At 35.5% G+C, this 64,404-nt stretch overlaps 6 protein-coding genes across 6 annotated transcripts; all 6 read right to left on the bottom strand.

Annotated features, from left to right (window-relative positions):
* Positions 1 to 5,417: 5,417 nt before the first annotated feature.
* On the bottom strand, positions 5,418 to 13,416 carry LOC143626876 (ubiquitin carboxyl-terminal hydrolase 8-like). The gene is made up of 13 exons (XM_077096818.1): positions 13,145 to 13,416; positions 12,002 to 12,208; positions 10,211 to 10,337; positions 9,990 to 10,049; positions 9,816 to 9,905; positions 9,415 to 9,738; positions 9,194 to 9,334; positions 8,934 to 9,104; positions 8,593 to 8,850; positions 8,373 to 8,521; positions 6,954 to 7,472; positions 6,614 to 6,893; positions 5,418 to 5,563 (listed from the first exon to the last, which is right to left on the bottom strand). The coding sequence occupies exons 1-13, from the start codon at positions 13,414 to 13,416 to the stop codon at positions 5,459 to 5,461; spliced, it is 2,703 nt and encodes a 900-aa protein (XP_076952933.1). The 3' UTR covers positions 5,418 to 5,458.
* Positions 13,417 to 17,853: 4,437 nt separating this feature from the next.
* LOC143626826 (germacrene A hydroxylase-like) lies at positions 17,854 to 21,312 on the bottom strand. Its single transcript, XM_077096784.1, has 3 exons — positions 21,165 to 21,312; positions 18,668 to 19,383; positions 17,854 to 18,456 (listed from the first exon to the last, which is right to left on the bottom strand). Exons 1-3 carry the CDS (start codon positions 21,310 to 21,312, stop codon positions 17,854 to 17,856), a joined length of 1,467 nt encoding a protein of 488 aa, XP_076952899.1.
* A 6,104-nt stretch (positions 21,313 to 27,416) lies between these two features.
* LOC143626877 (uncharacterized protein At3g28850-like) lies at positions 27,417 to 28,027 on the bottom strand. The gene is made up of 2 exons (XM_077096820.1): positions 27,829 to 28,027; positions 27,417 to 27,754 (listed from the first exon to the last, which is right to left on the bottom strand). The coding sequence occupies exons 1-2, from the start codon at positions 28,025 to 28,027 to the stop codon at positions 27,417 to 27,419; spliced, it is 537 nt and encodes a 178-aa protein (XP_076952935.1).
* Positions 28,028 to 28,845: 818 nt separating this feature from the next.
* Positions 28,846 to 32,981, bottom strand: LOC143626827 (uncharacterized). Its single transcript, XM_077096785.1, has 4 exons — positions 32,854 to 32,981; positions 30,621 to 30,722; positions 30,032 to 30,201; positions 28,846 to 29,023 (listed from the first exon to the last, which is right to left on the bottom strand). Exons 1-4 carry the CDS (start codon positions 32,945 to 32,947, stop codon positions 28,904 to 28,906), a joined length of 486 nt encoding a protein of 161 aa, XP_076952900.1. The 5' UTR covers positions 32,948 to 32,981; the 3' UTR covers positions 28,846 to 28,903.
* Positions 32,982 to 38,737: 5,756 nt separating this feature from the next.
* LOC143626828 (33 kDa ribonucleoprotein, chloroplastic-like) lies at positions 38,738 to 42,181 on the bottom strand. The gene is made up of 4 exons (XM_077096786.1): positions 41,780 to 42,181; positions 39,985 to 40,086; positions 39,109 to 39,417; positions 38,738 to 38,903 (listed from the first exon to the last, which is right to left on the bottom strand). Exons 1-4 carry the CDS (start codon positions 42,179 to 42,181, stop codon positions 38,763 to 38,765), a joined length of 954 nt encoding a protein of 317 aa, XP_076952901.1. The 3' UTR covers positions 38,738 to 38,762.
* A 1,922-nt stretch (positions 42,182 to 44,103) lies between these two features.
* LOC143626829 (nuclear transcription factor Y subunit A-2-like) lies at positions 44,104 to 44,856 on the bottom strand. The gene is made up of 2 exons (XM_077096787.1): positions 44,696 to 44,856; positions 44,104 to 44,591 (listed from the first exon to the last, which is right to left on the bottom strand). The coding sequence occupies exons 1-2, from the start codon at positions 44,825 to 44,827 to the stop codon at positions 44,220 to 44,222; spliced, it is 504 nt and encodes a 167-aa protein (XP_076952902.1). The 5' UTR covers positions 44,828 to 44,856; the 3' UTR covers positions 44,104 to 44,219.
* Between the last annotated feature and the right edge of the window lie 19,548 nt (positions 44,857 to 64,404).

The raw sequence follows: 64,404 nt of genomic DNA on the forward strand, positions 1-64,404 counted from the left end.
AACTAACAGAACAAATGAGCCACAATATTTTGATGATTACCTCTATGAATCCATAGAAACGCATGTGGTGTCAGTGTTGGAACCCTAAAAATTTTTTCATGGGGTTCAGAAATTTTTGGGGTCATGTTAACTATCGCTATATAAAAAAATCAGTCCGGTTCAGGTCAAATAATATTAGCCAAAGTAGTAATAACACTGCCTATCATTTTCGCGGTTACAAAAGAAGTTATAGTTCATACTAGTTACTACTGCTGATGCTTTCATTGGGGATTTTTGTCGACCGATTGGAGGGCAAACAAAGAAGATGGTATTTTATTAATGTTGCAAACTCGCTGACACCGCAACAATCGTATAAACAAAGAAGCAAAAATCTTACAAAAGGTGATTGCTAGATTTTTGGTCTTATATTCTTTGTTGGCATGTTGCCGGTTGCGCCTTCTATATGCATATTCATTTGTTTGTGAATGGGTTTGCAGCATTAATAGATACTATTGGCCTAGCTTTTTTTATGCCCATTAAGTGCTCGAAAAAATTCACCAATGAAAAATTTAGTAGTAATAATAACTGTTACAAAAGCAAGATTATTACCTAAATAAACGAAATCCATGTATGTGTGAGTTGGTGAATGATTTATTGGTGCATGGTTTTATTGGATCCGTAGTGGTAATCATTTAGATATTTGTATAAACTATCCTTCTTCGCCACAACTTGGTTTTCCTTGAGACTAAATCGTCCCAAACAAAAAAACACACTCCCAAGAAGTATCAGTGGCCCATTTAACTTATAGATAGTTTTAATATGCTGGTCGTTTACTCCGGTCGAGATCATCAGTTTTCCGAAAATAGATAAGATATCTAAGAAAATGGTCTTTCCATCCATACCTTAAATCACATAAAAAAGAAAGAGATGAAAGAATCTTTAGTAATTGAGATTATCAAAAGGGTTTGGGCTGTAATTGAAAATTAACCTTTTTTTTTATGTCGGTGATGCTCTCCCTGATGGGGAAATGTGAAATAGCCCTTCCTCCATTGGTGTGTGCTACAGAGTGTCTCCATATCTATCACATGCTCGTGCGGGTCTGATCTTCGTGACTTCGTCTGTGACGCAATGTGGGCTCCATGGTTCAAAAGGCACTGCTACCACCGATGAGATAATCTAACGGAAGATGACTGAAAAAAGCTGGCTGATAGAAAGAGTGTGATCTGGGGGTGGGTGTTCCGCCGGATCACCCTCCTATCAACCAACCGCTTCTTTTGCAGCCATGTTTCACTGGACTATCTCATCGGCGGCGGTAGTGCTTTTTGAACTATGGAGTCCACATTTCATCACAGACGAAGATAAGACCCGACACGATAAATATGGACACTCAATAGTAATGGAGGAAAGCCTTATCAAATTTCACCCGCAAGCAGGGCATCACCGACACCAAAAGAAAGGTTAATTTCAGTTACAACCCTTTTGATAATCTCAGTTACTAAAAGATTCTTTCATTTATTTATTTTTTTTAATATGATTTAAAGTATGGACCAAAAGACTATTTCTTCGATATCTTATCTATTTACGAAAAACTGATGACGTTTTCAACCGCAGTAAACCACACGCAGGTTAAAACTATCTATAAGACAACCGGGCCAATGATACTTCTTAGGTTATGTGTTTTTTGTTTGGGATGATGTAGTCTCAAGAGAAACCAATTTGTGACAAAGAATGATAGATTATACAAATATCTATCATATTCATGATTATCACTTCAGATCCATAAAAACCATGTACTGATAAATCATTCACCATCTCACACATCCATGGATTCAGTTTATTTTAGGTAAACGGTTATTATTAGTTAAAATTTTCATTGGGGAATTTTGTCGAACACTTGGTGGGCATCAAAAAAGCAAAGCTAATGGTATTTATTAACGTTGCAAACCCATTTACAAACAAAAGGGTATATATATAAGATGCAAATAGAAGGTGGAAACGTACCAGCAGAGAGATTATAAAGACCAAAATTCTTGCTACAGCAGGAAAAAGATCCAGGATTAGAAGCGCCAACAACAAGGGTAAACAGTAGGGAACAAAGCTTCTTATTTATATATATATATATATATATAGTAGTTTGTTGATCTAGGTCATAAAGCTTTTCATATGACAGTTTGAAAAAGAGGAGGAAAGAGAAAAGAAATGGAGGAAGGAGTGAAATGGATTTATGGATGGAGGTGAAAGGAGTCACGAGGGTGTTTGCGATAACCCATCTAAACCGGTGATCGGTTTGATTTTACGGTCAGTTTTTTTCAAACCGCAATAAATGGTTTTGGTTTACGGTTTAAATCGAAAACCAAACCGGACCATGAGAATTTATTATATTAAAAGTTTTAAATATTTCCTATATATTTGTATATATACAGGGGTAAATTAAAGTACAATAATTGATTAACGTGCATTACGTACGCGAAATAGGTTCAAGGTTAAAAAGCCGAATACGTTCAAGCCAAATTCTAAAACCTAAAACGTTAAGGCTTAATTCCTGATACTTTTTGAAGGTTAAAACTCATCACTCAAAACTCAAAATTGATCGATTAAAGCTTCAAATTGATGATTAAGTGAGAGCATGTTTGGGATTGAGTTTGGAAAATGCTTATTTACTTATTGGCCTTTTCAAAAAGCCATTTTGAAAAACCATGATTTGGGGCTTTTGGAAAACTGCTTTTTAACCCTTTCAAAAAGCTAAAACAAAAAGAATTTTGTGATTGCCAAACACATTTTATTTTATTGGCTTTTTGAAAAAACCAATAAGTCAATATTTTTCAAACTCAATCCCAAATATGCTCTGAATCGACTTCAAAGATTAACCGATCAAATTGCTTCAATTTTAATGCTATAAAAAAGCTAAACAAAACCTGTGAGACAAGGGGAGTGGAGTTCGTGTTGTTACGACGAGTTGCTGGACCCTCGTTGTCGACTCTGGTGATGGTGAAGGAGGTGTGCTGATGCCGACAAGTGGTGGATCGGTGGTGGTGAAGATGGCTTGAGGGAGAGCGATGGGCAGATAAGTGTAATTGTGATTTAGGGTTTCTGAAAATCAACTTTGTTGTTTTACAGTGTCGCTTACCTATTGTAAGATAAAGGATTGATGTATAGGACATATATGTAAAAGACGTAATTAAAATTAAATGATCTAATCTCTAATTGTATTAAAGTAAACCAAAAATGGCCAAGCCCATTTTCACATTCTCAAACACAGCAACTGAGTCCTCTTCCAAGTTTAAACACTAAAAACTAGTTTAGAGCTTGTTTAAAAAAACAAAAACAATTTGGACATTTTGTGTTTTACTTTGTTCATGAACACCGTTGTTACTTTTTTTTTCATATTGTATGGGGGATGCTTGACAACTTGTTAAATCCGCTAAATTATGAACAATTGTGCTTATATATGTTTCTATATATGTGTATAAAGGCTCAAGAGCCTAACCCATGAAACCAAACCGTTAGTACCGTTACTAACGGTTTGGTTTGGTTCGGTTATGAGTTATTCGTTTTGCTTTTGGTTTACAAAGAAAAACGTTTGTAACGGTTTGATTTACGGTTTGACCTAAAAACCAAAATGAGATCATGAACACCCCTAAGGGGCCGCTCGTATTGGTAATGGACATTTAAGCTATTTTTTGTTCAACTAGACAAATCTTTGAGTTGATACAGTAAAATGGACATTTTGGAGATTTACCCTTTAATAAACTCAAAATATAAACAATGCCCAGGAATATAACAATGCCCAGAATTTGAAATAAGCCTATGCCACTCAATGTTTTGCCAGTTTACCTATCGATTGAAGATAATAACTCAAAATATAAATAAAAAACAAAAAAATTAAACGAAATAATAAAATGTTTCATCCGTTGTCCTCAATATAAAAAACTGAGAAATGAATCAAAACCGAAAAAATCAACGAAACGAAACAAGAAAACAAAACCAAACCGAATCGAACCCGTCCCGTGCGAAAACTTGTGTTGGCTCAAAACCTAAACCGAACCCGTTCCAATCTAAAACCTGTTTTGTGCCGAAAGTTGGTTTGTGTGGAAATCTGTGCCACTTGAAAACCCGTTCCGACCCGAACCTGCCACATATCCTTAGGACACTAACCCACATCAACCCATTTATTTAAATTTGTCGGCCTATTTTGACCAAAAATAACAAGGTGAAATTTCAAGTTACTCATTTTGACCCTTTTAGTTAATATATCTGACTCAAACCAACCCATATAATTTTCAAAACAACCTAAGTTAACCCATTTAAAATAAGTCAAAATTGCCACCTCTAATTGAATCCATTTGATCATTGTTGAAAACCGAAATGACCTAACAATTGGACAGATAGTAAAATAATGAGCATATAATATAACCCAGAAAAAAAAAAGCCTGACTAGAACTTTTACCTAAAGTAACCCCTAAAAAAATATCTACACGGGTCTAAGGAAAACGTACGACAAAGGTGAGACTAAAGCAAACCAATTGCGCATTAACGCTACGTGATGGCAAAACTAAGGTCCTTAGACAAATTCTACTACAAAATCTAAGCCCTGATCCCATTTCTCTAAGAATTCCTAATTCGATCTAACAATGCCGGTCCCGCTCATTTCATGTTAATCTAGGTCTGCCTTTGCCGCTCCTCCCCTACCCCGTTAGGGTTTCCACACTCATTACCGAAGCAGTCATATGTCTCCTCCGCAGGTGCCCAAAGCACTCGGCATCCCATCCCTTATCTTATCCGAGACACATGACACCCCAACTTCTCCTGAAAACCTTCCTTCCTTATTCAATCTAATCTTGTGTATTCACACATCTACCTAAGCATCCATATTCGATCCAACCTTGTGTGCCCATTGCAACATTTGTTACTAAAATAACCCCAATATCATGAGATCGACCACGTGCACACCTCCGCCGGACGCCACCTACTCTGTCAAAATCAGCCCATAGCGCAAACACCAAACCAGCGTAGCCGGTTCAAACAAAATTCGACATAACCAACTAACTAAAAATACAATCGAGTACTAGCGTCAATTGGGTCTCGCCGTCTCGGTCCAACCCACTCAAGTTTCTAAAAACCACAATTTTATGCCTAATTTTTAATAGGCATAACCAGCAAAATAATGAACAAACACAGTCAAGTTTTAAAACAATGTTCTTTAAAATCATATCTTTTTCCCAAAAATGCAAACATGGTATTTTAGCAGTTTTTTTGGAAACAAAATACCAATCAACTAATCCCTGTATTGATAAAAATAACCGAAGAAATAACGTCTAAAATAAACCAAAACCGAGGCGATGGCTGGCAAAAAAGATTCACCAAAATCACATTTACAGCACAGCCCACCCCTCCTATTTCTATCATCAGATGTAACTTATAACTTTACCCCCCCCCCCCCCAACCCTACTATTAATCCAATGGGCCCCACTTCCTTATATCATATCCTCTTGTAAAACAACACATATGCATCAGCTGTCTTGATTTGGTCTTCACTAATGGGGGAAACCTGATTATCATTAAACTCGTACCACTGTCCGCCATGCTGCATCAAAAAACATAGAATTAGTATATTAGTCTAGGGCCGCAAGAAGCTCGTTTATGTTCGTCTGTTTGATAAATGAATCGGACATGAACAAAATAATTTGTTCGGTAAGCTTAACAGACAAACACGGACATAGACCGTGTTCGTGGACGTCCGGTAATGATTATACTTTTTGAAATCAATATGTAATCGTGTATGTTCGTTTTTCCATTAGAGTCATTTATGTATGTTTGTCCATTAATGTTCATTAGTGTTTGTTTGTTTGTCTATTAGCGTCAATGGCGAAGGTTCCTTAGGGCCCGGGGTGGCCCCGGCCCCCGCTGTTTTTTTATGCAATAGTGTAAATTTATCCATTTCCGTCAGAAATTTTTTATACGTAGTGTAAATTTAGCCGTTTTGGGCCGAAATTTTTATACGTAGTGTAAAATTTAGCCTTTTTCGGCCAAAATTTTTTTACGTAGTGTAAAATTTAGCCTTTTTCGGCCGAAATTTATTATACGTTGTGTGAAATTTAGCCATTTTCGGCCGAAATTTTTTATACGTAGTGTAAAATTTAGCCTTTTTCGGCCGAAATTTTTTATACGTTGTGTGAAATTTAGCCATTTTCGGCCGAAAATTTTAATACGTAGTGTAAAATTTAGCCGTTTACAGCCGAAAATTTGAGCACAACCCCCTTCGTTTGTGAAATTCTGTATACATTTTGAGTTCGGCCCCCCGGTGTCTTATTCCAAGCTTCGCCACTGAGTAGCGTCCATTAATGTCTGGGTGTTCGTTTGTCCATTAGGGTTCGTTAGTGTTCATTTGTCCGTTACCGCCCGTTTACTATATTAACGAACGGACACGGACAAACTCAATTCCTTAATGGATGGACACGGACACGAATTTTCTTTCGGTAGAGTGTTCGTGAACTGTCCGTTTGTCCGACAAAAGCTTAACAAACAAACACGAACAAGCTCTCGTCCGGTTCAGTCCGGCCCGTTTACAGCCCTTGGTCTTACATTATTACAATAACTAAATAAAATGATATATAAAAGGTTACAGTTTACATACCTGTGCAAAAGCAGTGTAGTGGCCACCACCCATACCACCATAGTGATTGCTAACCGCGTACAGTTTGTAATTGTACCCCATAGACGGCCTCAAATATCTGTGAACGGTGTAGCTTGAAAAGTCAAAGTCAGCAATGGGAAAGTCAACAAAAGCCTCGAGTTTGTCCTTCACATATTGAGTGTATGAAAATCTCTTTAAATGGATAACCAACACTTCGGGCAGTCTCCACAAATCCAACTTTTTGCTAGCTTGTCGGTGCTCCTTACAATTCGGGCAAAGCCTAAATAATTTCAACGTTAAATTGATAAAATAATAATAATAATAAGCTATGAAATTTTACCACATGTCTTCGGGTCCCAAAGGTTCATCCTTCAAGAAAGCTTCAAGGCATTCAGATAACGTAACCACTTCCTGCAGGTTGTTTAAACGTGACGAAAACTCGCTCGTTTTGGGCAAACGGTCTAAAATACAGGTATCATACTGCTTTAACACTTCTTCACGCCACGAAGCAAGAATGCGAAGTTTACGGCTTTCCGGGATTATTAACGTTTGATCCATCAAAATATAGGTTCTTGTTTGGAAAAACCCTGGTCTTTCCAACAAGAAATCAAAGATTTCCTTTACGTCGTCACTGCTTGACACGTCATCAACCGCCACGTCAGCCATTTCAGAATCTTGATTGGCATTGTTGACAGGTTCTTCATCAAAAAAATCCAAAGAAAAACCTTCGGGCATGACGAATGGCTTCATTAACCGAAGAAATGTTTTATGTAACACGGAACCGTCACCACACTCGGGAATCCTTGCTACTAGAGGAAATCCAAATCTTTTGACCGTTTGATCTGGTCGACCATTTGACCTGATTCCCAACAAATTATTAAGACACTATAAAACAGGATTAATAACTTATAGAGAAAATTGCACAAATGGATTCGATTAATAAATATAAATTTTCAAAAGTTTCAAAGATTTTGACTGATGTTGACCGTATAGCGCCTACTTTGAGTGACTACCGATTTGTTGGAGCATAGGTGGCAAATGTGACCCATGGGTTGAATGGGTTGTAATAAAATGTATATAATGGATCAGAATGGGTCAAGCTAAAAAAAGAAAATGATTGAAACGGGTCAAAACGGGTTGACATTGCTCGAGTTTTTTTTTTATGGAACGAGAAAATCGGAGGAGACTTTTTAGTTTTTTTACTTTTTTAGCTTTTGATTTATATTTCAAGTTATGATTTTTTAATTTTTTAATAAGGGGTTTTTGAAATGGGTCAAAATAGGTTGAGATTTCAGAAACCCCTCAATAAAATATTCAAAAAAATATTTAAAAAATCATAACTCGAAATATAAATCAAAAACTAAAAAAGTAAAAAAAACTAAAAAGTTTCCTCCGTTTTTCTCGTCCATTAAAAAAAAAAACTCAAGAAATGTCAACCCGTTTTGACCCATTCTGACCCATAATATACATTTTATTATAACCCATTCAATCCATGGGTCACATTTGACACCCCTAGAGCATACCGATTAGTGATTAATCGGTGACTAACCGTGATTTTTACAACACTGACTAAACGTGCAACATTCTCACAAATGTATGAACTAAGTTTGCAACTTTTAAGATAAACCATAAGGCTTATCTGGGACCCACAGCATTTAAACGATAAGGCTTACTAAAGTAACCGGGAATTAATTTATTGTTATTTTGTGCAAGTTTCTCTAATTTATATATAATAAAAATAAAAAATAATAAAGCTTACTCTTCATGGTAGCAATGTGAAAAAACAACGAAAGGTTGTGACTCTTGATCCTTAGGTAACCTATAAGCAACAAGCTGATCGTTATCCCGAACCAGTTCTAAATAATCATCTGGCTTATCAAAGAAACGAAGAATGCTGTTTGTAAATATCTGCCAAAAAAAATACTAAATTTAACTTTTTGTAACTAGGAAAAACCAGGAATTAAAAAAAAAGTGCATACTTCAGCCACAAGCAAAGTTTCGTCATCTCTTAAAGAACAAGCAACGCTTAAAGCTTCAATAAGATCTTTAAACTTCCCATACTTTAGAACAGTGACGGTTACTGGAACTGGCAAATGTGACCCGTCAGTGGCCAAGACAGTCAACGTCATGGTCCTCGTTGTTGTTAAAGGCAAAGGTAGCGATAAATATAAAAACGGATCGAATGTAACAGAATGTTTCGTGCAAACAGGGCATGTTAAAGTTGACCGATACTGCCCCTGTAACAAAAATAAAAAAAATTAAAAATGATTAAAATTAGATATTGATTTAACAAATATCATAAAATAACTAGAAAGCTGACCTGGCACAGGTCAACTACTATGGAATCATTTCGAGCTAAATGGTTTCTCCAGTGTTCATCTGCCACTTCTTGGTCTGAAATTCCATCGATGTCTTTAATTTCATTATACGGTTTGAGTTTAACACGGTTCAAATCTTCATGAAGTCCATCCAGTAGAAAAGCAAGAAATTCCTATATATAAAGTAAAAAACTTTATTATATACCATATCAGTTAAACAACAACAACATATAATAATAATAATAATGTATCGGAGTTATACTTGAGAATCGTGCTGATTATATCCACCAAACTGAGGAGCATAACAAGCTAATCTCGACTTGAATGCGGTTGGACTCACGGAGTTGGTGCCAGGTGTCCATAGTTGCCTAAGCAAGTCTCCGAATGCTAATGCAAGCTTACCCTGGTTAACATGAGCAGAAGGGTAATTTCGTAATTTTTTTTTTCAAAAAACTAACGATACAATATTTGAAAAATACATACGTTCATGCCCAAAGGGTTTTCGAAGTTTAAATCTCTTCTAAAGTCGCCAAGAAAATAATCAACGAAATGTGGAGTATGCGCCAAGCATTGAACCGCACTGTTCATATAGCACGTATTTCCAAGATTTGATAATCCGGTCAAGCCAAGCTTCTGAGGTTCATTGAAGCTGCTAGCAAGTGGTGGTTGACCAAGTCTGACATACGGGTTGACTTTGTCGGAGTGACCATTCACCGTCGGTTCAGTTTCCAAGTCTTCAATTTCAATATAACTTCCTTTTGGCATATCATCATAACATAAACCATACACTTGTAACTCCAAAGGAACCTGTGGTGACATACTAAAAGTTTAACAGCCAGTTATACATATAACAATAATCGGTAAGTAATATACAAAGTAACTACCTCTTCATTCGCTAGTTCAATATTATCAGGCACCATTCCGTCTTTTAGAAAAAACTTCGTAGTTCGCCCCGAAAAATCCCATATCTTCAACTGCAAAATATATAAAGTAGTTTATTAAAGTCCACGGCTCACAAGATCGTAAAGAATAAATGAACGAGGCCAAAAGACACTCACCAAGCAAGAGCTGACATTAAATATCTGGCAGCACTTCTTAAAATCTCCAAACGCGTTGTCCTGTATAACACAGATTAAAAGTAAGGCAAATGTTAGAATACATGTTGGTTGGATGGACGTCTAAAAGTTATATCAAAACGTAAATAATAGCTACATAATTTTTTAGCAAAATAAATCTTCAAGAAAAAACCAGAAGGACTAACAAAAAACTAGTTATATACCATTTCGTTAATCTTTACAACCAATGAATTTGTCCCGAAAATTGAAAGTTTGACTTGTAAGGAAAACAAGTCCGCCTTATTATCTTCTTCGGCTACTAAGTTCTCAGCATTCTTCATATCATAATGCCTGCAATTAGAGCATATTATAGATGGGCGTCACATTATTGCGCACAAACATGGATTATAAATATGACTTTTGAGAATATTATAGATAGTAAATTGTCAATAATTCAGACCAAAAATACTTTTTGAATGCATAATTATTAATTAAACGAGCACACAAAAAAGATTTTTAGTGAAATAAACGAATATTTAAGAGTTCAGGATCTCTGTATATTCGATAGCTATAGGGGTATGCTAAATCTAGCTCGTTATCCTAATATAACACTCGGAAATTAAGTAATATACATCATACAGATACCTACAATGTAAAATACCCAAGTAGAGTAAAAAAGATTAAATATGCTTTACGAGCAAACAAACTAGTTATTACTCTATAGATACCCTAGTGTCGGAAGGATAGTGCATTTTGTCGATTCTACTTAAAGGCTTCCAAATGATATAAAATATTATTTAAAAGAGAAAAATGAAGAAGCTTAATTATTTACCCTAATTCCAAAAGAAGCATTTTTTATTTTCCAATGTGAAGTGTCCGATAAAAATTCGGAAAGATCTTTAAAGCACAAATATATTAACAAACGCCAAATTTTATTCTATCTTTTAATTATAACAGAAAAGAAGTACTATAACCAAAAACAACAAATATTGCTATATAAATATACGATATCAAGTGTTCGTGTATTAAAAAACCATTTAACTTTCTTAAAATTATCATACATCTAATTACGGTTTGATGATATATCCATGTATGATTTCCATTCAATTACACTGTGCAGCAAATCTAAATGGAAATTAGTAGCTATCTGCTGATACTAATGTAAGAACCACATTCATATTAAAACTTAATAAATCAATGCATACATATAAACCCTAGAAAAACCATTGATTTAATACAAATTCGCATCCAACGACAGCTTAAATTTATGTAAGAACCACATTCATATCAAATCTTAATATCAATGCACACAGGTAAACCCTAGAACCATTAATTTAATACAAATTTGCATAAAACAGCAGCTTAAATTCTGTAAGAACCACAATCATATCAAAATTTAATGGATCGATGCGAACCAGTAAATCTAGAACCATTACTTTAATTCAAATTCACTATTTTAAAAAGTAGCTTAAATTCAATAAAAACCACATTATATCAAAATTTAATAAATCAATGCACACAGTTAAACCCTAGAATCACAAATTTAACTTGAATTAACTATCAAAAACAGCTTAAATTCCGTATAACCAACAATCATATCAAAATTTAATAAATCAGCGCGAACCAGTAAATCCAACCATTGCTTTGATTCAAATTCGTTATAAAAGTAGCTTAAATTTAATAAAAACCACATTATATCATAATTTAATAAATCAATGCACACAGTTAAACCCTAGAATCGCAAATTTAACTCGAATTAACTATCAAAAACAGCCTATAATCATATAAAAATTTAATAAATCAATGCACACAAGTAAAACCCTAGAATCACTAACTTAATGCATATTAACTATCAAAAACAGCTTAAATCCTGTAACAACCACATTCATATCAAAATTTAATAAATCAATGCACACACTTAAACCCTAGAATAACAAATTCAACTCAAAGTCACTATCAAACACAGTTTAAATTCTGTAACAACCACAATCAAATCAAAACTTCAAAAATTATACCATTTAATCGTCCGGTAGAACATCCATTCCAAAATCAACGCGTACTCCCTCCCTGACCCCCCCTGCCCTTCACCACAACCACCACGTGCACTTCTCACCATATTCAAAACAATCTCCGATTCAAACACATCATTGAATCGCGAACCAGCAGCGTACAACACACCGTCCACTTCCTTAAGCACCGATTCTCGCGTCTCACTCCACCACCTGCAAATGCACCAAAACCACCAATGCCAGTTAGCAATCAGTACCGGGTCGTGTAGGTTTTGTGTCACGGGTCAAAACGGGTTCGGGTCGATTCAAAAGTGGTCATTTTGATTCGGGTCGGGTGGGTTTTGTGTCACGGGTCAAAACGGGTTCGGGCCGGAAAGGTCAATTTTAAAAGGGTCATTTTGCTTCGGGTCGATTCAAAAAAGAGTAATTTTGGTTCAGTTAAAACGGGTTTCGGGTCGATTCAAAAAAGGTAATTTTGATTCGGGTCGATTCAAAAAAGGGTATTTTTTATTCGGGTCGATTTAAAAAAGGATATTTTTGATTCGGGTCGATTCAAAAAAGAGTAATTTAGGTTCAGCAAAAATGGGTTTCGGGTTTCGGGTCGATTCAAAAAAGGGTAGTTTTGATTCGGGTCGATTCAAAAAAGGGTATTTTTAATTCGGGCCGATTCAAAAAAGAATATTTTTAATTCGGGCCAATTCAAAAAAAGGTACTTTTGATTCGGGTCGATTTAAAATAGAGTAATTTTGGTTCAGCTAAAATGAGTTTTGGGTTTCGGGTCGATTCAAAAAAGAGTAGTTTTGATTCGGGTAGATTCAAAAAAGAGTAATTTTGGTTCTAAGTCGAAACGGGTTTCGAGTCGATTCAAAAAAGGGTATATTTGATTCGGGTCAATTCAAAAAAGGGTATTTTCGATTCAAAAAAGAGTAATTTTGGTTCAGTTCGAAGCAGGTTTCAAGTTAAAACGGGTTGATTCAAAAAAGAGTAATTTTGCTTCAGCTTGAAACGGGTTTCGAGTTTCGGGTCAATTCAAAAAAGGGTCTTTTTAATTTGGGTCCCATCAAAAAAGGGTTATTTTGATTCGGGTCCGTTTAAAAAAACAGTCTTTTTCACAAATTATTATTAACAATAATAATAGTAAAGTATTACCTGTGATCAACGAGATACAGCTTCTCGTCTTCAATGTCAAACAAGCTCCGAGACACACGGCCGGTGCCGGTGCCGATGGCGATGGCGTTGCCGGAGTATTCGCCGTCGCCGTTGCCGTTGCCGGCGGAAGAGTGAAAGTTAAAGTAAGAATTCATGGGGAGAAAATGTAGGGTTTTGGATAGGAGTGTTTTTAGAGAGAGAAAGTGGGTGATGAGAGAGAGAGTGAGTGCCAGGAATTGATGAATTAGAATTGCGAGTAATCGATGGGTCATCAAGCAGCAGCAGCAGCAGCAGCAGCAGCAAACCAATGCTTTCTTTCTTTCACTCTTTTTATGTTGTCTCTTCCTCCTTTTATATCAATAACATGAATCAACATCATTAATTCATTATTATTATTATTATTATTATTATTATTATTTGTTTTTGACTAAGATTATAATATTATATGAGTGTTGGTGAAACTTTACACTTTACTACCTTTGGAATTATATTATTATTGTTATTGTTATTGTTATTGTTATTGTTATTGTTATTGTTATTGTTTGTTTTTGACTAAGGTATATTATGAGTGTTGGTGAAACTTTACACTTTATTACCATTGGAATTATATTTTGTTACTATTTTGTTTTTGAGGGTTTTTATAAATTTTAATGATAGGTTAGAAGGTGGGTTTCGGTTTACCACCCGTGGGTATTTGGATGGGTGGGTTTTTTTCGGAAGTAGAGATAACTTGGAGGCGCGTAGTTGATTGTGGTCATTTATCATTGGGTCACCATGTACAGAGATACCTAGGCATTCTATGTTTGTTAGTCGTTCAAAAAAAAAGTTAGAAGGTGTGGTGGTGTTATGTTATGGTATAATTTTGTTGGATTGAAGTATAGGGTCGTGTGTTTCGAGTTAGGTGTTTATAGTAGGAAAGAATATTAAATGAAGTACGTGGGTTTCGGGTTAGGTATGATTTGACTTTTAACTATGGTAGCATACTAACGTGAGATTTTTTTTCTTGTGGATAGATTGTAGGTTTAGGATTTGGAGTTACTTAATTGAATTAATAGATCGATTCATTAAGCGCGGTGTATTTTGACCTGGAACGTGTTGGATTGTGTATTTATTAAATCCAATTTACTTGTATTTCCTGTATTAGTGTGGGGATGCCTCTTTTATTGTGTCTATCGAAGAAACGTTGATTGTGTATTGTTGATTGAGGTGGTGTTGATTGAGGTGGTATGATCGAGGCATTCCAAGCGACGTGTGTTTGGTTATTCATAAGCAGAATAGTAATATTTTCAAGGTTGGAGATTAATATTGTGTGTATCTTCATGTTATCGTTATAAGTATAAAATGTTTAATCACAACTAATTGGTGCTATGATATTCAAATGAGCATATCATTCGGTTCTATGATGCATCTAAATGTAACTATATTGACGAGTATGATGTTTAGTCATCCAAAACACCATATATGCATGTTTAATCATTAACTTATGAATATATTTATTTGCTATTATAAATCCCATTGCAATACGTTCATATTACACGTTATCATGTATATCAATCGTGACATACAATCAAACGTTTTTTTTAGATAGTTTATGTCATTAGTACATGGGCAACAACCACAATAGATACTTTTTTCTTACAATTAGCGTTGCTGTATGATTCTTCGCTCTTAGAAGTTATGGCTTTGATAATGATGTCTTATAGTGGTTGAATGGGACGTGTTTAATGTTAGGGGTTTACCCAACAACAATGTAAGGAAAATAAGGCACATCGATAGGGTCTAGGGTGAACATATGGTAATGCTAGTTGACCGTTGCAATTGCAGCGAAACACAAGCGACAATGATACACAGACACACAATATTGTATGCTAGGATTTTGGCAAATAGTCGTGTAAATGAGTCGATTCGAACCACGACTAAGCTCGAGCTCAACTTAACTAAGTTAAACATCAAACTTTTTCTAGCATTGTGTTTAAAGCTTGAGCTTGACTCATTTATTTTTTTCGATAATTTCTTACTTTTAGAAAGAATTACACAAATATATTATAGTTTTTGTCTAACATATTATTTTTGTTATGCATTTTATATCATTAAAGGATAAAATAGTATGAAATTTTAAAGAACATCCACCTCATGAACAAAAGTGTTGCACATGAGAACAATGAGGATGAAAAGTGTAATAAAATATACTTACAAACCAAAACCGTAATATAACTATTTCATAGGGACTATCCGTGTAATTCTGTTTTGTAATGATATATTATTTTATATCCTGTCATATCATATCATATTAGATCATATCCATTCATAGCGAAAAATTAAAATGCGAAGGGAGACAAAAATAAAAAGCGTGAGAAGAATTTATTGCCACACATAAAACCACTAAAAAATAATAAAAAATCATAACTTAAAATATAAATAAAAAATGAAAAAAATTAAAAACCCAAAATGTTTCCCCCGTCATTCCTGTTCCAAAAAAACGTCTAAAAGACACAATGCCGAAAATACACAAACAACACAATGACAAATAAAAAAGGCACAATATATCGCAAAATGTAACACAATACCAAACAAAATATAACACAATGTTGAGTACTACAACACAATATCAAGAAAAAAAGACACAATGTCAAGGAAAAAAGAAATCAATGACGAAAATAAACAAAAAAGAGAATGATCGTTTTTATTCAACATTTTTTTTTTGTAAACGAGAAAGACGGTGGAAATATTTTTATGTTTTTTACATTTTTTGTTTTTTTATTAATTTTGAGCTATGATTTTTTTTCTTAATTTTTCATCATTTTTAGGGGAGTTTTTTTGTGGCTACAAATCCTTCTCATTTTTGTCCCCCTTTATAAAATAATCTCCATTTATGTCATATCGTATCGTATCTAATCATATTTAAACGTATCATATCATATCACATCATTCATATTTACAATTTTACTAAAAGATTACCATTTTTGCTGATACGTCATTTCCATGTTAATCTTAACAAATTATCTAGTCAATAATTCAATTTTTTAAATATGGTAATTTATTAATACTATTTATTTATCAATCTTTAAACATTATATCTTTTTAATTAATAAATGTTTTCATAATGATAATAGCACACTTACCTTCTATAAATACCACTTTAATCAACATTTTTCTATATTTGTTATGTTAATGTTAATGTTAATGTTAATTCTATCTCTCTAAACTCTCACTATTATAAACTTCGATTATCTCTAACTTCAATTATATCTGCCACAAATATGTCCCATTTCACCACAAACTCTATTAACAAGGATGTTTTCTTAACCATAATGACACTTCGTTGCTATTTGACAGTTGGAAATGGTCCTTTATGCTATAGTGAAACTCAAGCTTTAAACGAGCTTATAAAGCCAAGATTTTTAACTAAATGGATATTTTAGAAAAAAAAATATATTTATCAATTAAATGATGTTTATAAATATATTTAACAAATAAGTGTGATTAAAGCACTATTCTCCCAAATAAGTGTGGTTTCAATTATCATGTTTTTCCATTTAACTTTTTGATTTTTTAACCAACTTATTGTACTTTATTTGTTAATCAATTTATTATTTGGACTGCTCGACTTGAAAATGATCAGTTACACTAGAGGTGTACAAATCGGGTATTTTTAAGAACCGGAACTGGCTAGGAACCGGTTTCGGGTATGGTCAACAAAAGTCAAAACCGGGTCGGGTAGGAACCGGTTCCGGATATAGTCGGGTATTTGACCGGGTTTCCGGGTTTTTTCTGGTTAGGGTAGGGTTGGGCCGGGTATTTGATCGGGTTTTCGGGTTTTTTTCGGTTAGGGTTGACCGGGTAAAGATGGAATGGTTCCGGCGTGTCCGGTTCCAAGTACAGGTCCAAGGAGAAACCCAAGGCCAGGTTCTACCCACGGGTCAAATACGGATAGAAACGGTTCTGGGTCGGTTCTAAAACCAGGTATTTTGGGCACCTCTAGGCTCTAGGCTAGCTAGAAATGGATGAACCGTTATGGATCACTTTGGGCTTTAAAATCAACTTTAGTGATGCAGACTGGGCTTACACCATGTGCAGATTAAATTTGGGCTATAAATTCAATTTCTACCGGACTATTCCATAATTTCATTTTATGCAACTAAATGATATAATTTTGATTTCACATATGAATGAAGGTTAATATAAACAACCGAGAAGTAATGATTATAAATAAATAGTTTAAAAATAAAAGAAGATAATGATTATAAAAAAAATTAAATGATTATTTTATTGTTAGCATATAACTGTTAAAGTTAGAGATAGATTAAAAAGTTTACTTTATTATGTATTTGAATATTGTTAGAAATTAGAGTCGGAGTAGGAAAGAAGTTAGATTTAATATAAATACAGATAGAGGGTCATTGTATTTTGTATGTTTTCCGTTCATGATTATATTTTTTTAAATATGTCGTGTTTTGTGTTTGATTTTTGAGCCACATATCCAAGAGTTACTTCAATACATGATATACATGATAAGACAACTCACAAGAAAATTTAAATATTTGTTTCAACGTTAAAAGATATTAAATGTTTTAAGAGAGTAATCAATATTTCTCTACATTGTAGTTTAGGTTCAGCATTAAAACTATTGCAACACTTATGCACATAATACAAATTAGTGACTTTCCAATTTGAACACATTAACCACATGTATATTATTATTGTTATTATTAAAAAGTTGGTACAAGTATCAACCCAGTCTTCCTTTGAACTGTGGCTCCAAAGCTCTCGGTCATGTCAAGTTGGTCATGGCTAGCACCCTTGGGGAGTTTCCAGTTAAAGTGATAAAGTATATTAGCCAACGGGAGTTGCACGTTGACTAAACCGAGTACAGATCCCGGACACATCCTCCTCCCAGCCCCAAACGGAAGATACTCATAATCCGCACCAATAATGTTGGTGCTACATTTTTCAAACCTCTCAGGGACGAAACTGTCTGCATCTTTCCAGTATTCAGGATCTCGGTTTATTGCAAAAACATTGACAATAAGTTTGGTCTTTTTTGCTACATCGTATCCGGCCAAATTCACTCGTTGTAGACACTCTCTTGGCAAAACCAACGGTAGTGGAGGGTGCAACCGTAGTGTTTCTTGGATCACATGGTTTAGGTAGCTTAGGTCTTGAATATCATCTTCTTTGATTCTCTCTTTACCTTTTAGCGCTATCCTTAATTCCACTTGTACCTTCTCCATCGCTCTCGGACACCTTATTAGCTCGGAAATCGCCCATTCAACAGTGGCAGAGGAAGTGTCGGTGCCCGCACCAAACATGTCCTGCATTATTCATTAACCCTAATTAGGAATGCGGAAACACATGTAATTATGTTGATTTTGAATGTTTTAGCATAGTTTTTATCTAGTATAGTTATTATTATTATTATTATTATATACATTCTTCAGTTATTCAATACTTATAAAATATTATTCAATATTCATCAATACAGTTTTTCAGTTCTTTTGTATTCTTAAAAACACGCATGCTTACCAAAATGACGGCTTTAATGTTATCCGTTGTTAAAGAGAACTCCTCACCATCTTTGAGCCTTAGCAACACATCAAGCAATGTCTCGTTCGATTTACCAACGTTACTAGTATGTTCGGAAATAATGTTATTAATCAAGCTATCGAGCTTGTTGTGAATACTCGTCAACCTCACTCTTTTGCCCGAAAGATGATGTAAAAACATTTTGGAAGGAAATATATCCGCCACGTCAAACCCACCCGTTTCTCTCAAGATCTCTTTCACAATCTCCGTAAACTCCCTTTGGTCCTTGATTCCTCTTCCAAAAGCCGCTCTACTCATAACTGTCGCCACCACCTTAAAAATCCCCTCGGTAAGATTAAACAATGTTCCCGGCCCCGATTCTTTGATCTCTTGAACCAAATTCCAACATTCCTCTTCGCGAAGCGATTGAAACGACTTCACTTTTTTTACACTTAGAAGCTCCAAAGTGCAAATCTTGCGTAGTTGTCTCCAATATTCGCCATAGGGCGCGAGAACAATGTCCGTGTTGTGGTATGCGATAATCTCACCGGTTAATGTCTCTGGCCGATTCGCAAAGGGGATGTCGTAGGTGGTTAGTATCTCTTTAGCCCATTTCGGAGATGACACTACTATTGCCGAGACCTCGCCAAGTTGTAGATGCATCAATGAACCATGTTTTCTAGCTAACTCCATAACCCCACGGTGTGGCATTGTGCCTATCCAATAGTAAAATATATATTATTTAATACACATATAATCTTAAATATATATATATAAACGAAACCTCCGTAAATTCTCTCAAACCACCAGATTGCTTTATTTGAAAATGAAGGTTTCTCATGAATTTGATCTGAATTCACGGGTCATGTCTCACCAAACTCAGATAGCTCTTAAACGTGTTATAACATCTCATTATATTAAAAATTAATCTCATCAAATATTATCTGGATATGAAAATCCTATAAAATAGGGATATACTAAAAACTAATATCCGATTTTTTTTAAAAGATATTATTTATAACTAAGAAACAATTTTATAGTAAAAAAAAGCGGGTCATGGATCTCACCAAACATAGATAGCTTTTAAACTGTGTTATAACATCTTATTTATTTGTAAAACCCTTTCATCATCAAATTCTAGGTATATTATTAACTTCCTTACAGTATATAAAATTAAAATTATGAAAAATATATAAATATTAGAAACGAATAATGTAAAGCAACCCCGTAATACGGTGGATAAAAGCTAGTAAACATACAAACACGTAACACACCACTTCAATATTTTTCACATTTGTTTTTCGAATAACATTGTACATAACGATTTGGCAGATAACGATCTCACTTTTTTATCATATTTGTTTCCAGCGACCCGCAACTAACAGCATGCTAACGTCGTTAGTCCCATGTCGCCGGAAAAACGTTTTTGGCCAGAAAAGTCACATTTTTTTTTTGTCAGGAAACTCAGTCTGAACACCACCACCACCACCATCAACCAACCACCACCAACCGATTCCGACGATGGTTCTCAGGTTCCGACAACCTCAATAATTGGGGATTTTACTAGAAAGAGGTTCTTAAATGTCTGATCTAAGGTTACGAAGATATTTGGGTTAAAATGTTGAGTTTTCCATAAAAAAAAGTGTGAGTTTTCAGGCAAAAACGTTTTTTCCGGCGACCTGCAACTAACGACGTTAGCATTCTGTTAGTCGCGAACCGTTGGGAACAAATATGATAAAAGATAGAATCGTTGTCAACAAATTTGTTAGTTAAATTAATAAAAACCGTACATCTTGTTTAATACACATATAAACATGACAACACACCACTTTAAGACTAATTCACATTTGTTTTTTGAATAACATTATACATCTATGCAATTCACTCATTGAACAAAGATTTGCCTTCGATGACATATACTATGTGAGAATGAGACCACCATAACCACATCATTCCCATCTTGACTTCATATCATCACACTGCTAACTCATTCACTTATCCTTTTATTTATTTATTATACAATTAATATATATTATTTGAAAACAATTACAAACTAAATAAAAATAAAATATAATTATAAGATAAATATTAATCAAACTTTTTTTAGACTCTACATAATATAAAAAAACACTAAATGCCATATTTTTTGCAACTTTTTCAACGGTGTAACCACTTCATGTTTTCTTACCCATTGTGGATATTACAATGGGTAATTGTTGCACCCAACCAAAGTATTTCAAAATAAAGTCTCTTTAGAGTTGATTCAGCTCAATTAACATATTATTAAACTCTAAAGACATAGCTTGAATCGGCTTTTTTTGTTTTTTTTACCTTTTTTATTGGACGGCGAATTTTTGTTATTTGTGGAACTTGAACCTTGGTGTTCTCAAGACTTGAATCCGCTTGTGCAAGGAGAATTTAATTTATAGATGCACAATATTTTTAAAAAGCCATCTGATTCTAGATAAATATAAACAAAAGAATATAACTAGCGTACCGACTAAATGATGCATGTGGCCGATGATGGGGAGCCGCCATGGCTCAGGAAGGCGGTTTTTGGCGGTGACACTGGGACGAGTGGCGAGCTTGTAAAGAAAGAAGACAATGGTTGCTAGTGCAATGGAGGTAGTGAGGTAGGCTTCCATTTTTGATGGTTTGCATGGCATAAATGATAAATGATAAGCTTGTTTATACAAGTTGTAGGTTGGTGGTTGTCCCTAAGTGAAATAGGAACTAGCCGGTGTTGACTAATTAAGTAATTGACTAATTGTCCAGTATATAATTAACTTTTAATAATAATAATAATATACTTATATTCTAATAAAGTAAAATAATTGTGGACACGTGTCAGTTTGTGGTTAAACCTCATAATTTTTTTCCCTCCAAATTAATAATTATGTCATAGATCAATAATTATCACTTTCCTTTTACACTCCATTTATATTATATTTATAACATGATTATATTATTCTTTACTTTAAACTCTATTTTATTACTATGCAATTTTTATAAAAATAAATATTCTTATAAATTATAAATATATGCTTTAAATCTATCCAGTTATTTTTACAGCTAATTTACTAAACTATATATATGTTAAAATGTAATAATATATACCATTTACTTTCATATATAATAAAGTTTATCATAGTCAATTTCTCGATTTTTTTTATCAATGATTGTTTCAGATTTTTTGTGAACCTTAAATTTGTTGTCACTGGTCAAAAGTTGATAAATAGATTGTGTGGTACAGGTTAACTATATTTGGCTCAAAATTTGTTATGGGTCAAAAAGGGGTAATATGAGTATTTTTAAAAATTTGATAATGCAAGTAGATTTATTATCAAATTTGTTATGAGTTCAAAGTTTTTACTTGAAAATGTCAAACAAATGAAAGTTAGAATTTTAAACGTGATTTGGTTTCAAATTTATTTTCAATGGAATTTTTGGAAATAGTGAAAAGATTCGGGATTTGGCTAATTGACTATTTTTCCCACAACTATTAAAATTTAAGAAAAGGCGGTGAACACTTTCGACATGCTACCCCCAGGCCTATCAATGCTTCTAACTTTTATCAAATTTGGAAATTTTATACCAACATTGACTTTTCCTTTAATGGTGATTAAAATGTAGTGTGTGAAACATGTCATATAAAATTATACTCAAGTGAAGCAAAGATTCACAAAATTGAACAGGTTAACGTGTTATTTTTATGTGTAGTCATCATGGCAAAGTCGAGAAGCCCCGTCAAAATTATAAAAATCATTTTCAAGGTGTAGCTCAGAACTATTATTGTATGAAAAGTCTTTTTTAAAATTGGTTCATAACCAAAATTCTTTCAATTATATATATATATATATATGATGCTGAGAATAAAATTTCCAATAGATGAGCCGTTTTGAGGTATATTTTTGCACTTGCGTTATTATTATTTTTTATTAAGTTCATTTTATGTTTTGAAAAAATCATTTTCTGATATAAATAAAATCAATTTACGTACACATAGTATACATATAAGCATAAATCTAATTATTTTTTCATATAGAGTATGTACTTATTTATTTTATTTATAACTTTATTATTTGGATAATCTCGTGTGTTACATGGGCTCTAAATCTAGTAATAATAATGTAACAAACATGTAAAAGGACAGTTCACCCCCGAGTTAATGTTGAATTTAGACCGAGTTAACAATTTGGACGAATTGGCAACGACTGAGAAGCATTGAGGGTCTAATTGCGAAAAAAAATATTTTTGGGCGAAATTCCCAAATGTGACCAAACGTCAGGGACGATTTTCGCACTTTACTCATATAATAAAGAAAGAGTGAAAAGACATGTCTACCCCTGACTTAATGATTCAATTTAACGAGGTTAGTGATTTGGACGTAATTGGCAAGAATTAAGAAATGTGGATGGTCCATATGCTTAAAATAAACTTTTTGGACTAAGTTCATATTTTTTGTCAAACCACAAGAAAACGGAAATGACACTTTACTCTAACTTGTATAATAAGTTGTAATCTAGCTTCTTTGTTAAGCAGCATCAATCCACAATTTTGAAAAAAAATATTTTATATACTAGATTTTATCCGCCGTATAACGGGGACTGTTTTACATTATTCGTTTTTAATATTTATATATATATATGGATTTTAATTTTATTTATTGTATGAAAGTTAATGATTAATATACTTGAGGTTTGATGATAAAATGGCTTCATAAATAAATGATATGCTATAATCTGGTTTAAAAGCTATCTGGGTTTGGTGATACTCATTACCCGTTTATTTTCTTTATTATAAAATTGTTTCTTAATTATAAATAATATTTTTTTAAAAATAAAATAAGATATTAATTTTTAGTATACTATATCCCTATTTTATAGGATTTAAATATTTGATGAGATTAATTTTTAATATAATGAGATGTTATAACTCGTTTAAGAGCTATCTGAGTTTGGTGAGACCTTTACCCATGAATTCGGGTCAAATGCGTGAGAAGCCTTCATTTACAAATAAAACAATCTGATGGTTTGAGAGAATAGTTGTTTTACATTTTTCGTTTTTTAATATTTATTTTTTGGATTTTAATTTTCTTTATTGTAAGAAAGTTAATAATATACTTAGGGTTTGATGATGAAAGGGTTTCATAAATAAATGATATGTTATAACCCGTTTAAAAGCTATTTGGATCTGGTGACCCATTACCCGCTTATGTTTTTTACTATAAAATCGTTATAAATAATATCTTTTTCTTTTTAAATTGGATATTAAATTTTAGTATATCCCTATTTCATAGGATTTTCATATCAAATAATTGGTAAGATTAATTTTTAATTTAATGAGATGTTATAACCCGTTTAAGAGCTATCTGGTTTTGGTAACACCCATACCAATGAATTTGGGTTAAATCAATGAGAGGTCTCCATTTAAAAATAAAGCAATCTGGTGGCTTCCATAAAAGGGAGAAGCGACATCGTGTGACACGTAAGATTTTAGGGGTTCCATTTATACATATTATATAGATTATAGATTATTCATCATGCTGTCCATAAATGACTTTTAAGTTACTTTTCTAAGTATGGAAAATTTGAAAGGCAACAAAAAAACTAGTAATCAAAAAGTATTAGCATTTGAATGTTTAATATTATATAGCCTAACGAAAAGTATGAGCATTTGAATATAATTCTTGGTGAATTTTGACTTGCCCATTGAACATGTTTGTAGTATGGTAGGCTATTTAGAAACTTTGGGATGATACGATTATCTTGAATGGTCGTATAAAGACAATTAATTTGATGAAGTTGTTTATTTCATTTTATTTGTACTCGAGTAAGAAATATAAATACAAATTTCTTGGATAGAGTAGTTCAACCACGTATTGAAGTTAGAATTGAACAATTTATGCTCAATCCACTCTTATATGTTTAAACATATGATCAAATGGCTTAATCTTGGTTAGAAATAGTTAAATATGGTAAATTACTAAAATAGCCATTTTGACCCTACATTTTACAAAACAGTCATTGAATTTTAGCATCCATAACATAGGTATATCCAAAAACTAACCAACCAGAAATTATCAAATAAGCATAACCAACTAACAAGGTTGAAATTTAGTCAGCACAAAAATCTTTAAAAAGTAGAACAAGTCCTTAAAATAAATCAATAATAACTAAAAGGTTCGTCTATGGCTCAGTGCGTGGGACGACTAAGGAAGATTCATGGGGGGTGCAATGATATATATTAAATAATATTTAATTAGTTTATGGATAATTATTTTCGAATCCTGATCATGTTATGATAGGATATATGTTAGATCATTAATTGAGCATTAGTTGGAGTCAAATGAGTATAGGTTTGTTATACATACCGTGATTAAGGGTTGGAACAATGCAATCAAGTTTTAAAGTCAGGTTTCTTGATTAATAAACGAGTTTGGGTGTTAGCCAAATACGAACATACCAATTATTAACTTGAATAATTAGCCTGTTAGGTTTAACTTTGATTATATAGCCTAGCGAAAAGTATGAGCATGTGAATTCTTGGTGAATTTTGACTTGCCCATTGAAAGCCTTATGAGAGTTGTTGGTGTTATTCAACATCAAATACCAATTGAATATGACTACGATAGATGACTATCAGTATATCCGCGTTCATATGGAATTTAGGATGAAAATTAAAAATTAAATAGTATTTGACAAAAGTCATGATTTTTTACCAAAATAGGCATTAAATAGCAATTTGATTAATTAATTTATTGATAGGAAAAAATTGTTTTGAATCTAACTACTATATTAAAGCAATACATACTTTCATATGTCATTTAATTAAACTATCCACATATGATTTCAGCTTAACAATTTTCAAAATTATAATTTACACCTAATAAGTTATTTAATTTTCATACTATTATCATTTATATAATTACTAACAAAGTTACAAATATAACTTTAAATTTTGTATTAAATGAGATTTTTATAAATTTATGAATTATAAAATTTTATTTATCGTTATTTATATCTTATGAACCCATAAGGTATGCTATTATTAAATTTAATTTTTTTGTTGCATATTTTTAACAACCGGTGTATTACACGGGCTATATCCTAGTGAATATAATACTGTAAAATACAATACTTCCATAAGTGTTCCTGTAATCCTATTGGAGTCCAGTGAGATTAAAATTGAGCAACTCAGAGAACATAAATGAAGAAAAAAAGGATAATGTGAGGACTTGTGGTGTAAAAAAAAGGGAAAAATTTTTTTTAAAAAATCATAACTTAAAATATAAATAAAAAATAATAATAAAACAAGCGTTTCTCCCAATTTTCTTATTAAAAAAAAAAAGAAAACACAAGGACAAAAATAGACAAAAAAACACAATACATAAAAAAAAGACACAATAGTTCGTAAAATATAGCATAATACTGATTAATATAACACAATATCAATAAAAAAGGATAGGTGAAACATTTTAGTTTTTTTACTCTTTTTGTTTTTTATTTATATTTTAAATTATAATTTTTTAATCATCTTTTTGTTATTTTATGTGGTTATAGTTCATTCTCATACTTTTCTTTTTTGTTTCTCTTGACCCTCAAGTTCAATCTACTCTTATATGTTTAAACATCTAATCCAACTATACTATTAAAGCAAGATGATTTTTTCACATGACGTCATTTTAGGGCCTCCACATAGGATGCCATATAAATGCCATGGAGCACTTTCCTATTTTATCATTTCTTCTTCTAAACGCAATATGGGACACAAACCCGTTTAGTTATGTTATAACCGAAGACCTGGATTTCATGCTAGAATGATGGCCCGATTTCTCCTCAAATACATCCATCTTCATATCGTAGCAAGGCTTTGTAAAATTTAGAAAAATAAATTATTGTGTGATACAAGTCTCGAATCCAAGACCTCATGTTTCAAACCAAAGATACTTACCAGCTCCACTTAAGTGGTAAGTTTTTGGATTTCTTAACTTATAAATGATATATTGTTAAGTGAATATCCAACATCGTATTGAAAGAGATTTTTAGAGATTTATTAATTTCAAATTTTGTTTATTATTATTATTATCTTATGAATTCATAATGTTATGTTATTAAATATAACTTCTTGTTTTTTATTTTTTAACCACATGTGTATCACATGGGCTTTATCCTAGTTATATATATAATTAAAGTAATAAAGTTAGTAACCGTGTAATAATATATTGATAAAAGTGCTATGTTAATGAATCTTGACTTTTGCACCGAATACTCTATTACTTTAACTAGGTAATTAGCATAAAATTTCTAACAACCTTCAACCTTTATGCACATGGAAACCCATAATGAAGATTAGATTAAAAGAGTGATTTAGCCCACAAAGTAAGTGCCTAATATGTTAAGAAATATAAAAACTGCATAATAAACATGGTATAAAGCATTGTATAAAATATCATAAAACTTAAAGTCATAAAAAACATGAGAATGTTATATGATACTATACCCATGTAAGTTTTAGGCCAACCGGTAAACTCGTCCATTTTATAGCGCAAAGTTAAAAAACGATACATGTAAGTTCAATACACATAGGTTAGACGCATCATATACTGGGAATGCCCAAAGTTAAATACATTGTTATACACATAGTACATCAACCGGCCCGTTATATATAAAGAATAAAAAGTAACGTAACATGATACGACAATCACTAGCGCATATTTACATTACCCGAGAAAATTATTGATATCCTATTAAAAGCAAATAGGACATTTCATTAACCCGTTTTCATTACACTCTTGACACCTAATTCGCAGCTCGGGAAGCTGATCCTCCAAGACCACCTTCCGGCTACCACTACACGAGCCACAAAGCACGAACCGCATCCCACCACAACCGTTACACGGCCCGCTAGCCAGACTTTCAGGTATCCCATTTAAAAGGTCCACAAGCTTCCCTTGCTCATGGAACCCAACCACTTCATCAACCCCGCCTATATGCCGCCCTTTTATAAACAGCCTTGGCGGCACCACCCTTCCGCCCAATGTACGCCACAACTCTTCCTGAACTCCAAGTGCATGGAAACATCTCTCTCGTCATACAATACCCGAAAACTTCCTAACAGAAACTTAATTGTGTTGCAATCTTCGAATGTCTTGCGTATACCTCTTAAACTTGTTGTGTAGAGAATGACCGAATCACTACCTCCCGGTGGACACTTTTCTTCAAATTCTACTAGCAACAAACGGGTTTCGGGTTTTTCTTCGTTTTTGGCATCGGGTAAGAGTGTTGGTGTTTGGAAGTGTTGATTGAAGGTGTTTTCATGGAAAACTAGACCTAAGAATCTTCCTCTCATTCCTTTCATTTCTTCACTACATTTCTTGCCTGCTTGAGGTGGGTTTATATTAAGCTTAAGTCATTGTGAAATACCTAAAATACCCTCGAAGCATTATCATGACTCATGAGTCGATTTGTAACGACCATAAAAGTAAACGAAAAGCCGTCTCGCTTTTGCTAAGACCGGGTTGAGTAAAAGCGAAAGTGTGTTTTGTGGGCTCCCATGGAAAAACTAAGTTATGGTGAATTGTTAATCTGGTATATGGGCATAACGGTCGTGTTCCTATATGAAATGACGAAAACGACCTTAAAGATTTGTGAACTGGATTAAGCTAGAAACTATGGGAGACAAGGTGCGGTACAACCAATAATGTACTCACTAAGGGGGGTCCTGCTAATGGCTAAAAGCACCTACTTTTACTCATTTTCATCAACTATTAGACTTTTAGAGATATAAAGCTAAACAAATAATAGAGGGGTCAAAACAACATTTGCCAAAACCTGATACCTGTCTTGGCTTCGACCCCGCTGGACCATGATGCCCATTTCTTGATTAGGATATTCATTGACGGCCCGGGGCCTCCTTTGCACAAACCAAGTCAAGACAGTATTCTCTGCACATGTGATTATGGATGTAAATGTATACATGCACAATGCATCATCATATGGATATGCATTTATAAAGGGCAAAACGGGAAATTTTCACTGCACGGATAAACCAAGAACAGATATAACTATGGTGATAAGTAGACAGAATAAAATAGGAAGGCATCGTTTTTAACCGTACATACAAAGGACAGAGTAGCGATAAACAGTAGTTAATATAAGTTACATATAAGGCAGAGTGGCGGACAATATCTATTTATTTATTGACGGGTTGGTTGAAAAGTACAGGCTCCACCGATTAACTGGAAGCAACTGCCTCTTCGTTGGCACTATACCAACCGATGCTGAAGTCAAAAGTGATGCAAGTCAACTCCTTTTTGTTACTATCTTGTAGCTTCATTGTGAGTTTGTACGAACCCTGAATTTGTAAAACAATAACCCTTGTTAGCTTTGGGAATAAAAAATAGAAAACACAATAACATCACACAGTCTAGGGGTGCAAACAAGTCGAGCTTCACTTATCGAGCTCGAGCTGACTCGTGAGACAAAGCGAGCCCGTTATTTAAATAACATCTATAATATATTAAATACGCACTTGTGTAATAACTATTATTGTATATACCATTATGGTAAAAGTAACCAAATAATATATATTATGTTATGTATAAATAATAATTGTAACATATATAAAAAATCATTATAAATGTATATAGATTAATTAAAATAATAATAAACGAGCCAAGCTTGAGCTTTAGAAATAGAGCTCGAGCTCTAGTAAGTTAAATGAGACAAGCTCTAGCTTAGTCGAGCTTGGGACCGGCTAGTTTACACCCATAGTCTAGACTAACAGATGAAGTGAGCCAAGTCTCTCATGAGCTACTGGAGATCGGCTCGTTAAAATCTCAAATCGATCCGAGCTTAAACGAGCTCGAGTGCCAACCTTGAGCCTCAAAATAAGCTTATTTGGTAAATGAGCCCAAGCCCGCGCATCACTTATCAAGCTCAAGTAGGCTCGCAAGACTAAATGAGCCTATTATTAATATAATTTTATGATATTAAAATATAACTATTATTACTGTAATGAAAATAGCCGAGCCAAAGCTTGAAAGACCACTCGTGAGCTGAGCTTGAGTTCTCGAAAGTTAAACGAGCGGAGCTCGAACTCGAGCTTAGAGAGCTTTGGCTCGGTTCGACTCGCTCACACCCTATATGTGTTGCAATGAGGATCCTACTGAATAAAAACTATGGTCCTCTGGCCAACTTGGCAGGTCAAACCCACGAATCAAATTGCGGAAAATCAGGCTCACTGATCAGATTACAGAAAGCCAGGCCCATGGATCATATTACAGAAAATCAGGCCCAGATAGAAAACCATAACAAGCAAACCAATCTGATCCATTAAAAAGAACATTTTGAATAAACTTACGGGTGGAGTTACACCAGGCAAGGATTGGGTGTGAGAGATTGCAAAGTCACCAGTTGTAACAGGGCAAGTTGTCTTGGTGCAGAGGTCACTTGTCTCACTATACACCCCGATCCAGACTAACAAGTTGTATGAAACATCAATCACAAGGTTCCCACCAGAAATTGGTGTTTCTGCATTCCAAAAACATTCACTATAAATATGATCTAAAGAATGTAAAATGTGGGAAGGGATCATGAGAAAACTAATGATTACAAGAAAACCAAGAAAAGTACTACTAACCAATTTTTTATTTTGTTTGTTTTTGTTGTACCGGTTACAAATGTGAAAAAGATTTTAAAAAAATATGTAGCTCAAAAAGTTACATAGATGTAACTTCGTGAGTCATATATATATTTTTATTTTATTTTTCTTATCATTTTCACATTTCTTAGCTTATAAACAAAAGAAATAATAAAAAATAATGATTGGTTTGGTACTTTGGTAGTAGTTTTCTAGGTTTACTCGTAACTTTGTAGTTTTATCTGGAACCTTCCCATGTAAGCATGTTATGCAGCATAAACTGATTTTCAGCGGACTTAATTAATTCTACCTGTAGACGCAGAAATGTTGAATGTGGTCTCAACGTCTCTTTCTATCGGATAAGGTGTAATCTCAACTCCACTTACCTTCACATCATAGTTGTTCTTCTTATCTATGCATAGCAATATATAAGGTCTTCAAACAATACATCAATAATTTAAAAGTCAAGAACTTCAGTGTTCGTTATATCGAACACCAAAATGAGCAAATCACATTTCAGCAAACAAATCACTGACTAATGGCAACCTAGCAGGCAATATCAAAATTCCTAAACCTAGGGGTGTTAATGAGCCGAGCCGCTTATGAGCTACTGGAGATTGGATCAATAAAAAGCTTGAAACAATCCAAGCCTTATCAAGCCAGAGGCGAGCCCAAGCCTCAAATAAAGCTCGTTTGGTTATCGAGCCTGAGCTTGAGTCTCGTATGGGAAAATCATTTAGGCTCGCCGATCCTTAACAAGTCTAATGCATTTTTTAAGATTTGACGTTTTTGGACTAATATGTATTAATTTTACACTACACAGCTGAGCTTTGGCTCGTTTAAGGTACTGCTCACGAGCTCAAGCCGAATTTAGGCACATTTAACATTTTTTTCTCAATATAATATATATATATATATATATATATAATATATAGGGTTTGGATCAAATACAAATGAAATTATTGTGCTAAACGTGAGAATCAAGTAGAGTAATTACATATACAAATAGAGTAATTATGTAATTACATCATAGAGTAATTACGTAATTACTCTATGATGTAATTACATAATTACTCTACTTGTATATATAATTACTCTACTTGATTCTCATGTTTAGCACGTTAATTTCATTTGTACGTTAACTTTCCCCTATATATATGTATATATAAATATATATAAAATTAAAAATATATTAAAAAATAGATAACAAACGAGCAAAGCACGAGCTTTAGAAAACGAGCTCGAAAAAAGCCAAGTTCGAGCTCGAACTCTTGTAAGTCAAAACGAGCCAACCTCGAGCCTAGTCAAGCTTGGCTTGTTTACACGGCTACCTAAACCTAGAAATTGATACTAAATAGTTATTAAAGTTCAATACATAGTTCTAGCTGCGTTAACTTTTATAGATAATCGATAATGTAACAATAATTGATAACAAACGACCCGAGCTCCAGTTATAGAAACAGAGCTCGAAACAAGCCTAGTCGAGCTCACGCTCGGCTCGTTTCGTGTACACCCCTACCTAAACCTAGAAACCAATACAAACAGTTTAGCTTCTAGAAAATCACTAATTCCTAAATACGCGGAACTACCTATTTCCTAACCGCACTAAAATTCAACAACAATAAACAACCGTAACCGCACAAACCGATTTCAACTTCACATACAATAAACACTAGGTTTTGATCAAGCATCAACGGCCAAACAGTTTAGCTTCTAGAAATAAGTAATTCCTAAATACGTTGAACTACCTATTTCCTAACCGCACTGAAATTAATTAATAAATAATAAACGAGCCGAGCTCATGCGTCAGAAAAACGAGCTTGAAACAAGCCTAGTCGAGCTCGTTTCGTGTACACCCCTACCTAAACCTAGAAACCAATACCAAACAGTTTAGCTTCTAGAAAATCACTAATTCCTAAATACGTGGAACTTCCTATTTCCTATCCTATCCTCACTAAAGTTTTCACAATAATCAAACACCTGTGATCGCACGAATCAATTTCTATCTTCACATACAACAAACACCAGGTTTTGTATCAAGCATCAACAGCCAAATAGTTTAGCCTCTAGAAAATCACTAATTCCTAAATAGTGGAACTTCCTATTTCCTATCCTATCCTCGCTAAAGTTTCACAATAATCGAACACGTGTAATCGCACAAATCGATTTCTAACTTCACGTATAATAAACACTAGGCTTTGTATCAAGCATCAACAGCCAAACAGTTTAGCTTCTAGAAAATCGCACATATCGAACACATATCGCACATTCTAGAAAATCAGTAATTCCTAAATACATATCGAACACGTGTAATCGCACATATCGATTTCAACTTCACGTATAATAAACACTAACACTAGGTTTTGTATCAAGCATCAACTAATCATCAGCATCAGCAGCACTACCTAAAGTCAAATTAGTAAAATAATTTGAATCTAAAACAGCCGGTCAACGTAACAAGTCAAATCTCGTTAACGTAAAACAACGATCTAAGTATTAAAAATCGAAACTAATTGTATTTGTATATATAAGCCCTAACTTACTGCAGTATTTGACATCTATGGCGTCAGTGAAAGAAGTGACGAGAGGAAACAAGCAAAGGTAGATGATGAAGAGGTTGCTTTGAAATCCAGCCATTGGATTCTTTTCTTCTTCAGTTAGTTGATGATTTTGAGAGAGTGAATAGTGGAGAGAGTTGAATATTTATAACGGATGTGACCAGTAGGTGTGGCCGGGTGTTAATAAATTTGTTATTCATATTGACGGTGCCATGTGACTTTTTATCTAAGGAAAATGCTCTGGGAGTTGGTCGCTAGTTTGAACGGTGGGGTGGTAACTAACGATTGATCGAAATTATGAGATTAATGAAAATTAATTGGATCGGACTTTAATGTATAATTTTCAGTTTTACATATGCATGCATTCATTTTTATATGTAATTTTCTGTTTTATACATACACAAACATATTTTGACTGGAAATTAGCTGGAATCTCGTTGGAAACCACTGGTTTTTGCTGGAATCTGGGCGGAAACCACTGACTTTGGCCGGAATCTCTCCGGAAACCACCGATTTTGGCTAGAACTTCATTAGAAAAAGGTTGATTAAGTTCGATTACTCCTGATTTTGGCCGGATTTGACCATTGGCGGATTAATTGGCCGATTAGCCCAAAATTAATCAATGAAGTGGGGGCTAGCAATTAATCGGCGCCTAGTCGGGATTTTTGCAATACTGCGTAAGGCCAACGTTATGAACACTGGCTTGAAAGCACGACAGTATGGTGAGATAAAACTAGTTCAGTTCAATTATCCAACTAATGAATGTCACTTACTCAACCAATCTCCCATCATCACTCTGGTGTCTCTTAAACTGAATGATAGGGGCACGAATCAAACTTAGGTCACTTGAAACATATAGTCTCTCCTTTATCACTCCACCACCAGCTCATTAACGAGTAGATGTGTGTGTTATTGCTAATCTACTAAAATTCATTTATTATAGTGACGGTGCCAATTTTTAGATTAAAATAAATAAATATTCATGTTTTAAGGAAGGAAATAGGCTCACGAATTGGGTGGCGCTTTGAAAGAGAAATACGGATGTTGGTTTAGCGGTTTGTTGTTCTTTTGGGGAGTACAAAGAGACTAGTGATCATCTTCTTGTTTTTTTTTTATTTTGACGTGTGTGCTAGTTTGGCAGTTTTTAGGAATTGGTGTCATATTTCTCCCATATTTGTTTTCTCGGTTCGGGACTTGCTTAAGATTCATGAGGCATTGTAATTTGGGGCATAAGAAAAACAAGATGTTTTATGAGATCATTTTCATGACGTGTTTGTGTATTTGGAAGACAATAAGCATAGTTATCTTACAAGACAAGTCGGCTAGCTTCTTTAAAACGGTCCAACACATAAGATCTTTGGGTTTTCTTTGGATAACAAATTGTGCCTCTTTCAAAATTTTTATGAAAGGGTTGGTGTAAGATCACTTTATACTTTTCTGTTTGGTTTATAACGTCTTACTAGTTGTTTAATGAAATTAGTCGTTCCATTTAAAAATACCTAACATTACACTTATAAAATTTTACTCACATCATTTATTTATTTATTTGTTTCGAAGATAAATGTCATTCAACTAGGCTATTATATCATGTATATACATTAAAAATGAGTAACTTTTATGCTTATAGGGTGTTATTTTTAATATATAATACATATATTTATTAATTTATTTGGAGATTATGCCCGTTACATTCAGGTTATATAATTTAAGTATGTTTTATGTTGATTAACGACTCTTTTAACACAAATAATTATACATGTTTGTGGGTTCATAATTGAACCCAAACATTACCATTTAGTAAGTTAGTTAAAATTGTAATTTAAATTTCTTAATTCTTATCATAAAACACACACGTATGCATACAAATTAAATCTTTAATTATCCCGTTCATAGGATAAACAAAATTTACCTTTTATATATTCGTTTGGTTGACTGTTTTAAAAAAACAATGAAGATAAGAACAGATGTCTATATTTAAATTCCAAACAATGTTTAAATATTAATTAAGTGATCATTATATTATTTTACGTGATTCGTTTTGATGTTTTCGTGACATTTTCACATGGCATGATTCTTTTGCAACCCATAGGAACATCATCCTCAACCGGATCACTTGTAGGTAACTAAAAACATGCAATGTCTGCCATCCATACATACGAAATGTCAGCGTATATTCATATACCGAATTTCATTTATCCAGACCTTCATATATAGTTTGAACCTAGAAGCATGGGACTTCCATACATTTGACAACTTCAAAATTCGGACCTTGGTATGCTGAGCCTCAAAGATATGTTGTCTGCTATAGACTCCAATTACCCAAATCTAGCAATCGGAGAACTATTAAAGAAATAACATAACAAATCACAATATACTTTGGTCTTTGTAAGACCTACATGATAGAGTCGAACTTTGTACACAAGTTCTTACTGGACACCCTAATAATCGAGTAAAAGCATAAATTGGATAACTATATGCATTCATCGCATTAAATGCTGACATATAAACCATCTGACCATGCCATGTAGTACCATCTACGGTGGCGAATTAAACCCCTTTGGTTCCAACAATAGAGGAATGCAGGTGTGGTACAAGACGACTCATGTATGAATGATTTAGTCCTTAAGTGACATCATGTTGGTTTGGTGCATCCACGTTGTGTAAGAAATCAAGAGTTCAAATCCTGCAAGGTACATGTATAGATGATTAATACGAGTAAATTATGAACCACTCAAACAAAATCTATACCTCTCACAACTCCACTACAAATGATACACCAACCAAACAGATAAAGGGATACTCTCGTTAACTCAAACTTACTGCCTCACACTCGGAACATATACTTACTCATGTAACAAAACTAACAAATTTATTCTCTACCTCTTTCTTTCCTTTTTAAGTTGGGAACACTAAGTCTTTTCTAATGCTTCAATATAAATTGCTAATCATCATTATGTTTTTAAATTACCACTTGATCCAAGTAAGATGACTAAATTTACTTCTAATCATTTATTTATTTATTTTTATAAATTATTTAACTTTAATACTAACTAACCGGTTAAAAATAAATAAGAAGCCAATAAGCTTGTGGAGTGGTCAAAAAAAGGCATGTTGTTTCATATGACCCAGGTTCGATTCATGTCTTCAACATTTAGTTTTGATGGCACCAAGTGATGATGAAAGACTAGACGAGTATGTCGCGTTCACGGGCGTTGGCCTTAGGTGAGGGTTTTCCTCTGATCTAAAGATGAGCGTTTCCGATGTGGTGAATTTAGTCAGTAGCCCATTTGAAAGATTCGTTGACCGTTAAATAAATAAATAAATAAATAAATAAGAAAATTCCTTACAAAATTAAATTCCATATCAATCATCAATCAAATCCTAACCTTCTGTCGGGTATTTTAGAAGTACACAACTTCGGTATCAATAAGATTATCTTTTTTGTCGTGGACACAAATAATGCAAGTTAACAAAGACAAAACTCCACATCGATCTAGGGGTGTTCTTCGGGTTATTTATTCAGGTTTCGGGTTGTTTGGGTCGGGTTGTTCGGGTTTGAGCTCAAAACAAATTGACCCAATAACCGACCCAAATAAGTTCGGTTTGTTCGGGTTTCGGGTTATACGATTCGGGTAAATTCGGGTTGGGTTTCGGGTTTAACAAATTAAAAAAAAAATCCACCTTTAACAATATCATAAATTAAAAACCATATTCCAAGCCGTTATAAAACCATAATATACAGCCATACTCAACAATAACATATATTATTTAGCAAAACATGAAATTTATCATACAAGAATGCATTAGATGAGATGAAAGACTGTTGTAGCCTGTGGATTAATACCTGTATAGATTGAAGAAACATGCTCAATAAATATTGGTTTAAATATTATGCTATTTAAAATTTTGAATTGAAGATACATTCTCCGCATGCTTTATGGTTAGACGTGCACAAAATAACCGGTTCCGGAACCGAACCGGTGGAACCGACCCGGAACCGGTTCTAACCCATACCCGGAACCGGTTCCTGACCGGGTATAGGATTTCTCCTCGGAGCCGGTTCCGGAACCGGAACCGACCCGGAACCGGTGGAAAAAACCCGGAGGAACCGGTCAAAAACCCGAAAAAAACCCGGAGGAACCGGTCAAAACCCGACCCGGAACTGGTCAAAACCCGGTCAAATACCCGACTATACCCGGAACCGGTTCCGGAACTGAACCGGGTTTGACTTTTGTTGACCATACCCGGAACCGGTTCCTACCCGGTTCCGGGTTTTTTAAATACCCGATTTGTGCACCTCTATTTATGGTCATTAATACATTAGGATGTGATAGATCCAATATTAATTGGAGTATTGAGAACAACCGAACAAGAATACATAAGGTCAATATGCTACTTCACCGCTAAACTACCCTATAAAATTAGGGATACATGCATCGATGTATTATACTTCGGGTTATTCGGGTCAACCCAAATCTGGGTATTTCAACCGAAATACCGACCCGAATATTTTATCTCGGGTTCGGGTTAGGAGTTCAATCGGTTCAGGTGAATTCGGTTTGGGTTATTTGGGTCTCGGGTCGCTTCGATTCGGGTACGGTTAAAAAACACACCCCTACATCGATCACATCTTCATCAACATTAATATATACATTTTTCAAAAAATGAATAAAATCGACACAAGAACACACGGTTAAAAGAAGCTGTTATATCGGCTAGTAAGATAATACTTGAGATTTTTATAATTAATCATTTATATATATATGAGTAACAGGTAATTTGTGTGAATAAAAAAAATCCGCTGAGGTGCTATTTATTATTAATTAATTATATATATAAGATTATAGACGTATAGTAGAGATAAATACAAGAAAAGATATCTTAATATATCTTCTTTTAATCATGATAATATCATAATACTCAAACTCTAATAATATATATTCTCTAAGACTATGTTTATTCATGACCTGAGGTCGGGTCGGCCAACTTTTGACAACCAAAAGAAAATATAAATTCAAATTATGTCCATAACCAGGTTGTTTTTTCGACCCAGGTTGCATCTTACTTCAATGCCACATGGCAACTTGTTAGTGGCTAGGTTTTTTATTTTCTTATTTTTTTTCATTGTAAACAATTAATTTAGCACATATTTGATTTTTTTTTAATAACTCATTTATTTAACTTTTTATAAAAATCTAAAACACAGCCTCGTATGGTTTTTTTATGAACATTTTGATAGAAATTTTATTAAAGCGGAATACTTTCAAAATTATATATTTAATTATGTAGTTTCTGTTCTATGTACTCGTAATTTTACATTCGGTATCACATTTTTAACTTAAAGTATCCATTTAATTAAGCATGCTTGATGAACATTATTTTTTTAAATATTTTTTTTCTATTAAGAATATTATCGTTTCAGAAAAAAATAAACAGTTATATTATTTATAATAACTTTTATAAAATAAATTAAAACCTAAATAAGATATATTTAATAAAAAAAATTGGTTTGAGTTGGATTGTGAAAGAGAACGAAAAGTTAGGTTAGATTGAGTTAGTAATTGAAAATTAGTCTAATATTATCTTACCGGTGTAAAGCTTGCGACGATATAAGTATCATTTGCAACAAATGCTAGGTAACATATTTTCTACCAGCAAAAGCAGGTACGGCATTCAATACCTAGATTTTATATGAACTCAGCATCAGTATTTTCAGTACTGGTATGGTCATACAGTACCGATATCATCCGTCCATCCATTTATCCATAGATGCAACAAAACCAAAATCCTTGTTCCCCCTTGTAATATGTGAAGACACATTTAGCATGAGTTATATAAGCATGGGTACCCTCAAAGCAACATATGACAAAACAAAGATATAAAAATCTATCAAACTACAAATTTTCGCCTAATGATGAGCTAAAGCTTGAAAGGATCTCACTCCCGCCAACATCGACCTCAGAACTTGTCCCTGGTTGTGGAGAACGAGATGTGTCGGCAGCCAAATTCAGTCGCAAAGGCCGACCCTCCACCACCTGCTCACAAAATTGCATATTTTGGTTAAACATAAGGATTATGCCGCATTAAATGGTTAAAAAAACGAGCGTTAAATATGATTATAAAAATTATATTATTACAATACACGATAATATTACGATTTTTTTAAATTAAAACATAACCCGTAACCCAGATCGACCCATTTAAAAGTTTTAACACAGATAATCGAGTTTTGAAACTTACGACTCCATTCATGGCATCAAGTGCAGACTCAGCAGCCTCGGGTGAGCTAAAAGTGACAAAACCAAACCCTCGAGACCGGCCCGAGTGTTTCTCATAGATGACCTTTGCACTCAACAGACCGGGCTGGTCAGCAAACGCATCTTTAAGCCTCTCTGAAGTTATAATCCAGCTAAGATTGCCTGCATAGATCTTATGTGGGCTTTCAACAAACTCTCGGTTACTTCTTCTAATTTTCGGGCCCATAACCTCCCTCTCGCCCCCTCTTGGCACCTCCGGGAAATTTACCTTCACCGTTCTGCCTCCTATTTGCTGCAAATGAACCGGGCCGGGTTAATCGGGTATTTTCTTTCTAAAAGTTTAACCGATACCCGAACCGAATGTAATATTTGGGTTTACCCGAATGCAATATTTCATACCGTATAACCGAACTGGTAAAAATATGGGCAAACCAATTACCCGATTCTTCAAACCCAAAACCCAATCTACTCGAAATCGGATCGATAAAAGCTCGAAACAAACCGGGCCTTATCAAGCCCGAGCTCGAGCCTTGTATGGAGAGATCTTTTAGGCTCGTCAAGTCTTTTTCAGTTTTAATTCTATTGGACTTCTATGTTTTAGTTTCACACTTTACAATTGAGCTTTGGCTCGTTTAAGGTACTACACGAGCTCGAACCGAGCTTAGGCTCATTAAGACTTTTCTTAAAATATATAAAAATAATTAAAAATGTATATACATTAATTAATAAATAATAAACTAGCCGAGCCCAAGCTCAAGCTTTAGACAAAAAGCTCAAAACGTACCCTCGGTTATTTTTGGCTACCAAACCGAATTACAAATTTGGTTTAATGGTTATATTAACAAAGGGAAGCACTTACAGATCCATTAAACATTCTAATGGCTTCTTTAGCATCATGAACACTCGCCATTGTAATAAACGCAAATCCCCTGCTTCTGTCAGTAACTCTGTCGTAAACGATCTGATCCAACACAAAAACCATGGTTACCAAAAAGGGGTGGGATCCGGTACAAATTAAATGAACCTACTAAGCGTACAAATAACTAAAATAATAATTATTATTTTGAACTAGAGTAATTACACTAAAAAAATGAAGCAGAGTAATAATAATTAATTATTCTAGTTAAAAAAATATTGAGTACTAATGATTACTATACTATCAACATAATTATATTATACTCAAGTTATTTGTATCGTGTTTAACAGGTTAGGGATGACGCACTTAACACAAGTATCAAACATCAATACGACTCGTTTAACCACTTTATATCTCATGGCAATTAGACAGTTTAAATTCCATGTACCTAGGGCTGCAAACCGACCGAACCGGATGAGACCTTGTCCATGCTCGTCCGCTAAGCTTTTGTAGGACAAACACATGGTTCACAAACACTCTATTGAACGAAAATTCGTGTCAGTGTCCGTCCATTAAGAAATTCAGTTTGTCCGTGTCCGTTTGTGTCCACTCCTTAATATTGTAAACAGACGCTAACGGACAAACGAACGCTAACGGACCCTAATGGACAAACGAACACGCAGACACTGATGGACACTAATGGACAAACGAACACTAACAGACCCTGATGGGCACTAATGGAAAAACTAACACTAACATACCCTAATGGACACTAATGGACAAACGAACACGCAGACACTAACGGACACGAATGGACAAGCGAACACTAACAGACCCTAATGAACAAACGAACACACCGACACTAATGGACAAACGAACATTAACATACCCTAATGGACACTAATGGACAAACGAACGCGCAGACACTAACGGACACTAATGGAAAAACGAACACTAACAGACCCTAATGAACAAAACGAACACACCGACACTAATGGACAAACGAACACTAACATACCCTAGTGGACAAACGAACACACAGACACTAATGGACACTAATGGACAGGCGAACACTAACAGACCCTAATGGACAAACGAACACACCGACACTACAGGACAAACGAACACTAACAGACACTAATTAATGAACATTAATGGACAAACATATATAAACAACCCTAATGAACAAACGAACATAAACAATTAGATATTAATTTCAAAAAGTATAATCATTACCGACGCTCACAAGAACGAACACGGCCTCTGTCCGTGTCCGTCCATTAAGCTTACCGAACAAAATTCTTTTGTTCATGTCCGGTTCATTTATTAAACGGGCAAACATAAACAGACTTCTCGTCCAGGTCATTTACAACCCTACATGTACCAATAAGGAAAAAAGGTGGGCCCTATCTTACTAATTTCAACTATTTAAAAAAAATTAAAAAAAATCCTGTTCATGTCTGGATCATTTATTAAACGGAAGAACATAAACGAACTTCTCGTCCGATTCATTTACAACCCTACATGTACCAATAAGGAAAAAGGACGGGCCCTACCTTACTAATTTCAACTATTTAAAAAATTATAAAAAAATCCCGTATCACAAATTTTTTTATTAACAGGTTTTATCGTGTCATGATTTACAACCCTACATGTACCGATAAGGAAAAAGGACGGGCCCTACCTTACTAATTTCAACTATTTAAAAAATTATAAAAAAAATCCCGTATCACAAATTTTTTTATTAACAGGTTTTATCGTGTCTCGATCAGCAAAACAAAACAATTGCTAAGAACACCTCCACAGCATTAACATCACCAGCTTCTCCAAAGATTTGTGACAATTCGGAAGCCGTAATCGCATACGGCAAGTTCCCAACATAAAGCTTCCCGGCTTCTGGCGATTCGGGTTCGCTTTCTTCTTCTTCTTCTTCTTCTTCATTTTCTAACTCCTCTTCAATTTCTGATAATTCTGATTCCAGGGTTTGTTCAACTTGAATTGCATTATTATTATATGAATAGGAAGATGATTGAATGAGTGTTAATTGATTCAAGTAACTGGGTTTGAAATTGAAGTGGGATTTGGGGGTTGAAAGTGAAATCGAGGTGGGTTTTAATAGTGAATTGAGGGGTTCTTTTGAAGATGATGAGTTTGAAGGAGTTGTGATGGAGATTAATGATGAAGAAGCAGTAACAGACATGTTTGGTTTTGGTTTTAGAATGTAGAAGAAGGTTAGGAACAGAACAGAGTAGATACTGGATGTTGGATAAGGTTGTTTTTGTTGGTATGAGTTTGTGGTAAGTGAAAAAATATTATTATTATTTTCTTCAAAACTAAGTTTTCAATGGAGACTTTGATTAATTCCCGCTTACAGTATTTTGTGGGGACATGGGTGACCCAATGATCTCTAGTTTGATTCTGAGGGCATTCTGGTTTTATCGTTAGTGGGCCTTCGGACGAATGGGTTTTCTTCAGAATTGGAGATAACTTGGAGGCGTTTAAGAGCTCCTTATGGCTGGGTTGGCCAGCTAGCGGTGGCCTTTTGCCATTGGGTCATACTATATTTGTTGGTCGTTCAAAAAGAAATTACTTCCGGGTTGTGCAAGAAAACGAAAAACCCGATCCAAAATTAAAAAAAATGAAAAGCCAAATTGAAGAATCGTAACAAAAACTGACGGTTTGGTTTTATATTTTTGTAAAAACCGAGCTGACAGTTCGGTTTGGTTTAGCATGTGATAAAAAAAACCGAATTGAACCGAAGTTCTAGATTTTTATATTTTTAGTTTTTGTTTTAAGTAATTTATAAGAATTTAATAAATGTGTAGCTAAAATACTTTTGACTGCCAAATATATAATATTCTATTAGTTATCAATTAACACAATTATTTATACCTAAACTTATGGCTAAATTTTTTTGACCTAAAATTTTTAAAGCTCAAATTGCAAAAACTAAGGAGGGGTGGGGAAGGGGGGTGGGGACCCACCCAGAACCAAAATGAAAACCCAAAAACGGAAACTGAAAAAATCGAAACCGAACGTTTTCAAAATTCCACGTACACCCCTATTTTAAGTTATCTCATAAGATTAGAGATGTTAAAAAAATCGGTTTGCCCGGTAAACTAGTTTCTAGCAATGGTTTGGACCTGGCCAGTGGCCTAGCCCTTAGGCTCGTATACCATTTTGTAGTTGTATTCACTTAAACTAGTTTTGGACTGGAACCGATATGAAAAACATTTTAGAAAAGCTATTTTTTCCCCGAACTGTTTGTTACCCAAACCGAATAGATTTGATAGATTCAATTAGTTTTCCAGCTAAATCAGTTTATAACCCAAACCGGTTTTTACAAATAGATTTTTAGCCTATTGACCAACCACGTTCAGTTTACAACCCAAAACGGTTCTTCAAATTAAGCGGTTTTATGCACCTCTATAAATAACCTAACCAACCGTGTTTAGTTTATAACCCGAACCAGTTTTGTACACCTGTATAGATAACCTAAGTATGAGGTTAGGTGGTTATGACTTATGAGTTACAAGTGAATTATAAAATCATTGGAGCTTTTAACATATTATTAGTTTTAAAATAAATGATCTTTCACAATGCTGAAAACAAATAGGTAACCAATAAAAATTAACTAAGGATAGTTAGTTTTGCATCTTATTATAATTTTTCAAATGTTTTGTATGTAACTGCATTCCTCGATCAACAAAAGCATTAAATACAAGTGTGTTATACAATTCTAGCAGTTTTCTGCCTAGAACCAGAAATGAATTAAGAAAAATATTGTTCCAAACAAATAATATGATGTAGTAACTAGTAAGCATACGCATCAAACATTCATGTTAATTTACAAAACTACCCCAAAGGGAATTTCATAATCACCAACATATGCATAACTGAAAAAAACAACAAAACACAAAACATGGCATGTCCCCAATGTTTGGAAGTCATTAAACCACATGATACAAACCTTGAAAACACAGTTTCAATGTTATTTATTTATTTCAAACAACAACAACAAAGTATCAATACAAGATGAAACAAACACATCTAGAAGAAATGATTGTCCACAATATGTATTAAGGTTACTTGCATCTCTAAAACAAATCTAGAGAGCACAACCTTAACACAAAAGCCAAGGATGATTTGCCATAGCCAAACAGGGAACAATCGGGCGGCCCTGTTTGGCTATCAAATGGGGCCTGATGTGTCTACACATCAGGCCCCAAATGCTGTCATCATATTGTTAGGTTGCAGCGGATACCGGCACCGGCACCCGCTGCAACCCATGCGTTCTGCATGCCCATACCACGAATGGCATTGCCAGACACCATCATGTCTGCAAGAGAAACACCCGAGAGGTTCCCCATCGGGAAACTGTTAAGGTCTGCCATCGAGAACATGCTCGTCACCTCCGATCCCGACACGTAGGACCCACCGCCAGTAGTTTCACGGTCATATTGTAAACCCTCGGATCTCTGAGAACCGGTTGGTTTTGGATCCAAGATTCCAGTTTTACCCTTCTCCATTTCTTTAGTGTTTAAGAAGCGCCCCCCGCAGCCTCTCGGCCTGCGTTTTGCATGGAGATGGCGTGACAAGTGCAGATACGGCTGCCAAAAAAAACAAATGAGTATCGAACTTTAAGAAAGACGGATAACTTCCAAGGGTAAAATGGTCATTTAACTCATTGAGTCATTTCACATAATCAACACACCTTTCGAATTTTTGTAACCTTTTTCTTCATTTCTGCCTTAGCACGGGATCGTCTGCGCCTAATTATTCCATGATACTGCTTTGCGTTCACAAATATAGGTCCATCATCAGTGCTTAAGTTCAAAGGCAGCATAACCCGACCCTGAATTATTAAGCGAGAACCAAATTATACGGTGCTAAAAAAATAATATGATCGGTTTTCAAAAGGTCTAAATTATACAGCTTGAGGTCCATAAGCCGAGAGCATGCCATAATATTGGTCCTCGTATGGATACGCGCCACATACCTATAATAATTCATCAAAATCCAAAAAAATGTTTTAAGTAGTTAATAACTACTAATGACCAGTCACAAAGATTATGATTAAAATTATATAAATAAGCATAGTTATTAGTTATTACCAGAGCGGGTTGACCAAACCCGAGCTCAAGATGACCTCCAAGCATTTGTGGAGCAGATTGCAAAGTGAAAGCAGCGTGTGGTCGTACTGGTTTTTCACCACTTGATGAACTCTTGGACTCACCTGAATCATTTTAATGTGCAAACTCAAGTTCAACGATCGATAATAACAAACACACGATTTAAATTTTAAAGTAACTCGCTTTTATCATAACTCAGAAAATATAACTCAAAAAACCGAATTAATGCATAACCTTAACTCGGTTAATGTATATTAATAATGCTAATCCGGCTTAGGCCATGCGGGCCCACTCGGGAATTAGCCAACACAAAATACAACTTTGTATGCAAAAATTTCAAGATTCATGTTTGAATCCTAACTGTAAACAAGTAACACTAAACTCTTAAGATAAATATGGTGTGATTTTTGCATATCCTAAAACATTGGAATCTTTGATTTGTGGTAGGGATGGAAACGAACCCGAACGTGACCGGCCAGCCCAAAACCGAAACATTTGGGACAGATATTGAAACGGGTATGGAAATAACTTTAAAATTTTTCACGGGCATGGTATTAGGTGATACAGACCGGATTACCCTGAAACACGCATACCCGTTTACCTGAACCACACCCGTAAACATTTTCTTTGTGCTTATGTAATAGAATAATATAAAAATTCACTAATTTTTAGTTTCGTATTTATTATTTTCTTGGGTAATATAATTATATACAAATAAAATAGTAAAAATATGTACTTGGTAATTTTTAACAAACTCATAAGTGAACCCATTACCCACGTATGCACCCGATACCCAACGGGTTGAGGACAGTTTTACAATGGCATATGGGATTTGGTAAAGGCGTACAAAAAAACCGGTTCAGGAACCAGAATCAATATCTGAAACCGGTTTCACTAGAACCATATTGAAACCGAACCGATCATTTTCTATTTGGAACCGGAACCGGAAATGGTTAGTTTTGACTTTTCTTGACCCAAACCCGAACCAGTTTGAGAAAAAACCCGTTTTGTACACCTCTAGAACTGACATTACCAAAACCTGTCTCATTGGCCATCGTCATCCCTAATTTGTACCCAAACACTAGAAACTAATTATCGACATCTCATCGTCACAGCAAAAGTTCGAAATATCTAAAACATGTAAACTTCATTATGAATCTATGCAATATGATATAAATCCCAAAAGATAAGTTCATACTTAATAATATTATAACATACAAAATATATATAACATCATCAAATACTTATCTCAAAATAAAAGTTCATTTTTCACATAATAAAGATGCTAGGATAAAGCATTGCTAGACAACGGTCAAAATAAAACAAAACTAAAAAATTAAATTAATTTTTTTTGGGTGTATGGTTCAGGTAAACGGATATATGATTTCAGGTAATCAGGCCACGTATCACCTAATCCCATATCCAAACCCGTGAAATTCTTTTTATTAATCCCGCACCACAAGTCCCGGATCTTTTGGTCAATCACTTGTTTTAGTGTTTGGTAAATTGTGATTATTTAAGGATTAGCATGTAAATGACCCTAAATTGTGATTATCTAAAGTCTAAACCAATGTTGCAAAAATTGCAATTAATCACGAATTAATTGCTAATCGGTATGTTACCGATTTGATTTCACCTAATCTGACTAACAAATCGGTCAAATTTTGGTCAAAATGTGTCAAAAATGGTCAAAAACTTTGAAGTATTTGAAAAATTATACTTATTAATCCAATCCAATTAATAAATTAAAATTTTTATTTTTTATACAAAGTTATGAATTTTTTTGTATATATATAATTTTGAAAAATTACATATAAAATTGGTTTATTGGATTTTAACAATCCCAACTAAACTGAGTTTATCGTCACTGGGTCCCAAATTAAAAAAAAAATTATCTCAGTGGTCCCCGTTAAAAAAAAAACTTAACTGAGTAAATTTTTTTCAGAATTTCAAACTGATTTTTTACGGCTTTTGATCGGAAAAATAATACGAGTCAATTTAATATAAAACTTAGCTCAAAACAGTTAATTTTTGTTAACCGGAAGTTCAAACACCTTGAAATCACTCTATTCCAACCAAAACTTTAAATTAAACTTAAAAGTTGAAACTTTACCAATCTTATTCAATCCGCCTACTGAATCTTCAAAACCCGGTTTAGTCAGCCACTGGCCCGAACCCGTCTCCGGATCCGAAGCAGGTCCATCATCATGACGTTGTTTGTAATACCCAGAATCCATTTCTGCAAATTTGAAGTTAAAATAATAATAATAATAATAATAATAATAATAATAATAATAATAATAATGAAGTGAAATTGAATGAAAGTCAAGGATGGGATATTCTATTGATGGTGACAATAACAATGAAGAGAGTAGTAATACCAATTGTGAAGGTATGTATGAGAAGGAAGATTGAAAACCAAGATTATTAATAATGAAAGAGACTAGTTGTTGTTAATGAAATATATCTATTCATTCTATGCACTACCATTATATGCTTTGCTTTTTCTAGTAGTCTCGTAACTGTAGGAAGTCTGAATCTTTTTTTTTTTTTTTGAGCGGAGGTCTAAGTTCGATTCTCACAAACAACAGTTTGAGGACAGCGTTGGTGACTTAATGAAGAAATGCTGGATTTTATGTTGGGTCAGCTGGCGGTGGTTTTTTTTACCATTGAGTTACTCTATACGAAATACCTTAGTAATTCTTTGTCTGTTGGTTGTTTGAAAAAAAAACCAAAACTGTAATTCATCTTTACATTTATTTTACAGGTGATAATTTACGATAATAATAATAATAATATATTTTAAAGGAGAAAAATTTATAATAAAAATAAGGCAAATTGGAAATAAATAATCTCACCTTTTGTGTATTGGTCGATAATAATTACACATTTAAAAATCACTACCGACGGTCAACTATTTTTGTATCAATGGACCTTCGTTAAAAAAACACTTATCTCGAAATGGTGATTTATAAAGGTGGGATAAAATCGATTTTACATCGTCGACTGGTATCATTCTTCCGATCAAAAGCCCTAAAACATTGGTTGGAAACTTAGAAAAAAAAACTTAACGACGTTAAGTGTTTTTTAACAGATGCCTATTGAGACAAAAATAGTTGAAATGTTAGATCGCTGGTAGTGATTTTTAAATATGAGATTAGTTTTTGCCAATACACAAAATGTATAATTATTTACTTACAATCTGTCTAAAAATAAAAAGTAAGAATTATTTATTGAATAGAGATAAATATGAGGAATCAGATATAATGTTTTTTTTTATACGATGAAAAATTTTTATAAATAAAAGTGTTTTTAATTAAATTACAAGGATTTCAGTTTGAATGCTCTTAGCGGATAAAAGAATTACGTGGGATACATGAGATAATAATAACATTTTTGTCGATTGCCTTTAGAGGTAATCTTGTTCACCAGCTCTATACTGGTTTGATATAACCAGTTGGTTCAACTTATGTAAATTGAAACCCATATCAAGTTTGGTTCCCGGTTCAACTAATCATTTCGGTCTAAATAGGTTTTTTTTTCTTTAACGGCAAAGTTATAATACTTCTAATATTCTTAGGACTCCTATATAAATACATTACTTGGTAAAAACCGAAGACCTCCAGCTAATAAGCAAAAAACCTCTATCAAGTGAGTTAATTCCACGTTGGTCCAATAGGTTTTGGAAAAGGGAAAAAAAAAAGGAGACTTGTTTGTTGATTGTGAAATTAATTCTTGATTTGTTCTAAGTAATTGCATTTAAATATAAAAATTAAGTTCCCTGACTTAAATTAAAACTTCTAAAGTCTATATGTAAATATGTAATGCTTTAAGAAATGTTATCTTTTCTTTATAAAGTTAAAAATTGATACTCACCAATGTTCATATTGTGCATTATCAAAAAGAAAATAGATGTTATTTTTGGTTTAAAGCATTGCTTTTTCTAACCTATATTATTATTATTATTATACATTGATATTCTATTAATTTTGTATACCATATTATTTAGGGAAATTTCTAAAATAGCCCTATTTTGGAAAGAGATTCCAATTTTATCCCTCAAACTTAATAATTCCAAAAATGTCCACTTCTAACTCATCTTTGACAATGCATTCGGAAATCTAATACGTCTTTAACGACTTGTTAGTATAACACGTCGTCAAAGATGTGTTAGATTTCCTAACGCATAGTCAAAGATGAGTTAGGCCTCCAAACACATGGTTAACGACGTGTTAGCATCACACGTATAATTAAAGACATGTTAGCATTTTGTTTGTTTGTTTTTAATATTATATTATTATAACTAATTTTACTTATATTTGGTTTTTCTTTTATAACTTCTAATATAAAAATTTTTATATTATTTTGAATATACCTAGAAGACATGCGTATTTTTATCTACATGTTGACAAAAATTTTATTTAAAACCGTGCGGGGTCAAATTTTATTGAAAATTTCGATATTGATTAGGCACGGCTCGAGTTGGAGTAAGTTTATGTCGGTCCGTAGATAAAAATAAGCATGTCTCGTCGGGTATTCGAAATAATATAAAAATTTTATATTAGAAGTTATAAAAGAAAAACCAAATATAAGTAAAATTAGTTATAATAATATAATATTAAAAAAAACAAACAAACAAAATGCTAACATGTCTTTCACTATACGTTTGATGCTAACACGCCGTTGACTATGTGTTTGGATGCCTAACTTATTTTGACCATGCGTTAGGAAATCTAACACGTCTTTGACGACGTGTTATACTAACATGTCGTTAAAGACGTGTTAAATTTCCTAATGCATGATCAAAAATGAGTTAGAAGGTGACATTTTTAAAATTATTAAGTTTGAGAGATAAAATTGAAATCTCTTTTTAAAATAAGGCCATTTTTAGAATTTTTCATATTATATTTATTCTATTTCACTCATGTCTTTTATCGAAAATGCGGTTGTTTCTAAAATAAGTGTCCGTACACTCCCATATATATAAAAAATATGGATACTTTTAAGGTATATGGTTTCCAATCATGGTGAAAAGGTCAAATGTTGTTAAATCAATCATATGACTCCTCCTTCTTTGGGTAATATGGTTTCTTCAAATGGACATACCTACTAGCTAGTGCAAGTGGCCAAATATCATTCTAAAACTAAAATCATTAATGAGAAAATTATGCATGGTATATGTTAAATATATATCATGTGATGAGGTATATACATATGTATTTAAGTTCGTATTAACGTTAAACATAAAATGTGTTTTTCTATATCTGTTTTGAATGCATAAAACAAACACTTTTAACGCTTTTAGGGCTTTTGGAAGTGAGTTTTGATTATAATTAAAATTCTTTCAAACAATGAATTGTCTCTCGGTTCATAGACTACTACGGTGTGGTTCTATTGACCAGAACTTTATTATTGTCCTCATTTGTTATAAGCTTAGTTTCATGTTGCCATGTTACTAAGTGTTGCTGTTGACTTTGAGATTGCACTTCTACGTACAACACGCAAGAGAAAATGATAAAACATGTTAGAAAAAACAAAGTTTATTACTAACTCCACACATGTTATTATTCAATTCAATTGTAAAACTACACCAAGTTGTGTTATATATACAAGAAAAAAGTGATGGTGAGACTATAAATATGCGTTTGACAGTTAACATTAAAAATTAAAAAATAGTAAAAATTGAAAGATCAACAAGCTCTTTCTAGTTTTTTAATCTTAAAGTTGGTTGGGAACTTGGAATCAAGATGTTTATTTTATGTATATTGTATTTATGCTGGTGTCCATTGAGATCTACAATAACCACCTATATTTTTAACATATTATGGTCCTAGGGTGAATCCTAATAGCCGGCATAACTTATTTTTATCGTCAAGATTAATACTCTCCTTATCAAACTTTATTATTATTATTATTATTATTATTATTATTATTATTAATAATAATATTATTAATGAGGGTATGTAATCTTAGGGACAAATAAAGAGGATAAAAATAAGAAGTATGAGAAGGATTTTTGTTCTAAAAAACCTCAAAAAAGATAATAAAAAATCATAATTTAAAATATAAATCAAAAACAAAAAAAATAAAATGTTTCCTCATTCGTCCTCGTTAAAAAAAACACGCAATGTTAAGAAAATAAATCATTACTCCTTTTCATTTATCATTATGTTTTTTGTTTATTTTCGTCATTGATTGTGTCTTTTTTCCTTGACATTCTGCACTTTTTTCTTGATATTGTATTATATTACTCAACATTGTGTTATATTTTGCTCGGCATTGTGTTATATTTTGTGGTCTATCATGTCTTTCTTTTTTAATTATCATTGTGTTTTTGTTTATTTTCGTCGTTGTGTCTTCTCTCTCTCTCTGAACGAAAAAGACGTGGTGTAACATCCTAAAATTTATAATGTTGAATAAAGAAAGTTACGTTTAGTGAGTTCGCATTATTAATTAATTAATATCGAGTAAAGAACGGATCATGGATTTAGATTAATGGAGATGGGTTAAATGAGAATGGGCTTTAGGTCCATGGGCTTTAAGGGATATAAATATCCCCTAAACCAACCTAAAACCCTAAACCCTCATTTCATTTCCATCATAATCTATACACACCCAAAACACACACGACCCGAACCAAGATCCAAAGGCGAGGACCCGAGCTTGTTGGTGCTAGATCGTCGTGACGAACCAAAGCAACAAGACCAGCTCGTGTTCGTAGTTCGACTCATTTACGGTACGTTTATATCGAGAACTTGTTCGTTTAGGTTTGGATTAGTATAGAAATGATAGATCTGTGTTTGTATGGTAAAAACGAATCCAACAAAGCTAAACTTACTGAAAATGGTTATGATTTGACGGGTTAATCGATTGATAAAAGAACCCTTAACCTATATGCCTAAATCGCACCCTTTAAACATCGATGTTAGGTCGATTTGATGGTTGGGGTTTGTAGGCGCTGGTCAGACGATTCCGTGGATACCTAAATCGAGTTATTTGGTTAAGAACGAAGATGATTAAGGGATTTAAGAACGAACAGTACCTGCAGCTGGACAACTTCGCCTGCAAAGCTAAGTTCGCCTGATGACAACTTCGCTGCAAAGCTAAGTTCGTCTGATGACAACTTCGCCTAAAGCTAAGTTCGCCTAAGGTTTAACTTCGCCTAAAGCTAAGTTCGCCTAAGGTTTAACTTCGCCTAAAGTCAAGTTCGATTAGAAAATAAATTAAAAACGATAAGTAAAAGTAAGCTAATACTAGGCCACCAGACTAGATCAGGCGAGTATTGATACGTGTAACTTATACAGTCAGCCGAGCTCAGTTAAAGAAGGGATTTACAACTATCTGAGGAAGAAGCAGAGTTCAGGTGAGTTTCTAGCCCCATTCCTTGTTATGTTTTCGGGGCTGTATGCATACTCGATGTGTTGTTAATACATTTATCCTAAGTGATAAGTGTATGCCATATGTGATATATGTGATGGATATGAATGATGGCTTGTCGGTACGCGAACGATCTTCGGATATTGCGCGTACTGTCAGGTTAAAAATAAAGGTACGAATATTATATATCGAAGATGTATGAACATTACAAATGAATATTTGTCGGGGCGTGAACGATCTTCGGATATTGCACGTATCGACAAGGGGTATGGTTGTTAAATGAATGATGTAAAGAACGCCTAGAGTGTTCTTATGCTATAATGTAATTATTGTATATGTGAAGTATGTGTATACAGGTACACGAATGGTATGTGAGTTCTACGTTCGACATAGTAAGTTAGGATGGCAAATCCCTCTAGCTTCTGTCGAACATAGACTCGGCTGGTGATGGCGTAGTTAAGGACTGCGGGCCTTATACGTAATGTAGATGATAGATGTAAACGTAGATAGGGACGGTGGGCCTTATATGTGTTACAGATAATAGACGACAACTTAGTTAAGGACTGCGGACCTTATACGTATTATAGATAGGCATCAGCATAGGAAAGGACTGTGGACCTTATACGTGCTGTATTTGTATTGTGGTAGCATAGGGGAGGATTGCGGACCTCGTACGTGCTATGTATTTGTATCGTGGTAGCATAGGGGAGGACTGCGGACCTCGTACGTACTATGTATTTGTATCGTGGTAGCATAGGGGAGGACTGCGGACCTCGTACGTGCTATGTATTTGTGTTGTGGTAGCATAGGGGAGGACTGCGGACCTCGTACGTGATATGAATTAGGTTGCAACATAGGGAAGGACTGTGGACCTTGTACGTGTTGTGGATGTAGGATGGTATAGGGAAGGACTGCGGACCTTGCACGTACCATGAATGGTGAACATAGGTAAGGACTGCGGACCTTTTACGTGTTCACGACCTTGAGTACAGGTATAGACGGCGGACTATGAACGTACTCTCGGTAGACTGAGGTTAGTGATTGTAGATATGAATGTATGTATGGTAGTAAGTATGTATGTAGAACAGAAGGGTAACTAGTTAAGTATGGATATGTATCTTCGGATATGTATGTATGTGTATGTATTGTATGGTGTGACATCTGACCCGATCCGACCCGACCCAGGTACCCGTTTCTCCGATCCGATCTCTTTTATGATTTAATATTTATTTATACTTATACTTTACTTTTAATAATAATAATATATTTTTCTTTCCGCCTCTTTCTCTCTCTTGTTGCCGTCCCGCCTCTTTCTCTCTCTTGTCGTCGTTCCGCCCTTACGCCTTGAACCTCCTGTTTCTCTTAACTCTTTGCTTGTCCTTTGTTTCTTCCCGCCTAAGGTTGTCTGCGCAGCTCCACGCGCCAGACTCCTTACAAGGAAGCCTGCGCGAAGACCACCTGTTACTGCGATACGCGAGACGAACTGTCCCCGCAGCGCGCTAAGGATTTTAGTTCTTCCCGCGGCGCGCTATGGATACCGTTCTTCCCGCGACGCGCTAAGGATTTTAGTTCTTCCCGCGGCGCGCTATGGATACCGTTCTTCCCGCGACGCGCTAAGGAATATAGTTCTTCTCGCGACGCGCTTAGAATTGAAGTTCTTCCCGCGGCGCGCTTGGGATGTAGTTCTTCCCGCGACGCGTTAAGGTTGGTTCTGTCTGCCTTCGCGCTCGCGCACTCTTGACCTTCTGTGTCTGCTTTCGCGCTCGAGCCTTCTCGCGCTAAACCCTTTGAGTTTTCTTCTGTTTAATCTAGCCGTTTGCTTTTGTGATGTCTTATCTTCTGTGTTGTTGACCTTACCTATCTTATGTCTGGAAAGTTACTTTCGGCGCAGCATGCGCACCAACCCCATTGGTTGACAGAAAAAGTGACTGACATTATCTTTTGAGATCTGCTTTTTCCATGCTTGACCAGTACCTTTATCTGAACCGCCCATTCTTTTACTGTTCCCTGTCAGCTTTCTCTTGTCCCCTGCAGCTGCCATATCTTTCCATATCTTTTGCTTTTGTTTTCTTATGCTTTTTGATATCTTTTGCTTTTGGAATCTTTTACTTTTTGGAGATCTTTTCCCCTTTTCCAGGGATTGTGTTCCCTAGGGTTTCCCTATAAATAATAATGTTAATTCCTAACACTACACACACAAAGCACTTAAACTCTCATGTTCACTCTTTCTTCTTGCCGTTGTTCTTCCTCTGCCGCCTCCCTCTCTGCCTCCGTCTTCCTCCCTGTTCTGCCCTGCTTTTCCGGTAATATATATTATATATAATAATTTACTTATTAATTATGCTAACTTATAATCAAGACTTAAAACCAATCATTAAAACAATAATCTTATTTATAGGTTAACTTGTGCTTGTTTAAAGTTGGTTCTTGCTTTATCTTACACCGCATCGTTTATCAAGTGAGTAATCTCGTACCTAATCCCTTTTTATTTTTAATGTTTTGGGATGTTCATGTGTTCATACAAACTTAGAGTCTTAAACGGTTTATGAACTTTAGTCGCGCAGTATCCCATGTGTTGAGGACGTAGACTTGGCTGTTTATTTGTATGTGTGGATCATTAACCGTCTTGTCGGTCTATTCCGCAGTTCTCATGGTACCATTAGATGAACACGGGAGAACAATCGTTTATGATTTCTCTTTTGTTTACACTTGCACAGTCTTTCTTGTTTGTGAGCTCAATTGTGAGCACTGGCAGTCTATGAATCTTAGAGTTGGTCCCGATCAGATTACACCCTTGTTGAAAACCAGACATACACATGTTGCGCGCAGATTTATTGTTATCTATTATCTATTAAACTTGATTTCTCACCAACACGCAAGTGTTTGATGTTTTATTTTAACACATGTTCAGGTTTGCTGTAGCTACTTTTGGAGCTTGTGGACACGTAGGACGTTTTCACTTTTGGACCTAGATTAAAATGTATCAAGACAAGTTATTGTTGTTCGAATATTTTGCCTTATAATATATTGATTTATGTTGATTTGTGTTATCTTGTGTTTACCCTGCGCGTGCGCGAATGAATATATTTATTAAATATTGACACCCAAATAGTGTCACGAGTAATGAAACAATATGTGGCGCCCCGATGTATAATCCGCCTTTGGTCGGGGTGTTACAGATTGGTATCAGAGCTCGTTGACTTTAGGATAGGTGGTTAGACGTAACGGCCTAGAATACCTAAGAGTCCCTTCTCGCGCATGAGAGAAATCTCATGTTTGCGCGCTTATTGTTAATTACTCGTTATTTATAAATATGCTTGCGCCAACGCAGTGTATGGTTTTATGTTTTATTTCGCGATATTTCGATTTTTGCTGAATTTCGATTTTTATTGATTTTACTTACATATTCGTTTGTTGGGATTGAAAATCCTAAAAGTCATGGTGATACATGAATAGTTGATTTTCAATTTCCATTTACGATTATGTTCTGAGGTTGGAGAATTGAAAAGTCATGGTGATACATGAATTGTCAACCTCCAATACTCATTTTCTAGTATATTTTATATTGAGGATTGAAAAGTCATGGTGATACATGAATCGTCAATCTCCAATACTCGTTTACTCGTCATTTTAAATTGAGAATTCGGAAAGTCATGGTGATACATGAATTGTCGATTCTCGATTCAGATTTGTTATCTGTATTAAGTTTGCATTCAAATTCATGTTTTATTTTAGCTGTTGATGGTATCTAACCCCGCGAAACCAAGCTTTATAAGATTAAACTTTGCGCTAAAACCAAGATATTAACTAAAAATTAAAACTTTTATAGAATGCCTCCACTATCTCGCCGCCATCAGAGGAGAGAAGCCTCGCGCAGACGTTCGCAGCAACGTTCCCAGGAAATGGCCGCCACAATAGCCCAAGCTTTGAGCCAAAACAATACCTCCAGTTATAACATTAAGTCCTTTAACGCGGGTAACCCTCCAAAGTTCACAGGTCTTGAAGGAGCCACCGTGATGCTCCAATGGCTCGAGAAGATAGAAAACACTTTCCTCCATACCCAATGTCCCTCAGACAGACGAACCCTATATGCTTCCAGTGTCCTGGAATCCAGAGCGCTTACATGGTGGAATGGAGTAGCTCATGCGCGTGGCGCAGAGGCTGCTACCAGCATGCTCTGGGAGGAATTTAAGGATCTCTTGACGCGAGAATTCTGCCCTCCCAACGAAGTTAAGCGCCTGGAGGAGGAATTTTGGAATCTTAAGCAATACAGCGGTGAAGCGCGCGAGTACGCGACGCGCTTCCATGAACTAAGCCTGCTTGTCCCTCACCTTGTTACCCCTTCCCGCCGAGCCATAGAGAAATTCCTTGGGGGTCTCCCCATGGAAATTCAAGATTCTGTATGGGCCAGAAACCCAGCAACCCTATCTGACGCCATCGAGTTGGCCGCTGTGCTCAGCGACAACCATGTCAGAGCAGGAACCCTGTTCCTGCGGGGAACTGAGAAGACCAAACTCACCAAGACTGCCCCTGAACCAACAGAAACCAAACTAGAACCCTCAAACCGTAACAACCTCAAGCGCAGGCGCAAAGCCTATGCGCTTACCAACCCGCCCATTGTCCAGCAACCCGCCTATCAACCTCCAGTTTACGCACCTAACCCACTGTCAACCTACCCAACACCTCCTATAGTCCACAACTATGCCTTAACCAATCCGGCACTCCCTGCCCCGCCAACTAAGAAACCTTACACAGGAAACCACCCCTTTTGCCCAACCTGTAGATTTCACCACCCACCTCAAGTCCCGTGTCGACAATGTAACCGATGTGGCCGTACTGGTCACACTGCTGAGAACTGTAGAGTCCTTCCAGCCAACCCAATCGCACAAACACCACCAACCTACCCGCAGAACCCACAACCAACCTACCAAAACCCACGACCCAGATCGTGCTTTAACTGCGGTGATCCCAGTCATTTCCGGAACGCGTGCCCGAGACTACAAGTGCAAATCACACAAGCGAATCCGGTGAACCAGATTTCGAACCAAGTGACGCGTGGCCGAGCTTTTAACATAACCGCGCACCAAGCGCAAGCGAATAATGACGTAGTTAATGGTACATTTTTGCTTAACGGATTTTATGCTTCTGTACTTTTTGATACTAGCGCCGATCGAAGTTTTATTTCTCGCGCGTTTGAGCAGAAGCTTGCGCGACCGCGCAGCGATTTAAAAGAAAATTTTTCTGTTGAATTGGCTAATGGTGAAACTGTTTTAATTAGCTCAGTGATTAAAGATTGCACACTTAACCTTAACGAAAACGATTTTCTGATCGACCTCATCCCCATGCCTCTTGGAAGCTTTGATGTTATTATTGGCATGGACTGGCTCTCGAATAATCGCGCCGAAGTTATTTGCGCCAAGAAGTTGATTCGCATTCCTCGAGAAAATGGTGATCTTCACATCTATGGCGAGAAACCCTCCAGTGGTCTTAAACTTATGTCTTGCGCCGAAGCCCAAAGACTCATGCGGAAGAAGTGTATTGCATTCTTAGCCCATGTGGTTAAACCCGATGAAGGAAAGAAGCTTCGCGATATCCCTGTTGTGCGTGATTTCCCTGAAGTTTTTCCTGATGATCTTCCTGGTATCCCTCCCGCTCGTGAAGTCGAGTTCCGTATTGATCTTGTCCCTGGTGCTTCCCCCGTAGCTAAATCTCCTTATCGACTTGCACCCGCTGAGATGCAAGAATTAGCAAGTCAACTTCAAGAGTTGACCGATAAAGGATTCATTCGCCCTAGCTCTTCGCCCTGGGGTGCTCCGGTGTTGTTCGTTAAAAAGAAAGATGGTACGTTTCGCATGTGTATCGATTACCGCGAGTTGAACAAACTCACCATTAAGAACCGGTATCCCTTACCGCGTATTGACGACCTCTTTGATCAACTCCAAGGTGCCTCTTGTTTCTCCAAGATTGATCTCCGCTCTGGCTATCACCAGTTGCGCATCCGCGATGAAGATGTTCCGAAGACTGCTTTTCGAACTCGTTATGGCCATTTTGAATTCTTGGTCATGTCCTTCGGTTTAACCAACGCACCCGCCGTTTTCATGGATCTAATGAATCGGGTGTGTAGGCCTTTCTTGGATAAATTCGTAATTGTGTTTATCGATGATGTTCTGATTTATTCTAAGACCAAGGCCGAGCATGAGCAACATCTTCGGTTGGTATTGCAAAAGCTTAGAGCCGAGCAGCTCTTTGCCAAGCTCTCCAAGTGTGAATTCTGGTCTGATGAAGTACAGTTTCTTGGCCATGTTGTGAACAAGATGGGTATTCATGTCGACCCATCCAAGATTGAAGCAATCAAAAACTGGATTACGCCATCCACTCCTACCGAAATCCGTTCCTTTCTGGGCTTAGCTGGTTATTACCGGCGCTTCATTTCGAACTTCTCGAAGATCGCTTTTCCTTTAACAGCTCTAACGCACAAAGGTAAACCGTATATTTGGGGCTCGAAGCAAGAAGAAGCCTTTCTGTCGCTCAAGCGTTTGTTGTGTGAAGCTCCTGTTCTTGCGCTACCTGAGGGTAATGATGATTTTGTCGTGTATTGCGATGCATCCAACCAAGGTCTCGGTTGTGTTCTTATGCAACGAGGCAAGGTTATCGCTTACGCATCAAGGCAACTCAAGGTTCATGAAAAGAATTATACAACTCACGACCTCGAACTAGGCGCAGTGGTATTTGCCTTGAAGATCTGGAGACACTACCTTTATGGTACTAAGTGTATCCTCTACACTGACCATAAAAGCCTTCAGCATATCTTTGATCAAAAGGAACTCAACATGAGGCAACGCCGATGGAACGAACTCATCAGCGATTACGATTGTGAGATCCGATATCATCCTGGCAAGGCTAATGTGGTAGCCGATGCGCTCAGCCGTAAACCCAGCCAGCTTAACTGTATCTTGCCGCGCACCCAGCTTCACTTCGCGCCGATCCAAAGCAACCTTGAATCTCGCATTCGTGACGCGCAGCGCGCATCCATCAGTAATGGTAACCTTCGCGCCGAGTTAGCGTGTGGCGCGGAAGCTCATTTTGTTCTTAATCTGAGTGGAATTCTCTGCTATCTCAATCGCATCTGGATTCCCCTTGATGAGAATCTTCGCGCTGATATCCTGAGTGAAGCGCATAAATCCCGGTATTCTATTCATCCCGGCGCTGATAAGATGTACAAGGATTTGCGCATTACTTATTGGTGGCCCGGTATGAAAAAGGATATTGCTGTGTTCGTAGCTAAATGCCTGACTTGTTCTAAGGTAAAAGCTGAACACCAACGCCCATCTGGTTTGCTCGAACAACCAGAAATTCCTACGTGGAAATGGGAAGGTATAGCGATGGACTTTATTACCAAGTTACCTTTGACAGCAAGCAAACATGATAGCATTTGGGTAATAGTGGATCGTTTGACTAAGTCTGCTCACTTTCTGCCCATTCGTGAAAACTACCGTGTTGAGCAACTTGCGCAGCTTTATGTCAAGGAGATTGTCTGCCGCCATGGTACTCCTTTGAGCATCATATCCGATCGCGATGGCCGTTTTATATCTCGCTTTTGGAAATCTCTCCAATCTGCGCTAGGAACTTGCTTGGACATGAGTACTGCATATCATCCTCAGACTGACGGACAGTCTGAGCGAACTATTCAAACTCTTGAGGATATGCTCCGATCTTGTGTTCTTGATTTTGGAGGTAATTGGGATTCGCACCTGCCTTTGATCGAGTTCTCTTATAATAACAGCTATCATTCCAGTATTGGTATGGCCCCATTTGAAGCATTTTACGGTCGTAAGTGCCGCTCCCCGATTTGTTGGAGCGAAGTGGGTGAAGCTCAAATCACAGGACCCGAACTTGTTCAAGAGACAACCGATAAAATCGTCAAGATCCGTGATCATCTGCTGACTGCCAGAAGCCGACAGAAGAGTTACGCAGATCGCAGGCGAAAGCCTCTCGAATTTCAAGTTGGTGATCTTGTTCTCCTCAAAGTGTCGCCCTGGAAGGGTGTTGTCCGCTTTGGGAAGAAAGGTAAGCTTGCTCCTCGTTATGTTGGTCCATTTAAGATTCTCGCGCGTGTGGGAAAAGTTGCCTACAGACTTGACCTGCCGCCCGCGCTCAGTAATGTGCATCCAACGTTCCATGTATCCAATCTCAAGAAGTGTTTAGCTGACGAGAACCTTCACATTCCACTTGATGAAGTTCAAGTTGACGAATCCATGCATTTCGTTGAGAAGCCTGTTGAGATTATGGATCGCGAGGTTAAGCAAACCAAGCGCAGTCGTATCCCTATCGTGAAAATTCGCTGGGAGTCCAAGCGCGGAGCCGAGTTTACATGGGAAAGGGAAGATCAAATGAAGATCAAGTACCCGCACCTGTTCTCTGCGCAACCTACTTCGAGATAAATTTCGGGACGAAATTTTTAAAAGTAGGGGAGACTGTGACATCTGACCCGATCCGACCCGACCCAGGTACCCGTTTCTCCGATCCGATCTCTTTTATGATTTAATATTTATTTATACTTATACTTTACTTTTAATAATAATAATATATTTTTCTTTCCGCCTCTTTCTCTCTCTTGTTGCCGTCCCGCCTCTTTCTCTCTCTTGTCGTCGTTCCGCCCTTACGCCTTGAACCTCCTGTTTCTCTTAACTCTTTGCTTGTCCTTTGTTTCTTCCCGCCTAAGGTTGTCTGCGCAGCTCCACGCGCCAGACTCCTTACAAGGAAGCCTGCGCGAAGACCACCTGTTACTGCGATACGCGAGACGAACTGTCCCCCGCAGCGCGCTAAGGATTTTAGTTCTTCCCGCGGCGCGCTATGGATACCGTTCTTCCCGCGACGCGCTAAGGATTTTAGTTCTTCCCGCGGCGCGCTATGGATACCGTTCTTCCCGCGACGCGCTAAGGAATATAGTTCTTCTCGCGACGCGCTTAGAATTGAAGTTCTTCCCGCGGCGCGCTTGGGATGTAGTTCTTCCCGCGACGCGTTAAGGTTGGTTCTGTCTGCCTTCGCGCTCGCGCACTCTTGACCTTCTGTGTCTGCTTTCGCGCTCGAGCCTTCTCGCGCTAAACCCTTTGAGTTTTCTTCTGTTTAATCTAGCCGTTTGCTTTTGTGATGTCTTATCTTCTGTGTTGTTGACCTTACCTATCATATGTCTGAAAAGTTACTTTCGGCGCAGCATGTTCACCAACCCCATTGGTTGACAGAAAAAGTGACTGACATTATCTTTTGAGATCTGCTTTTTCCATGCTTGACCAGTACCTTTATCTGAACCGCCCATGCTTTTACTGTTCCCTGTCAGCTTTCTCTTGTCCCCTGCAGCTGCCATATCTTTCCATATCTTTTGCTTTTGTTTTCTTATGCTTTTTGATATCTTTTGCTTTTGGAATCTTTTACTTTTTGGAGATCTTTTCCCCTTTTCCAGGGATTGTGTTCCCTAGGGTTTCCCTATAAATAATAATGTTAATTCCTAACACTACACACACAAAGCACTTAAACTCTCCTGTTCACTCTTTCTTCTTGCCGTTGTTCTTCCTCTGCCGCCTCCCTCTCTGCCTCCGTCTTCCTCCCTGTTCTGCCCTGCTTTTCCGGTAATATATATTATATATAATAATTTACTTATTAATTATACTAACTTTTAATCAAGACTTAAAACCAATCATTAAAACAATAATCTTATTTATAGGTTAACTTGTGCTTGTTTAAAGTTGGTTCTTGCTTTATCTTACACCGCATCGTTTATCAAGTGAGTAATCTCGTACCTAATCCCTTTTTATTTTTAATGTTTTGGGATGTTCATGTGTTCATACAAACTTAGAGTCTTAAACGGTTTATGAACTTTAGTCGCGCAGTATCCCATGTGTTGAGGACGTAGACTTGGCTGTTTATTTGTATGTGTGGATCATTAACCGTCTTGTCGGTCTATTCCGCAGTTCTCATGGTACCATTAGATGAACACGGGAGAACAATCGTTTATGATTTCTCTTTTGTTTACACTTGCACAGTCTTTCTTGTTTGTGAGCTCAATTGTGAGCACTGGCAGTCTATGAATCTTAGAGTTGGTCCCGATCAGATTACACCCTTGTTGAAAACCAGACATACACATGTTGCGCGCAGATTTATTGTTATCTATTATCTATTAAACTTGATTTCTCACCAACACGCAAGTGTTTGACGTTTTATTTTAACACATGTTCAGGTTTGCCGTAGCTACTTTTGGAGCTTGTGGACACGTATGACGTTTTCACTTTTGGACCTAGATTAAAATGTATCAAGACAAGTTATTGTTGTTCGAATATTTTGCCTTATAATATATTGATTTATGTTGATTTGTGTTATCTTGTGTTTACCCTGCGCGTGCGCGAATGAATATATTTATTAAATATTGACACCCAAATAGTGTCACGAGTAATGAAACAATATGTGGCGCCCCGATGTATAATCCGCCTTTGGTCGGGGTGTTACATATGGCGTCCGATTAACTAGAACTCACTCAGCGTAGCTGACTTTTAGTATGCACGCAGGTGAGTAGAATGAGACAGCTAGCTTGAGCGGGCACATGGTGGGCGGATAGGAGACTGGCATCTGAAGACTCAAGATGTTTTAATGTAATTGACGTTTATTTTGAAAGACAGGAATGTTTAATTAAGGCAAGTTTTGGATTGCTGTAAGGTTTCATGAAAGTTTTTATATTCCGCGAAAGTTTTAATGAACTCTGATTTGTAAGAACTGTGTTTATGAGTAAATCCGACGTTAAAGTAGGGCTACCGGGTTCGGGGCCTTACAAGTTGGTATCAGAGCATAAGTTCGAGAGATTTAAGCATCCTACATGCTTAGACTCGAACAGAGAATGGGATTAAAGTAAGAAAGGAAAGAAGATGCCAGTTCAAGAATGCCATGTGTCGCTCAAGCAAGATCAGTAAAGGTAAAGTGTATGATTAAATGATATATGTTAATGAGAAAGAAAATATATGTGAACGATAGGGATACGAATAATTGATTGTTTGATTTGACTAACTGCTTAAGTAGAACCAGCACAAATAGACTCATAAAGGGAAGTGTATAGGACACGGAAAGCAACGTGATCAGCTAGTCACAGCTGGCCACTGTTATTACCTGTTAGCCTTGCTATCCTTGTACTAAATAGTTCCTTGAGTGATGATGTTTGTGTTTTCCCTTTTAGAATACGATGGCTGGAGCTGGAGACATTGTTGGAGCCGGAGGTCGCACTGGACGACGCGGCAGGCCTCGTCGTGTCCAGCAACCTTCGGTTGAGACAGCTTCCAACACCGAAGCTGAAGGAAGCGCAGCTGGAAGAAACCCGGAAAACAATGAAGGAGTTCAACTGGATCCCGCAATTCTTTTAGGGCTTTTGGAAGTGAGTTTTGATTATAATTAAAATTCTTTCAAACAATGAATTGTCTCTCGGTTCATAGACTACTACGGTGTGGTTCTATTGACCAGAACTTTATTATTGTCCTCATTTGTTATAAGCTTAGTTTCATGTTGCCATGTTACTAAGTGTTGCTGTTGACTTTGAGATTGCACTTCTACGTACAACACGCAAGAGAAAATGATAAAACATGTTAGAAAAAACAAAGTTTATTACTAACTCCACACATGTTATTATTCAATTCAATTGTAAAACTACACCAAGTTGTGTTATATATACAAGAAAAAAGTGATGGTGAGACTATAAATATGCGTTTGACAGTTAACATTAAAAATTAAAAAATAGTAAAAATTGAAAGATCAACAAGCTCTTTCTAGTTTTTTAATCTTAAAGTTGGTTGGGAACTTGGAATCAAGATGTTTATTTTATGTATATTGTATTTATGCTGGTGTCCATTGAGATCTACAATAACCACCTATATTTTTA

Source organism: Bidens hawaiensis, unplaced genomic scaffold (assembly GCF_021521415.1).
Source record: "Bidens hawaiensis isolate Kalapana, Puna unplaced genomic scaffold, B.hawaiensis_p1.1 tig00004525_1, whole genome shotgun sequence".
Lineage (NCBI taxonomy): Eukaryota > Viridiplantae > Streptophyta > Magnoliopsida > Asterales > Asteraceae > Bidens > Bidens hawaiensis.

Bases quoted from the DNA above. Each gene is read 5' to 3' on its own strand.
- LOC143626876 (XM_077096818.1), bottom strand. From the start codon at position 13,416: ATGACCCATCGATTACTCGCAATTCTAATTCATCAATTCCTGGCACTC. The intron at 10,338-12,001 runs GTATAATTTTTG...CTCTAATTGCAG, and splicing joins TTCTACCGGACGATTAAATG to GCATTATGATATGAAGAATG. The intron at 5,564-6,613 runs GTATGTAAACTG...TTTTTGATGCAG, and splicing joins ACTACACTGCTTTTGCACAG to CATGGCGGACAGTGGTACGA.
- LOC143626826 (XM_077096784.1), bottom strand. From the start codon at position 21,312: ATGGAAGCCTACCTCACTACCTCCATTGCACTAGCAACCATTGTCTTC. The intron at 19,384-21,164 runs GTACGCTAGTTA...ACTATTGGATAG, and splicing joins CCACATGCATCATTTAGTCG to GCACAATGCCACACCGTGGG. The intron at 18,457-18,667 runs GTAAGCATGCGT...TGAATAATGCAG, and splicing joins ACATTAAAGCCGTCATTTTG to GACATGTTTGGTGCGGGCAC.
- LOC143626877 (XM_077096820.1), bottom strand. From the start codon at position 28,027: ATGAAAGGAATGAGAGGAAGATTCTTAGGTCTAGTTTTCCATGAAAAC. The intron at 27,755-27,828 runs GTATACGCAAGA...TTGTATGACGAG, and splicing joins CTACACAACAAGTTTAAGAG to AGAGATGTTTCCATGCACTT.
- LOC143626827 (XM_077096785.1), bottom strand. From the start codon at position 32,947: ATGGCTGGATTTCAAAGCAACCTCTTCATCATCTACCTTTGCTTGTTT. The intron at 30,723-32,853 runs GTAAGTTAGGGC...TGCTATGCATAG, and splicing joins CATAGATGTCAAATACTGCA to ATAAGAAGAACAACTATGAT. The intron at 29,024-30,031 runs GTAAGTTTATTC...TTACAAATTCAG, and splicing joins TGCCTGGTGTAACTCCACCC to GGTTCGTACAAACTCACAAT.
- LOC143626828 (XM_077096786.1), bottom strand. From the start codon at position 42,181: ATGTCTGTTACTGCTTCTTCATCATTAATCTCCATCACAACTCCTTCA. The intron at 40,087-41,779 runs GTGTTCTTAGCA...GTGTTGGATCAG, and splicing joins GTGATGTTAATGCTGTGGAG to ATCGTTTACGACAGAGTTAC. The intron at 39,418-39,984 runs GTAAGTGCTTCC...GTTCATTTGCAG, and splicing joins TTAGAATGTTTAATGGATCT to CAAATAGGAGGCAGAACGGT.
- LOC143626829 (XM_077096787.1), bottom strand. From the start codon at position 44,827: ATGCTGCCTTTGAACTTAAGCACTGATGATGGACCTATATTTGTGAAC. The intron at 44,592-44,695 runs GTGTGTTGATTA...TTTTTTTGGCAG, and splicing joins AGGTTACAAAAATTCGAAAG to CCGTATCTGCACTTGTCACG.